The sequence below is a fragment of the Puntigrus tetrazona genome, unplaced genomic scaffold, assembly GCF_018831695.1.
Source record: "Puntigrus tetrazona isolate hp1 unplaced genomic scaffold, ASM1883169v1 S000000006, whole genome shotgun sequence".
NCBI lineage: Eukaryota > Metazoa > Chordata > Actinopteri > Cypriniformes > Cyprinidae > Puntigrus > Puntigrus tetrazona.
In genome coordinates, this window is record NW_025047686.1 from 625,296 (window position 1) to 697,237 (window position 71,942).

Below are 71,942 nucleotides of genomic sequence, written 5' to 3' on the forward strand. Positions count from 1 at the left end.
TGGTTTTTTGACCATCAACATGCACATTTAACGATTTACACCTGGACCCGTATTAAAATTCAGTATCTCTTGAACCAAACCATATAGGGCCATAAAAATAAAGATGCTAAAAGGAAAGTTTGTTAGGATCCAATATCTAAAAGGGTACATATATCTTGACACTTTTGAGTTAAGCAACCTTTGGAGAAAGAAATCAAAAAGTGCTGTTTCCCATTTAAAAGGTCACCATTGCACATAATGCAACAACATTATAAAGTCAATATATTTTATTAACATATCTACTAATCTCTGTGTAAAATAACATTGATTTATCCTCCTGTAATTTATTGAATCTTACTGATTACATTTACAAATAGTAAGCCATCAAAATTAAAAATATTTGAAATTAAACTATAAAAATTATAATCATTGATTTATACTTACATTGTTACATAATAAAAATGTTACAAATTGACAGCTCCAAACAAGCTCAGCAACATGTCTATATCTTCTCATTGAATAGAATCAAAGTTTGCAGACTCAATTCACTAAAAAATATGCAGACTGCAAATCTGCAAAAAGTCATGTTGAGTATTCTAGCCTTAGACGCAAAGATTACTTAGTTTATCTCTTTAGTATATCTTTGCAGTGAATGTGCTAACCTGCATGTACAAAATTTCAAGTTAAAGGAAGCAACATTATTTTAACTGTTATTGAAATCCAGTCTTGACAAACTAGTTTTCAGTTATGTGTTCCTAATTCATGTGGGATAGGATTTATGTTGTATTCCATTTTAACTGCATAGAAAAGATGCATGTGGAGTTACAGCAGTAAGGTAAAAAAAAACTGCCAGACTTTACTGAATTAGTTTATGGTTTTATCTTACATGATGATTAACTCGGCTCTTTCTGTGTCACAGGATCCTGTGTCGTGCCTTTGTAACAATTCATCTGTCCAGGTCTGACCTGGTGAGAGGCACAGAAAATGGAGAGACTTCACAAGACTACTTCCATGAGTTTACAGCAGTGGAAGTATAACAGAGTTTCTCAAAGACTGTCCTCCAGACGTGGCCCCTCAGAACCTCTCAGTGAACGCAGACATGCCCATTTAATAGACTGTATCGCTGAAGCTGCACTGTTCCTCTCATGACCAATGGGAAGTGGCCTGCAGACCGTATATTCTGCAATTTTAATAATCGGCAGATACCTGGACCAGTCTAGACAACAAAATCTGTCTTCTCTGCCCCAGCAAGTGTTTCTCACAGTGATGTATAGTACCTGGGCCTGTGGAGCAAACTCATTCCCATTCGTGAGCGCAGGATAGACTTGGAACTTGCTTTGTAGAGAATCGCTTACATTTCACAAGGCTGTGCCTGTGATATTTTGTAATTACACATGCACTAGAATTACGCAAGAACTTGTGAGTTGTGGAGGATGAATTGTGGGTCGTGGACGTGGCTGGTGTTTGTTAAATGATGTGGCTACTTTGTTCCTACTTTAATGCAATACTACTTGGTGGTAAAAGAAATTCAGAACTTCACATCTGCATCTGCATAGACCATGAGAAAAATGAGCTTGTACAACTAACACAAATTCTACAAAATGCATTTATTTTAGCACACCGCAACTGATACCCTTTGAGACTATAGGAATGATCTTTTGTTTCCTTCCTGGTAATCTTTAATAATCTGGAGATGTCTTGATCGTGGAGGAGTTCAGTACCATGAGGCCTTTACATTTAAATGAAATATCTCTGCCCAGGAATAAAATGAGGGAATATAAATGAAGTTACTGTATTCACAGGACTCGTAAGGGTCCTTGATGTCCATCTGTGTATTCAACTTACAGCAACGTGCTGACTGCATGTGTTGGCAAGTGGATAAGTCCAGTATTTCATGATGAACGCTTAGATTGCTTTTATACTTCAATGCAATTTTATTTTCATTTCAAAAGTGAATGCTTGAATTTTGAAATGTGAATTAATAATCCAGGATGATCTTCTAAGATGATTTTGAGTCACTGACTGAAACATTATTTATAGTCATTATTTAGCATCTCATGTGAGCCATTTGTAAATTTGCACAAATACACAGCAAGTAAAACGCGACTACTGCTTGAATATGAACGCATACGCAACAGTTATAAATAACAGAGGAAAGATAAATTAGGCCAAAATAAAAGTTCTTATTTTAAGGTTCACTCAAGTCCAGTTGCATGTCTCTCTTTTTTGTTTGCTGGTTTTGAGCGTCACAAGACGTGCCTGGGTTACTACAAAGTAAGGTTTTGTTACTAGACAGAACTGTGTACAAATGTAGGGCAAATTACCAGAAAAAACACAAAATTCATCTTACATGGGCACATCAGAAATGAAATAACTGAAAATACACTAATAATAAGTCCACACAAGACTGGTAACATACAACATTTGAGTCAGAAAAGGATACACTATAAATTGTCATGCTGTAAAAGTTGTCACACATGCTACGCAATGTAACTTTTTTTAGTTAGAAGTTGTATCTAAAGTCGACTTGATATAAAAAAATAGGGCATGACACTTCAGCACACAACAGCACAAAGTATATGAGATGTGGGTTTTAATAATGCATGAAATGTGCTGTGGTCAGAGATGGCAGCATAAACAAGTGTTAAGAAGGAAAAAGTATCCTACTATATATATAGTATCACAAAAAGATGACATATTGTTTTTAACAGCTGTTTTTATCCAAAGGATGATGGCTGCGTGTGTTTCTTTGGAGGTAACTATTCCTGACAAGAAATACAATGTGTCATTCTTCTTTTGAAGTGCATCTGTCTGTAGCAGCTGGGGCATGCTACAATCAAACATATTGGATAGTGATTTTACCTGACTAGTACTCATCTACACCTTCACATGTGCTGATGCACTAGGTGTCAGGATTGAAAACAGCAAATTTTGTTTTTGCTTTTTGTAAAGTTTAGAATGATTTAAAGGCATCTGACACCCAGTTATGTAGAACGATGTGAACGAACACAACAGATTTAATCTCTCAAAGAAATCCTCAGAAATACAACATTTGTCACTGAAAATTGGGCATGACTGTAGATTAAACAATATGGGTTGTCATCATTCTAATCCCACCCTAAAATATAAATTAGAAAGTAAAAGAATTTCAGTCATGGCCAAATTTTTGCCATATTTTTCTTTATTTCTGCTGTACTTTACTATTAGCAGCAGGCCGAGCCTACATGGGAGAATTTACTCATTAATATGTTACAAGCGAATTAAAGTCTAGTACAAAATAATTTCTTATATTTCCAGAGAAAACATTCAATGTCCAACTAAACGAAGATATGCATCGATCTATGGCGTACACTGGCCGCTCACATTCATGGCCTTGCCCTGATATACCCCCGTGTTTTGGAAAAAGTCGTTGATCTAGTTATTTTTCTAGGGTTCTATGGTACGCCGAAAAAAATAAAAATAAGCACATCATAAGTTTCCAAAGGCTCAACACCAAAAAAAAAAAAAAACTCAAAACTTTGGGTTGGCTTATCAATGGAGAAAGATGATTGCCACCTTTACAGGGAAATGTATTTATTATTATCTGTATTCATAACGCTTTACACGTGTAGAAATGTAAAGTAAATAAGACTCACAGATACGCAGAATAACAACATTTGGCAGATTTAAGGCGGTTTTTCTAACGGAAAGGATGTTCACCTAACACACACTCCAGTGAGCATTCTGGACGCTTAATATTAGCCACTTTATTTATTTTGCATCGTCAACATTTTCATACACATTATACTAAAATGTTTTCTTTTCAGGTATTTAGTTGATGATGAGTGCTGTAAAGTAAGCTCATGCGCTTTAATCACCAGTTATCAGATCTGAATTATTTTTATCATTTGCATGTTCCTCAATAGATAAAAGCATCTGCTCAAAGAATAAAATGTAAACAAGCAGCTGTGAGGGGCGAAACGCTGATATAAAGGGATCGATTTGCTATTTGCTCTAGCGAAAGCATATCACCTATTAATAATTGTGCTTCATTAAATCGCGGTCTAATGACTAGATTTGTTCTTGTACTGTTGTGTCCTTATATTTAACCGTCGTGCATAACCTTTAGCGGGCAAATGCTCATATCTCTTCAAACAGGTACGCTATGGCTGAAACGAGTTTAGCGTGAGTTGTGTGTCGTGTGCTGGAGCGTGTTTAACCACGGCCAGTCTCGCAGGAGATAGACTAGCGCCTAATCAGCATATGGTTCCTAAAACATCTATCTGTGGGCGGGTCTGTCAGACTTCCTCAGCTGTCGCTTTCGACTGTATCTCAACTCAGCAGCTGTACGCGCTTATAACTTGCTCCTGACGGACCTGACCTGGTACTCAGCGCGGACACCTGAGACTGCTCCGACCATGAGCGTCAGCTCGACGCGCGCAGCAGCAGCGCGGGAGGACCTCGACGAGCCGAGGCCGTCAGGTGAGGCGCTTTCACGACGCGACGCGACGCCACGGCAGGCTGCTCCCGACCGGCGTGATATCCGACGCCTTCAGCTTAACGGGTTTCTGTTAAAGCAGCGTCATTGTTTTTACAGTGTTACGAAATGAAAACCAAACAGGCTGAAACACAGCATAAAAACTAACTCCCGTCTGCTAAAGCCCGTTGGTTTTTTATTTGTAAGTTTGCTGGCACCTGCTGTTGAATAGCGGCGCAGCGAAAGAATGAGGAAATATCAGTTTGATTTATCTGTTGTGAATGAAAGCATGAAAACATGTTGTTTCTTCACTTTATAGCAATTGGACTTTGTTGTTGTTGTTGTTAGTAAAACGGCAAAACAAATGTAAATAATTATTTTTTCAAAGTTTTATTTATTTATTTTTATTTTATTTTATTATTTTTTTACAAAATTTACAAACTCCTAACGTCAGGTTTCTACCTATTTTACTCTCAAAAGAAGCCTTAGTAATTTTATTAATTCGTTAGTTTGTTTATATAATTATTTTCTTATGACCTTTAAGCACTTTAACTCTCAGTTCTGTTTAGAGGCAATGCGTGATACAGTCATGAGAATCCTGCATATAAAAATGAGGTTTTACAACAAATATAGTTTGAACATTTACACAGTTGGACTGTTTTAATAGTTTATTTTATTTATTTGTTTGTTTATTTATTTTGTATTACAGTAAAATTTACTCCACTTTATGCTGAGGACATGGAGGCATAATGACAAAGTTAATATCACTAAGTGATGTAAATTAAAGGGGCACACAGCCTGCAGGTTATTGGCAACAAGGTCGCTGTTCTGTAATTTCAGTCTATTAACAAAAAAGAGTGCTATGTGGAACTTTCTTGAAATACATGACGATCCTAAATAGACTTCCATTTATAAATATGCGAATGACGGTCGGCCGGCTTTAATTGCCGTGTTAATGCAGTGATGTGTTACCATTGTTTTAAGGGAAACTACCCCTGCGATCAATATTATGAGACACGCATCCTTTGTGTTGTCTAACGCCAGATTCCTATGTCTAAAAAAGCCGCCTGCGAAAGTTGACAGTCATATACAACTTGGTGTTCAACTGCCTCACTTGTTTTTTTCTCTCTCTAGCTGGTATCATTATGACGTCCCGCATGCAGCCAGTTCTCCTTTCAAAGTGTGGATGGGAATTTTTACTCAGAAACAGCAACAAAGCGACCTGACTGGGCTTTGCTTTGTCTGTCCGTAAGAAAGTAATTTGTAGTCCACTGAATCGCTTTGATATTAGCGCAGTACGCCTAGAAACTACAGAAAGTCTTGAATATTTTCTCAAGTGGAACTCCATTCCATTTATGGAGAATGCATTAAAATCAGTGCTCTAGCTGCACAGACATGGCCATAATTTTTTACTAACTAATTGACCTTTTGTTAAGTGTTGTGCTATGGATGAACAATATGGTTTTTTGTTTTTCCATTTCTATTTTCTAGTTTTTTAGATTATTTAAAGGTTTTGCAATGTTCTCATTTCAGGTATCAGCTGTAAATTTACTTTGCCTTGTGTCTTTAAAGAAAAGCTGCTTATTCTGACTATTCTGTTAAAAATATGTGTATATAAAATCTGATTCATGATAAGCTACGCAGGCAGTAACCTGCCTGGTCACTGTGCCTCTGACTGATGCTTATTCGCGCCCGCTTATAGCAAAGTGCAGTGACCTTGCCAGCCAATTAACCCCATTTCAATACAGCTAGGTGTGGTATTGCTTTTATTTAATTAAAGTTCTATAAACATGTTAACAGTGAACAATAATGAGAGTTCAGACACAGCAAAACAGCACTTCCTCACTGCCTTTTCATCTCTAAAACTCTTCAGAGCAAAGGGATTCAGTGAAACACTTCATGTCCAAAGCAGTTTGGCAAATATTCCTTGGTCAATGAATTTCCCTTCCTTCAGGATTTCCTGCAGTCACCTGGGCCAATCAGCTCTCTGCTGGGCAGCGACGGCAAGCGCCATTTAGTTCTCAAACTGTTTTCAGCACTTGTCTGGCACTGGGGACCCTGCTCTCTTTTCTACTCTTGTTACCAAGGAAACCTGATATGCTGCGCCTCAAAAACGGTACGGCAGGTGGGAAGAACTGTCCATTTATGAGACGGTGTGTGTGCATACGGCCAGTACAGACAGGCCATGAAAACGACTCCAGTGCCCCAATGCTCCAGCAAGTCAGAGTGATACTATACAGACCCACACACACACACACACACAATACACATATATACATATATTTGAAAGGGTAAAGCTAAACTGTTTATGTTGTTAACAGTCATACAAAAGAGGGTTATCCAGTTAAACAAGGAGCAATCATCAAGGTATGGTTAATATTCAATATAGATTCGACTAAAAAAAAATAAATAAATGAATCCAGTGTTTGGTAAATGTCAGTTTCAGCCAATGAGGTAAACTCTAACTGGTTCTATAAACGTACACCTAGTTTTTTGTTGGCTGTTTGGTTTCATCTTATTTATTTTTCTGGGCAGAACTGGAAGCAGAGATGGTCTACGCTGAATAGATATGAACTTAAATATTTTAAAGATAAAAATGGTAGGTCTGTGTCTTTGTTCAGCGAGATCTGATTGTGGGATAAGAATTAAAGTTTCCACTGTTTATATCTCTTACACAAAAAAAAAAAAAAACTGCCCTCAGTTTGTAGATATTAACAAGAACCCTGGATCTGACTGAGTGTTCTGCTGTGCAGTTTGGATTACAGTCAGAGAGGGTTAACTGCTTCTGGTGAGAGATCTATACGTGGTTGTAATTAAACCTAAATTAGGTACATTCCTCTTTTGGTGAACGCATCACACTAAATTGAAACTTTCTTAGCTTTTGGTAATATTTAGAATTATTTTATGTGTATGAAATATATTCTCTACTACATTTTTTTTACAAGTTTTTAAGTTTTAGTAATTTTGTTGTTGTGATTTTATTTTGATTAGATTTATTTGTTTTTTAAAATGTAAAATGTTTTAGTTCATTTAGTACTAGATTAAACTAAGTAAATTTTCCTTTTATATTTTGCTGGCACTAACATTTTTCAGGGTTTTTGTTGTTGCTGTCAACCGTAACACCTTGGTTTACCTCTGTAGTTCAAATTATATCTGACAAGGCCATTGATTTCCGAATGGCATATTTTTATTTGACAAGGGTGACTACAGTTCATAGTTCAATTTGTAATAGAGCTATTGAAATGTTTCATTCAATTACACACAATTACATTCAAGTTCAAAAGCAAGGCTCTTTCATTGCGCTAGACTAGATATTCTGGTTGCTCACATCTGAAATCCTGCTGTTGGCCAACCATAAAACAAAATCAGCGGGCCATTTTTGACAACTGAAAATGAGCTGGTATATCTGGCAGCATATCTGACGTCTTACAGTTCCTGTGCTCACTGAATCAGAATTACAGACAATCGCACCAATAAAAATTCACATCGCCTGTGTACAAATCCAGGTAATAATCATAGAAAGTTTCATTTCAAACTCCTAATATTCTGTTATTGTGCATCTGGTATTTCTTTCCTACATGAAGCGATTCTCTGCGAATGAGAAGTAAATAGTAAAATGTAGTCAGAAACTCCTATACATGGACTTCCTCCTACCCACACATTTTCCAGTGCATGCTAAATTTCCCCAGTATTTAATCACAAATACAATTTATTATTAAGATTTTTAGCATTTTGTGTTTCCCTATAGTCTGCAAGGTTCCCAGAGAGGACGCTTTTTATCTGTGCGCTAAACTGCAAAATGAGGCAGATGAATGGATTAAAATACTACGATGGAAACTGGTAAGAGGAACCATAGTTAACCGAAAAGTCACTATGAGTAATGAATGTACGCATTAGCTACCGAAATAAATAGAACGTGTATTATTTCTTGTTCCAGTGGAAATAAATTCACTCCTACCAGTCTAATCATACTGCACATATATTAGTCTCCTGTTGTCCTCCTCTCTAATGGTGACTACCCCCTGCATTTCCAGTCACAGATAAGAAAAGACGATGATGTTCAACATGGGGAGGAGCTGTGCTCTATTTTATATTAGTAAACATGAGGATTCATTGATTGCATCTGATGCATCACGCTTCTGAGAGATCTTTTGGGCAACGTAATCACAGTTTTATATCTAAGAGAAGCGCAGTGCTGGTTACTATGCTACTGTGTGTTTATAAACGATCTGACGATCTACCACAGATTTAGAAAATTATAATTGAAGTTTTTTTTTTTTTCCACATTGTGTCTTCTGTGTCAGGGCTTACAGTTCTTTTTCTCTCTCATTCTTTTTCAACCCAAGTTTAACAGCCTGTCTGCTTTTAAACATACTGGACGACGCTCTCTCTTTATACATGCTTGCAATTCTTAGTTTGTTGAACTGCATGCTTTCTTTTCAGGAATAGAGAGCTGCTGTAATTATATTTTTGTAAATAGTTTCCAGCACCCTGGTTCCTCGTTTGTTCATCACAATAAGCTTTATAAATAAACACAAAGTATGAACTTTTACATTTTAATTATAATCACTGAATATTAAAAGACATCACTCCTTACTAGGCTTCTGACAAGCTCTAAAGGCCCTATTTAACAAATACTTTTACAAAGTTAGAATATCTAACAGAAAATGGGATTATTTATATATAACATGACGGTTAGAATGGTGACTAGTGATGATGAGTTTATTCTGTTTGGATTATTGACATTCAATATCCCTGTAATGTTTGTAGACCAAAAAATAAAAAAATACCTACAAACCTTATTTTCAAGAGCTTTAAACTAAAAAAACCACTGACTTCATTAAAATGATAAAATGCTACTTCTAATATGGTGTGTTAACTAAATGAATACTTGTGCTGTTTAGAAATATGTATATAGTAATCTGTTTTTAAACCAAGATGTATTGTAAAAAATTTAAAAGCCAAGTGAAATAAAATCTCATTTTTTGTAAACCAGCTTTAGACAAATTCTATTAATCAGAGACAAACAGGAGCGGGTTACATCTATAAAAGACATACAGCATCAAGCACCACCCAACATTATGTATGTACATGTGTGTGTGTGTGTGTGTGTACGAAATAAGACTATCCTCATCCAAACGTGTGAAGGTGCCGAAATAAATAATCACTAAGCTACTTCCAATTAATTCGCCTTTTAGTTCTTCAATCAGAGGAACTAGCTCCTTCTCAAGACTGAAGATCAAAACCTAAATGTGAAAGAATATAAATTGAATTATTACAACGCATCACACAATTAAAGCATCTGAGGTTTTTGTACTACCTGTGAAGACTCACCTGTGTTGGCATTACTACTATGTATAAAACTTTTATGACTCAAGTGGTAATCGAATAAATTGTAAGCAATCTGTCAAGAAAATGCTAAAAGGACGATAAAACCACAAATCAAGTGAAACTCAAGAAGCAGTGCAAGTCAAAAGTGGACTTTGATTTGCACAAAGTACCTGGTATGTGTTATAGTAACAAATGATGCTTTTATTTTTGGATGTTTCCAGCTTGTTGCCCTGGCTGGGCTGCTGTACAAAGTGGACAGGAAGGCTGCTGCAGTGCGTATTCAGGAGCATTGTCATTGGCAACTATAAAGAAAACGAGCAAAATGTCAGATATTGCTTCAGAAAAAGATATATAACAGACCTAAAGTCAGAGGCGATGCTGATACCTTTGATCACAGGGACCTGTCTCTGTCTGTCACTACTATCGCATGCAGTCCTTCAACACTGATGATGAGAAATGCTCAGCATATCTGGAATGCCAACTGAAGAAAATGTGTTGAAAATGCAAAAGACAGATCTTTTACCTGGCAGCTGTTTATACAAGTAACTCTCAGATCTCTGGGTAACAATCAAATCAAACGCATTATAACATTTCCAAGAAAAAAAATATTTTAACGCATTGGCAAACAGACTACATCTGCCATATTCATTAGATAGACTGTGTAGTTCGCCTGCCGCAGCCCCGTATAAAAATAGCACAGAAATACGAGGAAATTACACGAGCTTCTAACAGATGCTGCCTGTTTGACAGCGTCTCATTAACTGACCTACTGAGTTACTAGCTAACATCTAGCAGATTGTCAAATAACGGCGAAACGTTGTTGTAAATCATAACATGCAAAAAGTACCTTCAATTTGACTCCAGTTTATAAAAAAGTTCTTCGTTTGTTTATGTGTGATCATCACATGACAGAAAACGCAGGCTCTTCCGTGTACGTAATATCCGGCCAAGAGTTCGCGCAAACAGGGCCATCTAGTGGTTGATGTTGAGTTAACGTTTATGTCAATGGCTGTATTTTTTGTCCTTTAGATTGAATTGCATTTCGAATGCTTCCAACGCTACTTTCTTTTCCTTTAAATAAAAAAATTGCATCACGCGTTTCTAGTAAAGAATGTTGTTTTAATAGCTCAAAATAAATAGATCAGTAAAGTGTTACAGGTCTACATTGCAGAATCCCTTTCTGCACCCTGGGTTATTGGAATGCTTGGTGACTTTGTCATCCACGGACCTTTCCATTGCACAAAATATTCTTAATGTTCCTCACACTAAAAAAATTTTTTAGTGTGAGGAATTTTTTTTTAGTGAGAGATTCTTGGAGAAACAAAATGGTTATATGGCAAGTGAAAATTCTCTTGAACCATCTGTTAAAACACACATGCAATTGCATCATCATATTTTTCTTGTTTTATCTCTGTTTACAACAAGCCAATTGTATTTACATTAATAGGTCATCGGTGTAACAGGCTCGCCAGTTTTCACAAGCTCTTAATCCATGAAGTGTTTTATTTATCTGTATTGAACTGCTGAATCGTTGCCTATCAACATATTACTGCAAAATCGCCCTTGTTTCAAAACTCAAACATGTTAAATTACATGCACTTATCGCTCCAGTAAAGCTTCTTCTGCTGCAATAATAAAAAGCTTTCATGTAAGGATTAGTACAGAAACAACGGTTTCTTCCAGTCTCAAGCAAACTAAGCAGAAAACATAATTAGTGGAGCATAATCTGTGCCAATGCTTTTCCAGCCTTCGCCTTACAATCACCCTGCAACCTCTCTACATCCTCGGCGCGCAAGACACACACACACACACACACACACACACACATACACACAGTTTCCACAGATCTGCTTCTAGGTAAGAGAGAAGCAGTCTAGATCCTGAACTTTTCAAGCCATGATTTTGCTTGAACAGATGGTCTAGCCTGAGAGTGCATATATATGATTATGTGATAAAAAGAGGATGGTATCTGGACTGAAACAAGCCACTGAGACTGCAGTATGGTGAAGAGAGCGCTCACACAGACTGAACACAACATTGTTGCTGCAAAATTTGGCAACTACTGCAGGTAAAGAGAGACGGTGTGTGTATGTTTGATGTTGCAAAGAATGCAATGCACACTAAATACCAATGATAAGGTTTTTTGAGTTGATATCTGGCTTACAGAACTCTTATACAAGTCTTTGAGGCCTATGGGATAGATTGAGTACTGTTTTTAAGCATTCTTTGAAAATGACATTTATGATTCAGCTGAGCGTGAGGTAACCAGCAGTGTGTGTGTGTGTGTGTGTGTGTGTGTGTGTGTGTGTGGGAAAACGGAAATGTTTGATGTACGGCCAGATCACAGATGTCTTAACATCGTGCTCCCTTCTGTGCCCTTTCTCTGGTGGCAGGTGGTCAGTCTGTCTAGTAACATTGTGGTGCTGCTGATGTTTGTGAAGTTCAGAGTTATGCACGCCTAATGCACGCGACATTATCAACCTGGCTTTCACTGACGCCATGAGCGTGGATTGGTTACTCCCATGTCGGCAGCCTCAGACCTGTACCGGAGCTGGAAATTTGGCTACACAGGCTGTCAGGTGTGTCATCCAACACATCGACAAGTCTGAGCAATATTGTGAATGATCAAAGCAAAGTGCATTTTGGGGGCCAGGGATGAATAAGAGTGGTCAAAAACACATTCACAGATTTTTGCACTCCTTTAATTTTTTTCAGTTTAATGGTACATTTACCTGCATCATCATAGTATTATTTTAAACTTAAATTTGTGTTAAAAAAGATAATATGAACAGTGCTATAATATACATTAAATGTATCAGTAAAAGAAATTTTCATTAAGATTATAGTTCTTTTTCTACTTTCACACATGTAAACAACAGAACTCTTGCTTCTTTTATAGATCTATGCTGCCTGAATATATTCTTCTGGATGGCTAGTATTGGACTGCTCACCGTAAGCTACATTGATCGACACTCCACCATATGTCGACCTGACAGGTTTGCCATCCATACAAACACCTAAATGAAATACGTAACTCTAACGACCGTCATTAGGCTTTGAATGCTTTGCCTAAAGACAGGCCAAATGCATTAGGGAAACTTGTTAATGAGCTTTGTTGCAGGACAGAAGCGATAACACCATCGTACACTCTCTAATTGTGGCTGCTTGGCTGAATGCTGTGTTTTGGCTATCTATGCCTATCGCTGGTTGGGCAGGATATGCCCGACTTACAGGAGCCACCTGCACCATCAACTGGAGGAATAAACACAAGTGAGTCAAGAATGATGTTACAGGCTTTTTTAAACTAGTCGAAAATTCTGTAAAAGCTTTTCTGAGATTGTGATTTTAAAAATGAGCAAAATGCGACTAACTCTGCTTTCTTATTTAGCCTGTGTCCTACAATGACTGTGGTGATCATTAACTCTATCATTCCTCTGGCTGTCATGTTCTATCAAGTTACATAACGCTCTGTTACTGAAGCGCATAAAGCCAGTAACTGCCTAGACAGCATCAACATGGACTGGCTGACCAGATGGACGTTGGCCAAGGTAGTACTAGGCAGTGTTTATTGTATTTCATAGAAATGTGACCTAGACGTTCATTAAAACAAATCTTAAAAACGAAGTATAAACATGATGTGTAAAAAGATAAAAGATAAAATAAAATAAAATATTAGAAATGAAGTATTAGAAATGATGACTTGGCAACTAAAAAAATACATTTGCTACTAAGGTTATATCTAAACTAAATACAAAAAAGAAAGTGAAAATCTAAATTAAAAGAAAAAATGAAAACATGTAAAGAATTATTAACATTTAAATAAATAAAAACTGAAAAATATCAATTATAAACTTTATTAAAATATGAATCATATAGCACTATAATAACTCCTGCTTGGTAGGTTTTGTACTTTCTATTCAGTTTTACCTGAATGCTCCCTTTAGTTTTTACAGATGTCCATTATAATGATAGTGATGTTCCTGGCTGCCTGGTCTCCGTATTCAATCGTCTGCTCTGTGGGCACTGCCTGGGTGACCCCCAAAAAGATCTCCAGCTCCAATGGCCATAATCGCCTCCACTTTCTGCTGGTCCTCCACCTTTACAATCCTTGTGATCGCACGCTATCGCCAACAAGAAGTAAGGCTTCCGGTGTCCTACTTTTACTGCGATAAGCCACTTTCTTTCCCTTCCTGTTGTATTTGTTGGCTGCAGGTTCAGGAGAGCTCATCACTGGAATGTTAATACTGTCAGACACGACAGAGAATCACTAATAGCAACCAGCCTCAATGACGCATCATCCGCGGGCCACCAACCCCTAAACGATGAGAGACCACTGATATTTAAATATCTATAAAACATCAGCGCTGGACGCTTTCTGTCTGCTCCAATGTTTAAAGTAGTGTTTAATGCTCATAGACCCCAATTACTTTGAAGTTTCATACGAATGCTAAATGTCCTTATACCACAAAATGTCCTTCCTGCAACTGATTCAGTGTAGTCCGATAGTGTTTAGTCTGATGCTTTTAATTCCTTTTTATCAGTCCACGAAATGTTGTGAAACTGCTGTTGTTGATACTGTATTTACGTAAAATGTTTTCATTAACAAAAACAATTACACTAGAACATGCTTTATCTTGAAGATTTCTAGTTAAATAAAAGGCAGGAAGACGCTACATGACTTTTTAAAACAGAACTGATATCACACACTTCCCGCATCTCTCCTGCACAAACATCATGATAAATGAAAATTTTGTTTTGAAATATTTAACAGGTTTGAGTCTGAAGCTAAAAATTATGCCTGTCATATACTATGGCATTCAATGCAATCTATCTGCCCAAAATATGCAAGCTGATTTCAAACTGCCCAAATTGGAGTGCAAAATCTGTGCAAATGAAGGTATATTCCAGCCCTAGCCTTTTACAAAATAAATACATATATATATATATATATATATATATATATATATATATATATATATATATATATATATATATATATATATATATATATATATATATATTTATATTTATATATATAATTTAAAACATTCTTTTATTGAAGTAATCTGAAAAATGTGTGTCATAAGACGTAAGAATGTAAGAATTTTATAACATTTATTTCACATTTACACATTTCCATAAATAATTAATATATTGTATAATGGAATACATTAGCCAAAATAATGCCTAGCTCCAATACGTTTATTCAGCTGTCATGCTAAAAGAATCTTTTTTATAGAGTGTTTTAATTGTGGCTCTAACTAAAAACATTTTTTCAAACTGCCCTGAGTACTTCATTGACGGTGAAAACAAATTTAGTCAGTTATGGAAAATAGTTCTGATGCTCTGCCCATTACATAACACTAGTTCTCCAGCACCGTGTTGTTATCCAGCCAGAACCGGATCTCATCCAGGTTCCTGCTTTCATCCATTCAATATTGTTCTTCACAGTCTCTACTGCCTGCTTTCTGGGCATCTCACCTGCTCCTGCATTCGACATGCAAAAGTGCTCCATCTGAAAAGAAACCAACGTTTTAAGCTTGCTACAGAGGTGTTAAAACATTAAAAGGCAAAAGCCAATTTGTGCTGGGCAAAAGCAAGATCTGAAAACAGCCTTTGCTTACTTCCAAAGCTGCATCGTGTTGTATGAACTACATTCTGGAGGGCAGGCTACCCGGTTTCTGTCATTAATGGTATATCTAAAACAGACATGACATCATAAATACCACTGTTATTCTCAAAGGAAGGCTGATCTCTTTCAGCTGTTAGATGAATCCAACCTGTTCACTAGGTAACTTGTGCTGAGCGTGACCACCCCAGCCATGGTTTTGCCATGGGTTTCGGAGATACATACTGCACTAAAGTAAAACATCTTGACTCTCACAATGCTTTCATTTTTAGCAGCTTCACAACCTGTTACAAAAGCAAGACATTTTGAATAAATGAATTATTGAGCGATAGTTTGCTTCCTTACAAAGAAGCCAAAGTGCTATGCAGACCATTTTGCAGACTCCTTTTATCCAAAGCAATCACAAAGAACGAAGCATGCTAAATCTCAAATTTGTGTTGTATTTTTATACATTTGCAAATAATACTACTAAATAAGTCATGTCTCTTGTGGAGTGAGAGCATGATCAGTCTCTATAGATGAGTCTTTTCTTATCTCATGGAAGCATATCTGAGAATAAATGAGTTATCAAAAAAAAAACTTCATCATGCAGAAAAAGATGGATGGGAAACTTGGTTTTATCCATATGCTGTTACTGGATTTTGATAATCTGAGTTTCACATCAATTATGGATTTATGTGTTTTAATGATCGGACAATCTGGCAAAGTCTGTCATTTTCACTGAAAGACATTTGATTAAACGTTATAAGGTCAAAGAATAAAACAATCAAATACATGATTGAATCACTCACACGATTTAGAAAAAATAGAGACTGAACTGGGAGGAGGTAGTTTACTCATGAAGAAGAGTGATAATCTTCAGCGTAGCTTGTACGCCGTAGAGCAGCTTGTCTTTCTCCTGAGCAAGAGTGGCAGAGATATACTTATGGAACATGATTTCCCAGCTGTGACTGATCCTGACTTCTTCATGCCGTATCGGCACACTAAAGAACAACTGCAGATTGACAGGCACACTGTTGCTCCTCAGCCGATAAAAAAGCCTCTTTAATACACACGTTCTGATTGACTGGGCTGAGCTTTTTATGTATGACTGTAGTTACCTAATTGTCTACAATCCATTTACTGAAAACGCCAAAGGCTTGGCCGAGAGCCTCCTCTGGTCGCCATCTGACATGCAAGGCCCAAACTGTCTCTCTCAGCAGCCTGTACATGAAAAATAAAAAGAAATCAAAATTTTACAGTATAAATTTCCAATCAACTCTTTTTAATTAAACAGAATTTTTTTCAGCTGGTACACACGCAAACTAGTCAACAACATTATAAAACGGGAGGCATCTGGTTTACAGGAACGATAAAATCAAGAATGTGTCCTTGGCCTGCTGTAGAAAGCTTTTTAAGTTATTTCATCCAAAAAGAAATTTCACCATTTGCTCATGTCCTCATTCCACCTAAGCTCTTTTTGATATCTTCTGCACATGGTCAATGGAAGAGTTTCTAAACAGAGAGATATGGTGTGAAACTATTTGAGTAACAAAAATACCAAATAGGACTTCTGGGCCAATATTTATATAAAGAATATCAGCTATAAAATCTACATTTTGAATAATATTAATTTTAACATTGTATGATTTTTCATAAAAATGGATTTGCATGGTATGGAGGTTTATTAAATAATTTGGGATCCAACCTGAAATTTAAGTACAGCACTGTATCATCAGCCAGCATCCTCACATAGGAGACAGAAGTAGATACTCATCCTGCCACCTATATACTCATGCCTACTGGCTGATATCTAGTTAAGCTGAAGGTATGCCTACAGTTGACAATATCTGCGCCTGTTAATGCAAACAAAAACACAGTAAATTCTAAGTGCATGACTATTATCCTTATTCTTTGACTCACATAACTAAAAAAAGCTGTACAAGGAAAAAAAAGCCAAATTTACTTTTTTGTGCCTGTCATCAAGTCAAGATTGAAAGCATAAGCTTTCTGCAGCTGGAGGATGTTTGTACTAACTCATCATCCAAATGCAAATACATCATCAATGTAGCTGTTTTCCGGTCAGTTGCATCATACACTCAAAAAAGATAAGTATTATGGGTTATTATGTTTTATTACACTGCTCATGATACTTGATCCTGAATCGAAAAAAGAGACTTCACATTTAATAAATATTAATCTGTGATTGGTCAGTTGATTCACACATATTGCAATGAGCAAATAGTTCTGATAGTCTCCAATAATAATACTCTGATGATTTAGAGACAGCTGCTCAAAGCAATAGCGCCCACACATGTTCATGTAGTGATTTACTTCCGTAAAGCCTATGTGGTCTTTGTTGACTTTGATGAGACCATCGGTAGCAGGAGAGTATCCTCACACCACTGCCTCTAATTAAACACAAGCAGAATAATCATTAAAAGAACATTTTCTCAATGCAAAACAGAAAAAAACTTGAGCATCTTGTTCACCTGCTTCTCTCCTGCCAAACTGGAAAGAGGCGCTTTGGAGTCATGTTCTCCATTTCAAATGGTCCATTTGTAGCTGTGGCCAAGAGCAAACATCTGAGTGAATCTAAATGCAAATCAGAGGTCAGTTCATTGATCAGTGGCTCCTTCCTGTGAAGAATGATCAGAGGAATTCATTTACTTGTGATCATGTCACTGATACGGTGGATCAAACCAACCATATGACTAGAATGAATTTAGGTGCTAAATCTACTTATCTTACATTTTAAAAGGAGGACAGAAGTACTTTTTCAGATGTTTGGTACTTGACGCTAAAGGCCGCGCATTTGATAAAAACAGCGCTGGCTGTGAATGATTGATTTTTCTTTATGCTATCTGTTACTGCTATAACATTCATAAAGATCGTGTTCCATTAGGATATTATTGTTCATACAACATTGTCCTAATAAATCACACAAGGAATGGAAAGGGATTTATTTAGCTTTCAAAAATGACGTATAAATCTCAAAGCTAAGATAATGGCCCTATTACTGGCTTCCAGGATCTAGGTGAGATTTCTTGAAAATGTTAGCATATTTAATTCATGGTAAAATTTCTATTTCTATTTTATTTTCATTTTTATTATGTGTGACACAACTGTGGCTCACCCTAATGGGAGTGCTGGGCTGGCTGGGCCAGCATTGGGGTCCAGAAGAAACCTGGTCTGTGAGTTTAGCTCAGTGTCTGTGTTGGTCAGAGTCAGCACAGGATAACCCATCTGCCATCCATGCCCATGATGTTCAGCTACTCCCGCCTCCTATGAGCGAGAGAGAGATGGGCATTAGCAGTCAAAATTTGAATGTTTAAGTTTAAAAGCACCCTGTAGCCATGTGCCATTACGACATGAAGAAAAAAGATAACACTAAAAATATTTTTTGTAAAGCACGGATACAATATTGTTTAAACTTTGGGGTCATACGATTAATTAATAAAAGGAACTGATACTTTAATTTTTACAAGGAAGTAGAGAGTGAAATTAAAAGCATAATGTTGCAAAAAAATTCTAAAACTGTAATACAATGTTTCAACATTGATAATAATAAAAACCTCACACTGAACGCATTAATAACTTACAACTGAGCACCAAATCATATCAGAATGATTTCTGAGACATGAAAAATTATGCTGAAAATTCAGCTTAATAATTTAAAAATAATAATTTTAGTTAATAAGAAAATCTGACAAAACGCTAAAATGCAACAAATAAATACACTGTTGATAAAAGATATTTACATCAGCCAAGGCTTGCAAAGTCTGTGTCTTTGCATTCTGGAATGGGTACTTTTAAATATCTGTGGTGAAAAGAAAGGGGTAAGGCTTTTCACAGCATCATGTTTGATATATATATATATATATTAGAGTATTATATGTAAAAGTGTTTACTTTACATCCATCCCTAAATGTTTCACATACAAATCCTCCATTCGGGAAATAGAAGCAATTCCACAATAGGAACGACACATCACAGTTATCAATTCATAGCCAATAGAGTTAATAGATTACAGCTCTAGGTTAAGCATCACTGCCTTAACTACATACCTTGTTATATGAGATCAGATCAAACACAGATGTGATCTCAGCAGGACTGGACACATCTACTTATAATAGGAGAGAGCAGAGAAGAGCCGTCATCAACTATGACAGGAAATACATCATTGATAAGCATGACGTCCCGCTAAAAGCACACAAGATCAATCAAGGAACATGACATCCAGGTTCAATGCAACCGAATGGTTTGAGCGAGATATTGCCTGTATTTTAGGAAACTATTTGAAGGATTCAGGCATGCCTACCATTCCCAGTCAGGCTCAGCTTCTTCCACTCCCACATACTCAAAAAGCCGGTAAAGCTCCTCTGTTCAACCACAGTGTCGTCCCACCAGTCCATAGTCACAATATTTCCAAACCACTGCAAATTAAAGACAAAACAGTTCTTTAAACGGTAGACCCTGGGCCACTCCTGTCATGCTCATTCAGCCCCATATACTGTTCTGCTATACTGCCTTATAAAATGTGCTCATTCTAGGAAATATTTGTAATATCTTGAACAAATGTATTTTTAAAGGACACTTTATTGACGTTTGTAGCGCTAAGTCATAAGACCATACATAAAAATAAAAGGTCTAATACATGAATCTAAGTGAAACTAAGGTTGGCAGCATCAGCAGCAAATACTTGCTCTGGAGGAATGACTTTACAAGGAAAGCAGTTACAAATTACTCTAATTACATCATGATTTTAGATCATCTATAAAAGTTTTCTACAGTTCTGCTATATCATCGATAATATTTTTAGCCTCTGTGTAATCTCGATTGTTTTTTTTGTTTTTTTAATTTAAACTGTGTCCAACAACCTTGACCTATAGCCCTAAAAAGATAATCTTATCAGTACAATGTTACTGCAGTCATTATCCCAAAAACATCCCTGTATCGGATGCTTATGCAGAGAGTAATATGTAACTGCTTCTGATAATAATCTTTATGGTAATCATATATTTTCTCTGTCGGCCTTGTTACTGGATCTGATAAATCTTGTTCTCTTTGATTGAAAATGCAGTTACAGGAAACAGTAAAATGAAATACATGCCCAGCACAGGGTGTTCTGCCATTTTGTATCTGGATGTATGATGATGATGCTGTATACTTGAGGCCCTTGCTCTAGTGTCCCGGACAGAGCCTCCTCAGAGGCTTCTTAGTCTCTACTCTGTGCTATGAATTATATCTAAGCTGCAGTCTGGATATAGTAGCTACAGGAGATGTAAAACTAGTCATAACTTCAACATAATCAGATATGATAGGGTTAGTAATTGCAACAAGCTCGCGCGCACGACACTGGCCACTCGCTTGTTGACCGAGGAGGATCTTGCTCACTCTAACAGCAGGCTGGTTTCTCTGTAAGTGATCAAGCCTCAGTCTCTCCATCGCCTCCTGTCCCAAAGTCTGGGTCGCTATCTTATCTGCAACACAGACAGAACTACATCCTATGTTCTTTTGTCACAATAATCATTGCATAGACAGACAGCATATGAATTCAGTTGATAAGATATGATAGAAATTACAAATCTGTGTCGGTTTTATAAGATCATGATTTGTACAGCTGGTTAAGGGTCAACAAAATGTCTACAAAAATAGATATAAGAAAATATAAACAGTAAAGAAAAATATAATGTTTATATATATATATATATATATATATATATATATATATATATATATATATATATATATATATGTGTGTGTGTGTGTGTGTGTGTGTGTATATAAATACATACATATACATATATACTATATATATATATATATATATATATATATATACATTATTACACACACACATATATATATATATATATATATATATATATATATATATATATATATATATATATATATATATACTGTATATATATATATATATATAATTAAAAGCATTATATTTTCTTTACACTTCACGCTAACTGTATGAAGACACACATATTGAACATTTAAAAATATTTTTCATACTATTTTCAAGAGTAAATACATAAATATGTAATGAAAAAAAATATTTTAATAAAAATGTGTGTGTGATAATTTACTAAGTTTCTCTATGGAATATTCCATGTCAAAATACTCCTCAAAGTAATCAAATATAATCTTGGTGATATTTTGCAGCATATTCAGCGGTTGAGATCTGCAAAGGCTGAAAGCATAGATCCCCGCAGCTGTCAGGAGGGAGAGAACAGATGAACAATGAAACTCCATTAGAGGCTTCATGATGCTGATTGTCCATGAACTATTTCAGCAAATTATGGATTCAGTAGAAAAACAATGAGTAAAAGCTGCTACTGGTACATTTCTTTTTAGAGTCCGCTCCACATAGTGGAACTGGTAGAACCGTGAAAACATACTGGTGATAGGTACTCATCCTTTACTGACTTTTTAAAGGATGTTTTTATCTTTGATCCGATTAATTTCTTTTCTATGCTCCTGTGAAAGAGAGTTTTAGGAGTTATACTTAATATCTATAAACTGAATAGAAAGCTTAAGTATATAAATGCAATAAGACCTTCATTTCCTACAGCTGCCAGTAAAACCACACTTAACACATTACATACAAGAAGACTGATGGTCTGCGACTTGGTTTACAAGTTTAAACTACACTTTGGTAGCCAACTTAACAATTGTTTTGAAGGCTCAAATAGCAAGCGAACGTACTCTCTTGCAGGTATGTTGACAGCGCTCATAAGCACTGTCAGCGGTGATGGAGATCGTGTAGGTGGCCTTTGTTGGGCCTATCAAACAGGGAAAGATTTACGAGCTGTCTGTTTCGCCCATGGTCTGTTGCAGCTGATTTTCCTGTAAAAGATCAGAGAGGGGTCCATAAAACTCAACTAGTGGTTTACTTTTACCTCAGAAACCTCATGGGGAAAAAGTCCAACTACATTTTCATTAACATCTAATCAAGTTTGATTTACAACTCGAAATCTAAACTTCACTGCTCAGTAATATGCGTGTACATGTGTCTGATTTTTGTGAACTCAAATTTTGGCCTAAGTGCTTTGTAAAAACAAAGTATAATGTAATGTTTTTACAATTAAGGCCAATAAACAGACTTCTATTTCCCTATGTGCTGTGAGTCACAGGTTTTGTGTCATACATACTGGATAATAAAGTTGCATCTGCGAATTTCTATATGACATACACATTGTGCGATTTGTTTAGTTTTCCTCAGATCTGAACCTGAACAACATCAGAATAGAGCAGTAATGGAAGCTTAAAACCAGCTACTTCATGAATAAATGTTTTTAGCAGATGTAGATCTCTTATTCTTGGCACTCTACAGCTTTCGTTTCCAAGAAATGAGGGTAATATGTCAGTTCAGCTTATTTGTTAAAACTTTCACACTGATCTCAAATCAAGTAATATAATAATGGCCCCATCAATGCATATTAGCATCCCACATCCACCAAACATACTTCACACCCTAGGAACTGCACATTTCACGTATGTTGTATAAGAATCAGTCGTGACTTAATGAAAATAAAAGGGAACAGCTTGTTAATACTTAAGCTCTGAAAATAAATATAGAAGGGTAGTACATTGAATGCTTAACATTGTAATCTTCATTGGTGTTTCTTTCTAATTACTTTGATATCTCCTCTTCAGAGTGACTATAATTTTATTTTCTTCTCTTGTGGAGCAAAAGGTCTCAGATCATCTTTGGCATTTCAAACTGTGGGCTACATTCAGACATCTCTGTCCTGTGTAATCTGTTCTCTGTGAAATCTGGCGCGATTTAGCTGCAATGATTTTGATACTGAGATAAAAGACTAAGGCAAGACATTTCTGGGACATGTTGTAATATGGTAAGGTCATTTTATGATAGTCAGTTCTGACTGATCTATCCAGGTCATCTGTTAAATACTGTGGTGAGGTTGGCAAAATACCTATTGTAATAGTAACTTATTACTATGCGCATGCAGGTCAGTTGTGAATTTGTTTTCTAGTTTTATATTGAGGAAATTATACTTCTTTCTTATCTCTCAAAATTTCATTTAGACCTTCAAAATGCTAACTACTTTTGTATTGTCATGACAAATATAAATCTGTCTCTGAATTTTTGCAGATTTTACTGAGCTTACAACTTACGCCAAAAAGAACTTACCAGCCAATGACGCTCACTTCCAGTGCAAACTATATTTTGAAAACTCAATGCATTCCATACAGAATAAACTTTTAAAGACATTTATATTATCTACACAAACGTATTGAGCATCACAAACTTTTCAATACATAGTTTTCGACATTAAGAAATCTTTTTGAGCATCAAATCAGTAGTAACATTTTAGGGTGTTTACGGTTTTAACTACAATTTACATATAAAATACCTAGAATTTAATCAATCAGATATAATGTTAATCCTACCAACCTTTGAAGTACTGAAATCTGTTTCTTGTACTCCTTTGTAATATACTGATAACCACCAAAAGCAGGTGGTGATGAGAAAATCACATGGACGAACCAAAGCCCATCACAAAGCAGCTTTGAAATATTAACATACATATATAGAAGCACATAGTGTTATTTACACAGACACTTAAACACCATCATGGTAACATTCGAGATAATGCAATAAACACAACATTAGATGTAATATACAACCCTAATGCTTACAAAACAGTTGGAGAAAAAACTATAAACTATAAATCATATTTCCAACAAAACATCACATTTTAAATTTAACGCTTTTAATTCAATTTCTTACGATTATTCACTGTGTAAAATGATAATTGTCTTTTCTACTCAAAACAATATAATATGATAAAATGATATAGCCCAACTGGGCTTGCCATATATAGTAGGGAAACTTACCATTAACTCCACACCTTTTACTGCAGCATTTTTATCAAGTAATCTCACAAAAACATTTTTACAGTGTACAATATAGATGTTCCTGACTCTTAATGGTGTAGCTTCATTCTGCTGATACGTGGTCCTGTAGAACCCACCAGAGAGCCGCTGGAGTCAGCCACTGGGCTGCAGAGGAGGGCATAGTGCCTGCCTGGGCCAGTGTGGCGCTCAGCTGCCCGGCTGCCTCGACCCACCACATACCCCCAGCGGCTTGTGCACTGGCGCATTCCTTCACTCCGACGGTCAAGCCGACAGCAGTGCTGCGCTTCAGGGAGGCACGGGCGGTCGACAACGGCGTCTCTCGGATGTTGGAGCCACAGGTGCCCCAGCTGGGCTGAGCCAGGGTCAGATGGATGGATACGCTCCCGGTGTAGATGCGTCTCAGTCGAGGTCGGGCTCCAGGTGCAGATGGCAATGGAAAGGTACCACGTAGGCAGTAAGCGGAAGTTTTTCCCAGTCTCCATTTCCCCCTTATTTGTCGGACCCGGTTTACAAGGGCCCCGGTCATTCAAGGCCGCTTGTAGGTAATGGTGTTGTAGGTAATGGTGTTGTAGGTGGGGCTGGTGTTGTTGTGGGTAATGGTGTTATTTGGGTCTTCTTCGGAAGAGGAGGTCTTCTGGTTTCAAACCAACCTGATCTCTACAGCAAATACTGTCACAATGAAGACTGGCGCAGATGATGGCAGGCATGTTTGCCTCAGATAAGGTAAATGGCTTTTTCCTCTTTTCGAACTCTAGGCTTTCCATGAGAGCGACTTAACCTGCTAGAGAGTCAGATATGTGTACAAACACTCCAAAGTTCAGAGAGAAGTCAGAATACCTTCCTGTGACATACACAAACACACACACACTTTTTATCCCTTACTCTTTCTTTGCCTGTAAAGAGAGAAAAACAGCTGTGTCTTGATTCCCCCTAACAGTGGATATAATGCCAGAACCGCACACGCTCAGCGCAGAGCAGCCTGTGGGAAGTACAGAGTTAAGTCAATTGATTCTTGGTTCAAAGAACTTCGCTCTGATCTCTTTAAGGTCGTCTGCCACCACGGTTGCTCAAAATGCTCTACGCCGGGAGTGTGATCAGCACAGCTGCAGTGTATGGCAAGTTCTCACGCTGACAGCGGTGATATAGGGACAGGGCTCAATTTGCACCGCCCTTCAGTTAAACATAAATCAAAAGAGCATGACCAGCGTCAGAGAGGAAATGATCACAGCAGCAAGCACCAGAGAGAGAAGAGGGGAGGGAGGCATGAGGGTGCCAGAGTAAAAAAGCCTTGGTGAGCAGCCATGAGAAGAGGAAGGGGCTTATGGGAGAGATCTGGAGAATGCACAAAACTACAGAAAGCCTATGTGGCTAAAGAAGTTTTGTCAGACATAAGGGGAGCTTTGATTTAAAAACATCAGTACAAATATAGCAAGGAAATAGTTTGTAAATGCTTTGGAATAGAGGTGTTAAAAATCTTACCTCTGTGAAATATTATTTAAATGAAATAAATTATTCTAGAAGTAGTGTCTTTCTGCTTCATAATGTAAATATTTAATTTAATTTGTCTATTGTCATTTCCTTTGTTATCATATGACAGAATTTACTAGCAATTCCTGAGGGAAATTTCTATATACATGGAAGATAATGTTTTTTCTTCAGTGTATGAAGGGCCAAAACAAGTTGATTGAGTGTATGTAAATAAAAATACCAATGTTACATTATATCCAATCATATAAGATTAAAATGTGTATATATTAAAATTAAAATAACTTTTCTTACATTCAAATTTCACTTTACATTTTTAAAACTAAATGAGAAATAAATATATGCTTCATGATGATGTTTTTTTTCCCTGCCTTTCATCATAGCTATACTAAATCAAAGCAGAAAACCATAAAGACTACAAGACTAACTTAATGCATGTCTTTATTGAATCCACTTGTCATAAGTATAAATTTGACAATTATTTTGGTCATTTGAGCTAGATGTTGTCGCTTAGTGTGATGACTATCAGGTTATGAGTTTAAAAACCTGGTAACAAAAAGCTGAGTATTGCAAGTTACGCTTAGTTTTGGGCTGATCACTCCACCCTTGCAGATTTTCATCATGGCATGACGGAATATTTTAGGGAGAAATCAGATTTTTTTATAAGAGTTCTTGCGAAGGTATATATGAAAGACTTGGTTAACCAAGATATAACAACATAGCCAGATTATCATAATCACTTAAATCATTTGTTATCATCTGCTTATCAGCGTATTATTTCTGGTAAAATGCAACAATAAGGAAGTAAGTAATAATGGCACTGTAAATGTGTTATCTCGGAATATGATAAAAAGAGAGATGGAGAAGCTGTTACATGTCGTCAAGATGTGAATAATCGCTGAATGCGTTCATCACTCCTCTTTGACCTCACTCACAATCGCTCTAGCAGAAACAATACAAGGGGTTCAGCAAAATGATCATCTTGGCTGCTTTTTTTGCTGCTCATTGCACACCAGTGCTATTAAAATGTATTATGTTTCTGCAATTTATTAATTTCATTTAATTTCCCCTGTAAGCTGCTTTGCAATGATTTGTATTATAAAGAAGCACTGTATAAATAAACTTCTAATTGAATTATTCCAACAGCTGCTGTTCACTTGGATCTATCAGAATAAAATGGTCAGCCACACATTACAAAAGAGTGTACTTTTTATGTGCTATATCTGTTTTCTTTTTAATACTTGATGCTAGCCTTTTGTCAGTCGGTATATGGATGGATGATAATAGGTCATCTATAAGCCTTGTATGTGGCTTTTGTGAGGACTACTGAGTATGACTAGTGGTTCCAATGGAGGGGAACACTAATTTGACACTTTTCAAAAGTACAATTTCCAGTCTAATTTGCTCCTTTAGTGGTGAAGCGTCCTTAGCTCAGAGCTGCCATCCAGTGGACATAGCTGAGAATAATAAAAAAATAACCTCAGCTGAGGAAGATACCTAAGGCTACGGCCATTTGCAGAAAAAGTAACTTCCTGAAATTATACATATTTAATTTGGAATATGTCAGGTGTGAACCGATATGGACACATGAGGTTTTTGGTCTTCTTGGTGGATTTTCAGAAGCGATCGTAAAGCGTCCCATGGCAGCTTCTGTCGGCTGTCCGGTCTCTTTCATTTTGTCTCTGCTGGTTTTGGGATTTTCATGACTCTCTTTGAGTGTTTGCAGAGCGCTCTAGTCATGTTTCTGAGGTAAATAAAGAAGGCACTCACCTTTAGACTTCTGGGTTGGGTTTCCGCTTTGTATTGTTTGATTTTGCAGCTGCTTGCTGTTGGCTGAGATTTTTGGAGTCTGCATTATTCAGCCATTACCCTGACCATTCAGACTGAATAATGGCCTCTGATATCCCGGCCATGTTTTGTGTTTCTGCAGGTGGTACTCCCTGCGTCGCTATACGATATTCCATTCAGACTGACTGCTGACCAGCGGATTCCCACACGCGGAGACTCCTGTACATCCGCAGGCAGTAAAGTGATCAGCGGTATAAACGATCGCTCACTTAAGCCAGTTATAATAGCTCATAAACGCCAAAACAGTTGCACCAGTGTGCTTTTGTAAGATAATATTTAAACACGGCTGTTTAAAAACTAAGTACACGTATAACTAAAAAGTTGATTATTTTAAGTGTGCAAAAGTCTTCTAGTCAGAATCATGCATCCAGAAAGTTTTCTTGGCAATCTTTCAGTGTCCATGCTTTGCATCTGCTTACAACAACCTTATGGGAAATAGGAGGAACATATGGCATACTGGAGACCAGAATCTGAGATTATCAGTGTGAAATCAGTAAATCAAGTAAATTCATATTTAGCATAAACAATTCAGTGGGAAAAGTTTAACTGAACAATTAAAATAAGATTTTTAGAAGGTATTGGATTTTAAAATCTTTAATTTTTTCTATTTAAATAAGAAATGATATGATATAATAGAAAGAAACAACATTGTGTATTACAGTGCTTTTTGCTTATATACAGTAACTTTTTTAAAGAATTTAAATTGCTTTTATTTTAGTTTTTATTATAACTATATAGTAATTTGATGCATGCTTTCATTGTTTTTAAAATAATTTAATATATCTCTTTTAATTAGCTTATAATTATTTTGGCTTATTTCTTAACAACCTACATTTTTTGAGTTTTTATCTAATATTTTTCTAATATTTATTTTTTTATTTTATTTCAGCTGTACTTCAGTGAACAAAAAAATATTTGAATACATATTTATATTTAATAACAATTATTTATACACTACTAATAGTATTAGTAATAGTAATAGTATTTATTTTTTTATTTAGAATATTCTTTTTTATAATTTGAGTTTTAATTTTGCTCTTAGTAATTTTTGTTATGTACTCTTGTTATTTAATTAGATTTTAGTTATATGTTTCTAATTATACTTTATTCACTTTGCCAAAACAACATTTTCTAATGTTTTAATAAGAATTTAAGTTAACAATAACACTGGGTGTGAATGAAAATATACCACATGGGTGTATAAGATTACCTTATTTATAAAGGTTTGGGTATGCAGACTTGATCCACATAAGTGTTGGGGTTGGGTGTCCTGTGGCTTTACAGCGAAGTAAGACATTTGCTGCCCAGTCAGGGCTGTGATCTTGGTGGCAGAGGTCACGTACGCAGGAACCTGCGGCAGCGGGTGGAGTTCCACGCTCTGAAAGGGAACTCCGGCGAGGATCTCAGCTGGTTCACTGCACAGGTCAGGAATCGATCCAACAGGACCAGAGAAGTTTCTGGGGCTTTACTAATGTATCAAGCAAAGTGGAAGTCTACAGTCCACACCCAGGGGTTGTCCTGAAGACCTGCGGATGGGATGGGAATGGGTGAGAGAGCTTGGTGACACATTACGGTATAAAGAGGTGTCACGTGGATTACATAACCTGTTCTCTCCAGCATGACTGGACTAATCAGCGCTGACAGGCTTTGGTTTCCACTGGAGAAGTGCAGTGAGCTATCAAAGGCTAGAGACTCTCAGATCGTACTTAGATATCACCTATGTGTCTGTGTGTACCAGTCAGGTTGGGTAAATATTTAATTGCCATGAGACATTAATGACTTAATTTGGTTTCTGGCAGTGGCTGTGTGCATGTGTGTGGAACATTTTGTCTAGTAGTTGTGTGAGGGCCAATCAGGTGGGTAACTAGATTGTTATGCGCTAAAAACATTTTCCAGAAACCACACAGAAAATCTGAGATTACAATTTTAATTTAAAAGGATAGCTTTTACCACCAAACTATATGACTTTCTTTCTTTTCTGGAACATGAAAGTGTGTTTTGTCCACACAATGGATGACTTATTACCACCAAACCAGTTATCAACGGTTTTTTTTTTTTATATCTTCATGTTCAGAAGACAGAGAGTCAGGCAGGTTTGGAATGACATGAGGATGAGTACATAATGACAGAATTTTCATTTTTGGATGAACTATCCCTTTTATGATATTGGAAATTCTAGAAACATGCTGTAAAATAAATAAAAACGTAAAAAATTTTTTAAAATGAAATATTTAATACAACACATTGGTAACATTATATTTTGATGGTCCCTTTTCAGCATTCTGTTGACAATAAGTAACTTTGCACCCGTGATGTCGACTAACTCTCATTAGAATATTAGTAGACCGTCAGATGAATTTCTGCTAACTCTTTATTGTGATGGTCTCCCAACAGACATTCTACAAACTATAAGTAACTTTACTACATTTTACTTATTCCTAACCCTAACCCTACTAGTCTACTAATACTCTACTAACACTCTAATGTGAGTTGGTAGATATGTAAAAGAAATATTACTTACAGAATAACTTAACAGAATGTGTTAAAGAGACCATCACAATAAAGTGAAACCCTAAATGTTTTTTGAATTTTTATTGTTTAATTATTAATTGTAAGTACTATACTAATAATGATTTTAACTGCAAAAATATACGTCTAAGTTAATATACCTTTGAACCCCACTGTATATATACAGTCCCACGTATTGTTGCCAGTACCGTATGCAGATACATTTGTTATCATCCTACAGCCTAACAGTTGATCTACAGTGTGGTGTTTCACCTAAAACCACTGAGCCCTGCGTCTGCGAGCTGTCACTGAGCGGCCAGAGAGCAGTCAGATCATTGGGCAGGGTGCTCAGCCTGTTGCTGGAGAGGTCCAGGTAAGTCACATTGATAAGGTAACGTGCAGCCAGGGGTGGGATTCGTGCAGGCGGTTATTGTGCAATCCAAGTGTCCGGGAGGCGGGCACATCCTGAGTCCCTCCCAGGGAAAGAAGGAGGACAGGAGGTTCCCGTCCAATCAGAACTCATGAAGGAAAGACAGGTTTGTGAAACTCCTTGGATGCAGAACAGTGATGGAGTTATATGTAAGCCACAAATAAAGCAGTTCTGGCATGCCAGAGAAAGCACCTCTGAAGATCCTGGAAACAGAGGTGCGCTCCAGACGAAACTTGACTGCATCACTTGGTAGATCTACTGGAATGGCGGTCAAGGCTGGGTTTTTACAGAGCACCGTTCTACAGGAAACACAAATTTAATGGTTAATGCCCTTCGCATTGTTATATACCGTTAAAAAAGCATTTAAAAATAGACCACAATGTACTGTCAACATATAAAGTGTCAGTGCAGGTAAAACTCTACAACTTACAAATATAGCGACTCCACTAAATTACACCAAGAGAGCAGAGGAGAGCGGGTGTGAATGGAAGAAGCCGGAGCACAGACTTGACTGGGCGAAAAAAGATTATAGAAATACCCATTTGACTGTACCTGAGTCCCTTGGCATTGCTGCGATCATGGAGCACACAGGTGCACAGAGATGGACACGATGGACTCTGTGCACAGACCACCAAAGCCAAACACAAAGAGAGGTCTGCATACAGAAGTGGATGCATCGCTTCACAGACACATAAAGCATCTCACACACCACTGTCCCTCGAAAGAAGTACCACTCTCTGCCTGAGCAGGACTGTGACATTTCCAAACACTGCCGTAGATTAAGACGAACACTAAAAGGATTAGTTGAGATTACTGTGGTGAGGAGCAGATCAGCACCTAGTCAGTGTAGTAAAGAGACACATGCCCCGTTACTGATGCATTACAATAACAGAGGTATAGTGGAATATTAATTTAATTAAATGTAAAGAATATGTGTGTCTAGAACAGGATGGCTGATACCTATACAACTCGCAGAGACAGTAGCAAACTGGATTTAGCAAACTTTCAAAGGAATTGCGTACTCCATAAAGCAAGTTTGCAAATCTAATACTTTGTTTGGAACTGTATTAATTAATAATTATATATTTAATTATAGTAGCATTTGCTTTTCTTTGAATGGAGGTGGAATTTGTAATTTGTATAACTTTCTTTACCGTAGCTAGTGACAGGCCCTGTTGAAAGTCTGCTTTATGAAGCTTCAAAACATGATTCTTCTAATCAGTTTCTAATCAGTGGTTTTGAAGCTTGTTTCAAACCTGTGTGTCAAATCACATGATTTTTAATACCTGACATTGTCATAACGACAGAATTCCCAAACTTTTGTATTAGTCAAAACCTGTGCATGCTGGTGACCCTTTTCATATTATATGTATAATTACTTTATTGCTGCTTTTCCAAAATTCTACGTTTATGTAAATTGGTAAGAATTTTGGTTTCCAATCAAATATACATATTTGATAAAAAAACCCCACTGACAATGTAATTTGCCTCTAAGAACAATCTATGGTGTTATAAAATATAATCTAGCATAATACAGCCTACTTAGATTGCACTGATCAGAACTTATACATCTGTAATATAGTTTGTGTAGCCTATTATACACAAAATACATAATTCAAATGTATCGTAATGTTCCTAAACTGCCAAACCCTGCCTGAAAAAAACAAACAAGAAAATGACAGAACACTGATATTTAATGATATTTTATTACTTGCAGCCTAAATAACATGACAAATTGCGTTTTTTGTGAAATCATTTGCGAATTGCCATTGCTTTGTGTAAGCTGTCATGTTTGAGTTTTCCTTGCACACACACACACACACACACACACACACACACACACACACACACACACACACACCATTTACCAGAAGTCGCCGCTTGATCCCTTTAGAAACAGTAATAATTTCGACAAACAATGGCTTAAAGTGATTCAGAAAGATTCGTTCATGTCAAATCCACCTGTACGGAGAAGTTTCAGCTCAGAGCTGGGTTTCTCTCTGGGGAAGTGAAAACCCGGAGTGGATCCGCGGCGGCGTGATCACAGAGTCGAAGAATCCGATCCACTTACATACAGAGCTCCACTCCGGCTTCCGGTGTGCGTTGCTTGTAACTACTTTGACGCTTTGGCTTCTTGTGGAACTATTTTCGTTTCCCCAGAAGAAATAGTCGAACTAACTTTCCAATTCCGCCTGCGCGATAATTGTGGCTACAGTAAGGTACATTAAATAAATACTCCATCTTGCCATGATTCACAAGGTGGTGTCGGAGTCCCTCCCTCTGCTCTCAGATGACTGCAGCAGCAGACAGCAGTGCTCTCTCTCTCCCTCTCTCTCTCTCTCTCTGACCGACAGCAGCAGAAGCATGGCGGCGATGGAGACACGGGAGTGCAGAGACGGAAGGCTGCCGCAGCGAAGCTAAGCTCCAGTGTCCCACCTGCATCAAACTCGGAATTCAAGGCTCATACTTTTGCTCAGGTGAAGCTCTGACACTTCCTTCAATAAACAAACGAGGCTCTCGGGTTTTGTCGCTCATGTCACGCTGCCGGCCTACGGGACTGAGCTCAGCGTTAGCTAGCTAGCTGCCTCACGTTACAAACAGGCACTTTAAACCTTACTCTGAGCTTTGACGTTTACGTCAAAGTTTTGTGCGTGATGATTTTTCTGGATGGCAGATGTTTCACCTAAACACGGGAGCGCAAATGTAATTTGCGAGCTGTTTCTTCGTTCAGCGTGATTTAAATGACTTCAGCTCAACGTGGCTCGCGCGCTCAGTTGTCAAATCATCACATCAAACCTTTAGTTAATTTATTTTCTATAGATTTAGGACAAAGGGATGCATACGTGATCGGTGCATCCTGTAAGAAAATGCAGCTCTAACCCTACCTCTTTTCATTCTCGTATGATTTTGCTGGTCACTCCTAGCCTGGGCTGTGTTTCAAACCCCAGTTAACTGCCTATCAAGACCGCATTGTAGGCATCTTAAGTGTTTTGTGAGTTACTTGCCCATGATGGTCAGAGATGCCGTCTAGGTTGGCAGCTCACTGGGTTTTGAGGCAAAAATTAGAAGTGCCCAGAAAACCGAACGTCTACATAGACAGCGTTTTTGACCATTATGTTTTATTAGACATTTTGCTCAAAAATGCTGTCTTGGTAGACAGTTCATTACGTTTTGAGACACCTCCCTGGACTCAAGCACCTGTTGCAGGGCAGATCTGCTGTTTTGCTTGCCGGGTAGATAGGCTGATATGATGACAGGGTGCTGCCAGCCCAATATATCTGATTTGACATTTCCACCGATTCCTTTGATTCAGACTTTCGCCCCTAATTAGACGAGCCACTGTAACTCCCATGTAATTCTAAACCAGTATGAATGTCTGTCTTCCGCTGAACACTTAAATTTGTAAGTCAGTTGTGTTCGGTGCAGCTCAGCCCCTGACATTCTTGAGAATATCCTGTTTCATCCTCCACAGATGAAAGTAAGCTATATATGCACATTTTTAAATTTGGGCGAGCTATCTATGCGATACCATAAAATGTCAAGTTTATGTACTTTCTGTTTCAATAGGAAGTTGGAAGTGGACATATCAAAAGTTTTCTGTCTTTTGTGTAAAATATCCAATAACCGTTTAGTTTAGTTCACTTGTTTCTCACTTACTGTTAAGTAGAGGTTTTTTTTTTTTTTGCATTTATTTCAAGATCACCTCTTGTAATCAAAATATTTTATCTGTTTCTTGGAAAAGAGTTTTATATTTTAAATGAAATATTAGTAGATGCTAAAACGTACGAATTTACACATTTATTGGTCTCTTATTGTTAGTCACCAAGGCTACATGTATTTGATCAAAAATAGAATAAACACACTAATATAATGAAGTGTTATTATAATTAAAAAGAACGCTTTTCTCTTTTATTATGTTCAAATAGCATTTATTCCTGTAATGGCAAAGCTACATTTTCAGTAGTTGTTACTTCAGTGTCGCGTGATCACTCATTATAATATGCCGATCTGCTCAAAAACATTTACTATTATCAGTGTTGAAATGGTTGTGCTGCTTAATGTTTTGCGTAGAAACTCATGCTTTCAGGTTTCCGTATTAAAAGTTCAAAAGAACAGTGTTTATTTGAAATAGAAATCTTTCTAACATTATTAATGTAATTATTGCCTGTTGTTTTACAGCTGTTGACTTTAGTTTTACAGTAGTGTAATTTTGTACACTAACAGACATTACGTTTTATGGGCTCTTTAAGAAGTGAGTAATAACTGCAGTTCTGTATGTTTTCAGGAATGTTTCAAAGGCAGCTGGGCCACCCATAAACTGCTCCACAAAAAAGCAAGTATGTAGTGTGTTTTCTCTTTGTAAAGGTTCAGCTTGTATGTGGATTACAAATCACGCCTTGCATGATGCCATCGTTAATATCTGGCTTTTCATTTGCAGAGGAGGACAAAATAAAAGATGATGGAAAGAACTGTGTGGAGAAAGAAATCAACACAGACCCTTGGCCCGGGTACAGATACACTGGTAAACTGCGACCCCACTATCCCCTGGTAAGGGCGCACGATCAATGACAGCATGATAATTACAGCGCACGTGCGTTAAGTACATGACAAAACAAATGTATGCATTCAAACGTCTAGTTTCGACTCTTTTAGACTCCCATGCGGCTTGTTTCTAGCAACATCCAGAGACCAGACTATGCAGATCATCCTTTGGGTAAGATCGCGAATCCCTTCACACGTAATTTAGACCTCGTTCTGTAAATGATGCACTGCAAGACTCGGGTCAACCTCTGTCATCTGGACTAGCTTTCTCGCTCCGTGCCCTTTAGCCGAGTCATTGCACTTTTCTAACAGACTGCCCTGTTCATTATTAGGCCTGTGTGAAGTTTAAACTTTTGACCCTTGAACGGCCCACTGACATACAAGCTTTGAAACTAATGGCCTCCATCTAATCAGCTGAAGTGCCGTTCGATTTTTAAGTGGACGAGCGTTTGCTGCAGAAGCACACTTTGGACCAGATTAACCACAGTTTATGTAAATGTGCATCTAGATGTAACCTCTGTTTACAGTTACAGTTTTTGTTTGGTATCTTGTTTGATGAGTATTTATCATCATCATCATTTTTGTATTTTTATGCTCTTATAATCATTTGATTATGAAAAACGCTTTTATGGTTTGTTTGATCTTATTTTATTTACTTGGTAGTTAGTTGGATACACATCATTAATAAAAAGTTTCATATGATGTTATATACTGTATGTGGCCCTAGAAAGTGCAAGGACACATGATCCACACCTACTGTATGATTCACGAGTCCTATTTAATCAGCTTCATTTAACTTCAGGAGGTTTGAGAATTTGTTTGTGAATACGTTTTTTTCCCCCTTGTCTGAATCAAGCAAATTAAATATTTAAGTAGTAAAACAAAAAAAACTGTCTTAAATTTAGATTAGATTAAAAATATTTCTCCCCATGAGAATTCAGAAGGTATTTCAACCCGTATTCTGTATGTTCTCATTATTAATAATAATAATATAGCTGATCAGTCTTCTAGCTAGTTTAAAATGTTTTTTTTTTTTGCCCGATTGAAACTCGAGAATGATTCTTCTAATTTTATTAGCTTATATTTAACGTAAACTGACTAATAATGGTCACATGATTCCTCAGAAGTGGTGTTATTATGATCAATGTTCAAAACAGTAATGCTTACGTTTTGTGGAAACAGTGATGCAACTTTTTTTTTTTATAGATCTTCTCTAACACAAAAATGTCTTTGTCATTTTACTTTAATTTAATGCATGTTTACTGAATAAAATAATACATTTCTTTCTGACTAGAAACTTTAAACATTAGTGTATGTATATATTTTCAAGACAGATTATCACTAACCTGCTAGTTATTCTGCTAGTGTGTCTGTGAACTGTGAGAAATGTGACGTTCTTAGAGAAGGTAAAATGCATTCATGTCAATACTTTTTGGGGCCCTGTAAATGACACTCGTGATGGAAGGATGTTTCACATGATAGTACACATGTCTTTGTATTGAAGAGAGATTGCACACTTTTTTTTAGTATAGAAACATCTCTCATGAATCACTGTTTTGTGAATAAATGCTTATTTGTCCTTCATTAATGGATGCCGCAGAGTCTTCCCGTAAGTAACCATTATGGTGGTGATTAGTTGCTATTAGGCTCCTGTAGTTACAGCCTTTCATTCCTTTGTTATTAGCTCATCCTTGAGTCTCCAGGCCCCGGCTTTCAAACAGTAGAATAGTGATGAATTGAAAAAGCCTAATGTCTTCAAAAGCATCCAGTGGTTAGGTCAGGAGTGCGTGCTTATCTTTAGGACTTCTTTGTGAGAGCGTGTGTGTGTGTGATGGTCCTGAAGTCACCTTATACACGTTTCCATTTACCTCCGTGTGTGTGTGTGTGTGTGTGCGCGCGTTGGGGGTGGGCTGCTGCAGTGTGTGTCTGAAGCTCTTCTCTCGCTCTCTGCAGCTGCAGAGGTTGGGTTGTTGGCAGGTACGAAGTCCCGCCGCTTCCCATGTGTGTCCGGCCGGTGATGTCCTCTTGTTCTAACAGTATTACAGGGAGCAGTTTGTTCCGCAGTGGGTGTATGAGTGTATTTTTGTGAGCAAGAGTGTGTCTGTGTAGTAGCATGGCTCTGTCTGTTTCTGCATGGCTGATGTCATTAATCAGCTGGGTGATATGACCATCGCTGTATTTGCTGGAAATTCAATGGAGAATGGTTACATTTTTATTTTTATTGATTCAGTTTTTTGCACATCCTGCACTGTCTTTTTGCATTGCTTCGAATTCCTTTGTAGATTTTATTTAAATAAAGCAGTTGTGCAGGTTGATAGCAATGCAAATGTATCCACCTAGGGGCAAATGGTACACTACAGGCTAAAAGTTTGGAATAATTAAGATATTTTGATGTTTTTGAATGTTTAACAAGGCTGCATTTATTTAGTACAGGAAAAAGAAATATTGTTAAATGTTATATACGTAACTGTTATCTGTTTGAATATATTTTAAAACGGTACTCATTGCTGTGCTGGCAAAGCTGAATTTTCAGCATCATAAGAGATTGAAATTGTATTATAAAATGTAATTCATTCCTGAGCTGAAATTTTAGCTTGATTACTCCAGTCTTCAGTGTCACGTGATCCTTCGGAAATCGTTCTAATAAATCAATGTATTATCAATATTTAAAACAGTTGTGCCACCTTATAATTTAAAAGGAAACTGTGACAAATTTAGCAATCCTTGCTAAATAAATGTATTAATTTCTTAAAATTTCAACAGATTTTTCAGTGGTAGTGTATGATGATTTACTCGCCTTAAGCAGCAAAAACGTTTTTCAGTGTTTTCAACATTGATAATAATAAGAAATGTCTCTTAAGATGCAAATCACCATATTATAATGATTTCTGAATTATCATGTGACACTGAAGACTAGAGTATTGATTGCTAAAAATACATCTCCAGAGTAAATTACATATTCTAATATAATTGACGGTAGGTCTCTTATGTCGATGGTGAGTCTTAATTCAATACCATAAAAAAATCTTAATTATCCAAGCCTTTGATCAGTACTGCAAGTTAACTTTTTATCTTCTTTGCCACGTGATATATAGTGTCATATCGCCCAGCCCTAGCAGGAACTGTCCGTGATTACGTCATTGCCAAACTGTCATGTCCCAGACCTCACTGGATCAGCGACCGTGTGCGTGCGTGTGTGTTTATATCTGTAAGAAGTGGTTGTGTCGTCTTCATTAGTTGACTGGAGACTGTGCTGTTGAGATTCTGTTGTGGTGAAGGTCAGTAGGCAGAGCTAGTCCATATATTTGAGTGATAGTAAGATGCTTTTGTGGGTAGATGGGTATCTGTGTATTTTACTGCTCACCAATTCACCAATTCATCACTGCTTGCAGGAATGTCAGAGTCAGAGCAGACCATGAAAGGGACGTCTCAGATTAAGATCCTCAATGCTGAAGAGATTGAGGGCATGAGAGTTGTCTGCAAGGTAAACCAACATCATACGATACGTATAAACAATAAAAACTGAAATGCGACAATATGAGAACGGATGAATGTAAACGGTTGTGAAAGCCATTTTCTGCCTCTGTATGAACATTTAGTTCTGCCAGCAGTTTCTAATTTCAGATTTTAGTTAAGAGAACCCCAGATGAATTCACAAAATGTATGGCAGCCTGTCGAGTCTGGCATGAGCACAGGCACACAAGATATTTGAATTGATAAATATAAAGGCAGTGTTTGTTTCCTTCAGCTGGCTCGAGAAGTCCTCGACATTGCTGCCATGATGGTGAAACCTGGAGTGACGACAGAGGAGATTGACCATGCTGTGCATTTGGTAAAAATTCACATTCACACCTTTTTTCTTTTTCTTATCCAAAAGGCAGTAGTCTGATAAGAGCAGGACGTTTTAAATGCATTTTGTCCTAGTGAAATTTAAAATTGTTTTGCATTGACTCCAAGGCCCACTTTGTCCAAATTGTTTTAGTAAATAGGTTACCAGTTTATATCTTTGTTTTAGCATTTTTAAACATTTCAGTTATGTTACTAAATCTAAATAATTTTAAGACATCTTGTGGACCTATGGTTGAGAACCACTGCTTTAAACATTATTCTTCATGCTAGAGTTTCCTTCTGAGAAAAAAAAATTATAAAATATATATTTATTTATTTACAGTTGGTTGACAGCTATTTTTGACAGTATCCTTAATCCTTAATGTAAATTCTACATTGTCATTTGAGTAGGGCAGCCTGTATGTTGATGCTAATGCCAAACGATTTATTGATTTTAGGCATGTACAGCGAGGACCTGCTACCCCTCACCTCTGAACTACTACAACTTTCCCAAGTCCTGCTGCACCTCTGTTAATGAAGTCATCTGTCATGGGATTCCTGACCGCCGTCCCCTCCAGGAGGGGGACATACTGAACAGTATGTATCAACATACATTTGAACATATAGTATATGAATGCATCTTCCTTGCTTTACTTAATGGGAGATCTGATTTTTGCATTCAAGGGCTGTTTTAAAAAAAAGTAGAATCAACCTCCCACTAAAATGACATTTTACTTCATATTTAAATTAGCTTATATTTACATTTGGTGCCAAATTTACACTAAACAGACCTTACACTGAAGGCAAAATCCAGAGCCAGATGGTATCTGCAGCTTTTTTTTTCTTTGATTGTGAAAGTCTGTGGAATGGATTTCTGTTAAATGCAGAGAACTTTACTCATAATAGGAGCTGAAAGCATAATCGTATCATTTGTGTGTAAACATACATACGGAGAAAAAAAATCTTCAGACTTAAGGTAAATTAATTGGCACATGCTCACTTGGCCAATCATACTTAACTTTTTCTTGCAGTCGACATAACAGTTTACCACAATGGCTACCATGGAGATTTGAACGAAACCTTTTTTGTGGGTGAAGTGGATGAGGGAGCCAAAAAATTGGTTCAGACCACTTATGAATGTCTTATGCAAGCCATCGACTCTGGTGAGTATGAAAGCGCAACACTAACAATTTAACAGTCCCTATATGCCAGTTTCACATGAATTGGCCAGTGTTTGTCTGATATGTTTGTCTGATATGTTATGACCTTCTCTTTGCAACATGTCTGTGTTGTGATCTGAAGAAGCTTGTTTCTGTCTTGTGTCTAGTGAAGCCTGGTATCCGCTATCGTGAGCTGGGAAACATCATCCAGAAACACGCGCAGGCTAACGGTTTCTCTGTGGTACGGAGCTACTGTGGCCACGGGATTCACAAACTGTTCCACACGGCACCAAACGTACCGCACTATGCCAGTGAGTAATGATACAAGCATTGCACACTGTGACGCTTGTGATCAAAACTGCGGACCGCTTGAACTATCCTTGTTTTATGTATTTCTACAGAGAATAAAGCAGTAGGAGTGATGAAACCTGGTCATGTCTTTACCATTGAGCCCATGATCTGTGAAGGTAAGAGACAAATCACAATTATATCCTTATCTTTCTTTATGTGCACACTTATTGTTCAGAATTATCTTTTCTTTTAGAAAAAAGGATTATAAAAAAATAGGGCTGTCAAAGTTAATGCGTTCAAATATGTAATTGGTTTGCTCATAGGGATGCATGATAGATCATTTCAGCATTGATATCGTGATGTCGCGCTCTCGCAGGATGTTATATATGCACAGTGTTCCTGTTTATCATGCGCGCAAACTGCTCAATCTGACAGTTGCACAATTTGCAACACTTGTTTTATTCTTGTAGGAGATACCGTTATGACTGTAAAAATCTGAGATGCGATGTGATTAATTATTGTAATCAGTTGCTTATTTAAGAGTGTTTGCTCTGTGCAGGTGGCTGGCAGGATGAGACATGGCCAGATGGTTGGACTGCAGTCACTCGTGATGGTAAACGCTCAGCCCAGTTTGAGCACACACTTCTCGTGACAGAGACAGGCTGCGAAATCCTCACGCGTCGCCTGGAGGATAATGGCCGTGCTCACTTCCTGTCCCAAATGTAGAACGGTGGGGTCATATCAGCCCTATTCTGCAGTGGAGGATACAACAGCTCCGCCCCATATCACCAATCAGCCAATCACACAGTGGTTCTCTGTTGGGCAGGAGATGATTGGCCACGTGGCCGTGACAGTGGATTTGGGCAAGAGATGGAGATTTGTTAACTTCTGAATGTGTCACCTGACAGTCACATTAATCAGCTTGGATCTGAGTAAATTCAAAGGCGCTGGCCTTTAACCTGGTTACAGTGCCGCCACACTCTGTCTTAACGGCAGAGGTGTCTGTGTGAGTGGTTTTGCGTGTGCGCACCTGTGTGTTTGAGAGAGCGCGTCGGCTGTGTGAGGTCTGCTGTCTTGGTCTGCTTCAGTGCGTTTGTATGCCTGGCTCGTTGCAGTGTACCATGTTTGTTTTGTTGGGGTTCGAGATGCAACGAGTGTATGTGATGAAACACTGGAGTCTCTCCAAATCTTATCAAATCATAATTGATATATAAAAACTCTTTACAGCTGAAAGAGTGCCTCGTAACGTTATTGAACATTGTACAAATGTTTTTCATTAACTTCTACCAGCGTTCAAAAGGTCCAGTTAAATCGATCTTACTTGAGTGACCGTGTTTATGAACATCTATGAGACATTAGGTTAAGTACAATGGTTTAATTATGTTTCACCTGTTTGATGGCCTTTCTGAAATGTCTTTTACTGCAGTCATCCTCAGTCAATGAAAAGATTTTTGTTTGTCTTTGGTGGTTTAATGCCACTTAAAGAGCAATGTGAAAGTCTGAAAAGCAGTTGCAGGCCTCTTTGTCTGTTTGACGCATCTCTTGAAATCAGTGTTTCAGTATTCAAGCTGAATTAAAGTATATTTTCTCCTTTATTTTCAGTTTTTGTGTGTATGTGCGCGTGTGCAACAAATCCCAAACATCTGTCAGTCATTACACAGAGGAATGAAATTTCAAAAAATTTCTTTTTGAAAGCAGCTGATCATCCAAGAGAATCATCTGTATTTAGTTATTGTCTCTTTTTGGTAAAACAATCAAATTTTTAGCCAGGCAGAAAATTAATTCCAGTGCTTTAGTTCTTGAAACAGTTACAGTACTTTAGACTAGTATTGAGTGTATATTAAGATTGTCTTAAACTCTGGTGTAGAAGTTGAGTGGAGATGACTTGATTCTCATTTGCATATAGTGATGATGCACCGAATGCTGTAAGATAGGGAAAAAAAGTTGTAACTTTTTTCCTTGTATGATTAACCTGAAATAGAAAAAAGGTGAAAAATGTACCATTGTCCAGTTTTCATGAGGTTGACGGCATCATTGATCTGCTCCAGATCCATTTTGTGGGTTATGAACTCGTCAAGCATTATTTTGCCAGTCATGTATTCATTAACCAGTTTTGGAAGAGAATCCTTGATCTTAAAACCTTTCTCCACGTAAAGAACAATTAATACTTGCACAGACATGTACTCTAAAAACCATAGAGAGCATTAACTGACAGCTGCTTTACCTCCAAATAGGGTTCCCTTCCAGGTTTTGCCATTTATAAGTTGACTCGGTTGTGCTGAAAAGTCTACATCAGTATAGCCAACCAAAACACTCACACCCCATCCTTTAATACATGACTCCAGTGCAGCTCTCTGAGATCAAAACACATTAAACTCACACACAGAAGAATTTCAAGTACTGAGAGCTTTTAAACAAGTAAGTAAATACATGCACTCTCTTACGGTTACTTCAGCGTTGCCCACACACTCAGTGAGAAATCCACTCCTCCATTGGTAAGTTCTGCCAGCACTTCAGAGATGGGTTTATTATATGTCTTCGGTTCAGAAAATCAGTGGCACCAAAGACCTTTGCCTTCTCAAACTTCTTCTCATTAATGTCCACAGCAAAGATACGGGAGGCTCCGGCGTTTTACAGCCCATGACTGCAGCCAGTCCTACTGCACCCAGTCCAAACACTGCACACACTGAGCCTGGTGTGACCTTCACACAAACACAAATCAATTGGTAAAGCATCTTCAATCTTCAGTTCAAGCTACGACTATCTGAGCACCTAAGCTACAAACTGAAGTCTAAACTCAGACTATTCAAAATTTATTCATTTCCTTTAATAAGTGACATCTGCACTTCTCCATTAAAAAAATCATATACTTTTCGAAACTTTGCATACAGTACCAATCTCGGCCACCAGATGACAATATTAGTTTATCAAAATATAAAGAGTGAATTATTACAAGGTTTTGATAATATTTAGTAACCAGACTATATTGGTTATTGTTGACAAAATAATTTATTTTTTGTAATGTAACAGAAAAATTACATCAGAATGGCATTTCAGAATCTTATGACGTTTTTCCCTTTTTTTTTTAACAAAATTTTTACATTATATTTATAGCTTTTGCATACTATTTAATATTAGTCTAGTTACTTTTTAGTTTGCATTACTATTCCCAGGTAAAAAAACAAGTACACTTCCATAATGTAATTAAAGTGCTCTATTTTTTGCGCACTAATTTTGTACTTAACATACTAAAAATTATTCTTTAATACTTCGTAAAATAAACTTAAGATCATCTAAGTGTACTCAGCTGTGCTATTTTGAGACGCCATGAATATGAACTAAAATGCACTTTTAACACTCAAGTGTGCTACAAGTGGTAGCTAAATATGTTTTTAAAAACAATGTTAAATGTGTATTTTAGTTCATATTCATGGTGTGAAGTGTTTTGTGGGTTTACTAGTATTTAGGAAGTATAGTCATACTTAGGTGTGGTCTATCTTTTAATCATTTCACAGTTCTCCTATCATTCATTCAGTATCTTACTATTGGGATCACCTCAAGAATTACAGATTACGGAAGCACCAATAACACCACGTCTGCCATCTGTGGCAAACCAATCACTGCAGCGATCAGGGAGTCCTGCCTCTCTGTATTTAAATCACAGCTACCTGCTGTTTTGTCATTCTCGCTGTCTTCCCTGTGAAGATTTTGGAAGTTGGCTCAACAAACTTTTAAGAGGGTTTAAATATGAAGCAGCAAGGTGACATCCCGAACACAATACATTCACAACGCTGCACAATCTCACTTAAAGTGAGATACTAACATGTAAATTTTTCGAAGAGCTGAGGAGCCCTGGAGGAAAAAGTCATCATCCCCATCCCGGTGCTTGTGGAATGTGGATATCGAGTGAAGGTTTCACACAGCTTCTGCATTTCCTGTTTGGGCATTAAACAGGTTTAGGGAGCTGTGTCCAACCTCGAAAGATGTCCTCACTGCATGAAGTTCTCAACTAAATCCAGAGAGAGGAGACTCTGCGTGGCAGTAGCTGGGAAGTTGGACCCATGCCTCTCTGCTCAACTCATAAAAGGACAGATGGATTGTCTCCAAGCTGTCAGCTCATGGGGGGAGATGATGGAACTTAAGCATTGTCGACCATCCTCAAGGATGAAAATGATGACGCTATTCTTCCTCCCAAACCAATCATGCCCGCTGAGTGCACAGGATGAGAGGCTAAATCTAAATGTAGCTGGGTTACCTCTGAAAGTGAGATAGACAATTCAGAATGTGAGGGCTGCCTTGACATGTTCTTTATATAATCTCAAATGAAGGGTGTTTGAGGGATGATGCACAAATAGAAACATCGCTCCTTTCTTGTGTTCAGTTTCAGATATGCTGTGCTTCATTTAGGACCTCCTGGATAATGGCAAAGCCTTTTCTACAGTTAAGGTTTATCTGTCCTCTATCTGTACAATAACAATAACAATAACAATATTGTGTTATGGGGCCAATCGTGGCCTAATGGAGACAGAGTCAAACTTTGAAGGCTGCAGGATCGAGCCTCAAGTCCGACAGGAATTGTTGGTGAGGGGAGTGAATAACCAGAGGCCCTTGAGCAAGGCACTGAACCCCCAGCTGCCCAGCAGAACTGGCTGCCCACTGCTCCAGGTGTGTGTGTGTGTGTTCACTACTGTGTGTGCACTTGGATAAGTTAAATGCTGTGCTGAATTTCCAAGTATGGATCACCATACTTGGCCATGTTGCTTCACTTTCACTTCTAATGCGTATAGGATTATGAGCACGCTCTGCCAGTGGTATGACTACATCCTGGGCTCTGTTTAGAGATATTTCTGTTCAAAAAATTAGCGTGGATGCCAACTGGTCTTCTCCACACACATATTGTCATTTCTGTAGACTGGATGTGACCGAACCCTCTCTGGCCCACTCAGTCCTGGGAGTGAGTAGTCAGGGTGAATAATGCAATTTATTAAGGGTGAATTCCTCATATTACTTTCAACTTCATTAGAAGTTATGATTCAGATAATAACCTACTCGTAATTTAGTCTGCTTAATCAGCATATCAGCAATATGAGAGTTGTCTGTGTCACTTAGTGAGATACTGAATGAATGTTAGAAAGAGAACATTAGATTACTGGCATAGTGCCAGTTCTCTGATAACATGAAGTGAGGTATCTCACAAACATTGTCCTCCTTGCCTTTACTGCATGGAGAGGAGATATCCGGAGAGGGATGAAATGGCAGGTATCCGCAGTGTATATACCTACCTCCCTGATCGCTGCAGCGATTGGTCTGCCGTAGTTGGCAGACGTGTTGTTATCATTGCTTCCCTGATTGGTCACATCTGAGATGTCAGTAACCTAATGATCTGAATTTATTAATTTACTCCTTTATTCATTAATGAACAGATCTCTAATATGTATTTCTCAGACACTTGTTTAAAAATGTTTTCATTGACAGAGCAAAAATACGGCAAGTAAGTGTCCATGCTTCTTGATCATCTATACACACCCCAGCTGTGTTGACAGCAGCTCCATAACCGGTGGAGACGCCGCAGCCGAGCAGACACACTCTGTCGAGTGGGGCATCATCATGGATCTTGACCAAATAAATCTGGTTGATGACGATGTACTCAGAAAAGGTACCGGTGCTTGCGAACTGCAGAATAGGCCGGCCACGGCAAGTGAAACGTGTTGTGGGATACGACATCAAATCAACATGATCATTTTGCCTGACAAAAAAAAAAAAAAAGAAAAAAAAGATTAAGAATAATAAGAAACAAATAAAAAACATAATGAAAAATCTGGAAAAACTGTGTTGTTTGTATTTCTAACCAGTTGCGCTCACAAAAGTTTGTTTTTGGACTCTTGCAGAACCTGCATTCTCCACATTGAGCGATCGCGACTGGGATAACCTTATCACCTGTTCACCACAATACACAGATGGTTTTTTGATGTTGTTATTACACCAGCATATTTACACTAAGAGTTATAGGGAACAAAAAAAAAATCATTTACTTATCCTTACATTGTTCCTAGGCTTATGGAATACATAATTTATTTTATTTTTTATTTTTTTTGTTTATTATTTTGTTTGTTTGTTTTTAAATTTTTTATTTAGCTTTAATTCAGTTTTAGTTTTAGTAGTTGCAGTACTTTTTTTCAGCTTGTCGCCAAGGCAAGATTGTTTTTTTTTTTTTTTTATGTTTTTTAACTAATATAATATAATTTACTTCTGCCTCAATTCATTTTGTGACTTAAAATAAGTTGATTCATTTACAAAAAAAACAAAACAACTTTGGTCTGTATTTTACTCAGAGTTGTCAATTGTCTTTAGAAAATGTCATATTATGGATGCATATACCTTTATGTCATGTGTGTGTGTTTTAAGTTGTATGTAAAACAGCCAGTATAAGTACATAGTTTCTGTCCACGGAAGTGAGTCATACAGGTTAGGAATAAACATGGGGTAAATAAATGATTACCTTTATTTTTGCTGAGCTATACTTTTTAAGTAGAAATAAAGACATTTTAGTTTGTGACCTGGTTTGAACTCAGTGACTCCAGGTCCCACACTCTCCACCACACCAGCTCCCTCATGTCCCAGGACAGTGGGAAAACCTTTCTTGTTCTTCCCTTCAAACAGGTGGTAAAGGTCGGTGTGGCACAGACTTGAAGCTACAATCTATGTGATTGGGAAAATCCTTATTTATCAAAACAAGTTAATGGTGTTGCATGCTTTAACAACTGATTTAGTTCTTTGGATTTATGACAACTTTCATGGGACATTTCCAACCTTAATTCGTATTTCTCCTTCCTGAGGTGGGCGACTTCTATTTCCTCTATTACCAGAGGTGCATTGGGTTCCCAGGCAACAGCCGCCCGGCATTTAATCACCTTTAGCACATAAAAGAACTTGGTGTATAATGTTTGATAGATGTTAAATGGTTAACTACAGACATAAATGCTGCGTTTGAGTGGTTCCATGATCTCTGCTCTTAGATCAAGGATCAAATCTGTGATTTCATCATCACTAAAGATAAATTTCTAACTCAGTGAAACTGTACATGTAGTATCAATTTGATGATAAACTAGGAAAAAATCGCCTTATTTTCAAGAAATTAATTATGCACAAATGTCACTTTGCACTTTTACATGTGGCATCCAAACCTTTTCATGTAGTCTTTATATATTATTTAGTATTTATATGAATAGTCATTCTTGATATATTGCATTATAGTTAGTAAAGAAGTTCAATCAATTGTGCATCACAATAATAACATGTGCATGTAATGCAAGACATTGACATTGACCATTGATCTTATTCTTTAAGTTGATTAGCCATAATAATTTAGCAGTAGGCTTCAAATAATCTATTTTGCATTAGGCCCTCGTTGATTAGTTGTAATAAAAATAAACTTTACTGATTTAGCAATCAATAGGTCATTGTAAATTAATGTATATGGGATTGAAGTCGTATTAAAAATGCATTAACTGCTCTGCAGCACAAATGAAAAAGACCAAAAGACAAGTTTACGAACCTTCCTGCAGTGGCCATTTCTCGATGTAGTCGTTTTGCAGAGACGATTGAAAAGGAACACAGAGATTATCTCTTATACTGTTTTTATAGATGAAGCTGTAACCCTGGGTTTAATTTACTATTAATATTTTATTTATAATCATTTATTTATATTTATTTATTTTATTTTATTTTTGTGAAAAAAGGGTTCTTTAAGAAATTATCTGTTCATGTCTTTGCAACAGGTTGTTTGGTTTAATGCTATTGGCTAAAAGGTGACTTGATCCGCCTAATGTTGAGGAAGGCAGCGGCGATTGGCCGGAATAGTCGGTCGAGAGGGCGAGGAAGAGGAAAAGTGAAGTGCTTGTCGGCATGTAACAGACACTTTTATTTGTAAGAACTGCATAATGTCAGTTTAAACCAGTATATTTCTCTGTTGTGGATCAACACGCGCCAAAGATGTCAACACGACGTGAAACAGAGAAAATGCAGGTTCACGCTTGAATTGCAGTAGACGGGACAATGTAGCTCGCTGGTGAAGTAACTTAACTCAAGTTTATTTCTGCGATCAGCGTCTATAAGCGGTTAGAAGTGATTGCGCGGACGGTTGTTACAGCGATCAAGAAGTACGTCGAAGGAATCCAGATAGCGCTCCTAATCGCCGAGTGGTTAGGAGTTCCTCTGGCATCGCATGCCACGGAGACTGCCGACTGACCATAGCCTCGCCTGGACTGATCTGACGGGTGACCGGTTCCTTGACCGTTTAAAGTTCAGGTACCTGTTGTTGTTTTCTTTCTGCTCTGCGAGAGCGAAGCGGCCATTTTCCTTTTACTGGGCCTCAACGAGCGAACACTAGCGACGTCTCAGGCCTGCAACATGGGGATTGAGGGTGAGAGTGTGTGTTTGTATGGTGGGCCCACCTTAGCAGTGTTCTAATAGTGTTGTGATTTTGAAGGGTTTCGTTTGTATTTGTAGTTAGCCCTTCTTACTAAAGCTCTTTATTTCTATTTTAGTTTCATTTTCCAAAAGGAAAACATTTCTTTTGATTATATCTTTATTTGTGCTTTGAAAAAACTTTAACCCTTTAAGTGTGCTGTTGTGAAAAGAGTGAAAGTTTATTTATAAAGTAAGAAAACATACTTTTTACTAAACTTTGGTTCCTTCTGTTTATTCCCAACTCATCATACATTTTTGCTGTATAGTAGGTCCATCTATACAAACTGATAAGTAACCAGCATTGGTAAACGTAGTTTACTGCAGCCAACATTGCATTTCCTAAGCAGTGGTATAAAGCAGGGTCACTTTTGATTTTAAAGAAAAATCACGTTGAGAAACACATTAAAAAGAACCTGGGTTTTAGCGCCAACAATTTAAAGTGGTAGAGACACCTGACATCTGAAGAGGGCGCTACAAAGCAATCTCTCTTTCTCTCTCTCTTTCTCTCTTTCTCTCTCTCTCTCTCACACACACACACACACACACACACACACACACACACACACACTGATCTAACTGACATAACTGTTATTATTTATTAAAGCAGGGCCCGTATTCACAAAACATCTTAAGGCTAAACATAGCTCCTTGCTGATTTAAGAGAAAATCTGAGAAAAAGTGGTGATTTAAGTGGGTGTGTCAGTCCTAAATTTAGGACTCCTAAATTTTTGTTGTAAGAGTATTTCACAAAGCGATTTAGCGTTAAACTCACTAAGACCAACTCACATCTATCCTAAAATGGCCGTTGCCAGTAATCTGCTTTGTGAATATAAACATTTTAGAAACATTTGACAATATTGAGCTTTTATAAAGGCTTTTTATGTATTTAAGGTCTATGACAGGTGGGACCCGAGAGAGAGGGCTAGTATTTGCCTTCTTAAACATGACATGAATGTACCATAATTCAAAGCAAATCTTCACTTGAGTGATCCTTGTCCCCTGTTAGGTGACAAGTTAGGTCAAAGTTTGTTCTTTGATTTATGATCACTGATACATTTAGTTTGTTAACTTTTAATATTATGGTCACACGGTTAATGTTAAGAAAAATACTTGAAAAATACTCGACTCACTGCTTTACCTTACCCTCTTCTCAATGACAAAATGCAGACGGAATCATGGAATCCATTCAAAAAAACAAAATTCACTGTTCATTTTTAATGAACTAATCAAAAGTGGATTGTTATGAGTATTTAGGAAACATTAGGTTAAGTACAATGGTTTAATTGTGTTTCACCTGTTTCTAAAATGTCTTTTTACCACAGTCTTCCTTAGTAAATTAAAATATTGTTTTTGTTTGTCTTTGGTTGTTTAATGCCACTTAAATGTGAAAGCAGCTGCAGGCCTCTTTGTCTGTTTGATGCAAATCAGTTTCACTGTTGTGGTATTTAAGAAGAATTAAAGTATATTTTCTCCTTTATTTTGTATTTTATGTGCACAACAAATGCCAAACATCTGTCAATCATTACACAAAGGAATGAAAAGTAAAAAATTACTTTTGAAGCAGCTGAAAAGATCAGCCAAGAGATTCATTTGTATTGAATTATTTTTGCTTTTTGGTAAATAAAAAAAAAAAAACAATAAAAAAGATTAATTCCATCACTTCAGTTCTTTCTACACTTTTCAAAAACAGTTACAGTACTTTAGACTAGTATTGAGTGTATATTAAGATTGTCTCAAACTCTGGTGTAGAAGTTGAGTGGAGATGACTTGATTCTCATTTGGACATGGTGATGATGCACCGAATGCTGTAAGATAAAAATAAAATGTTAATACTTTTCCCTATAGGATTATCCCAAGATAAAAAAAGAGATATGTACCATTGTCCAGTTTTCATGAGGTTGACAGCATCATTGATCTGCTCCAGATCCATTTTGTGGGTTATGAACTCGTCAAGCATTATTTTGCCAGTCATGTATTCATTAACCAGTTTTGGAAGAGAATTCTTCATCTTAAAACCTTTTTTCACATAAAGAACAATTAATACTTGCACAGACATGTACTCTAAAAACCATAGAGAGCATTAACTGACAGCTGCTTTACCTCCAAGTAGGGTTCCCTTCCAGGTTTTCCCATATATAAGTTGAATCGGTTGTGCTGAAAAGTCTACATCAGTATAGCCAACCAAAACACTCACACCCCATCCTTTAATACATGACTCCAGTGCAGCTCTCTGAGATCAAAACACATTAAACTCACACACAGAAGAATTACAAGTACTGAGAGCTTTTAAACAAGTAAGTAAATACATGCACTCTCTTACGGTTACTTCAGCGTTGCCCACACACTCGAGTGAGAAATCCACTCCTCCATTGGTAAGTTCTGCCAGCACTTCAGAGATGGGTTTATTATATGCCTTCGGGTTCAGAAAATCAGTGGCACCAAAGACCTTTGCCTTCTCAAACTTCTTCTCATTAATGTCCACAGCAAAGATACGGGAGGCTCCGGCGTTTTTACAGCCCATGACTGCAGCCAGTCCTACTGCCCCCAGTCCAAACACTGCACACACTGAGCCTGGTGTGACCTTCACACAAACACAAATCAATTGCTAGTGGTAAAGCATGCAAACGGTTTTTCCATATACTGATGAAAACTGTAATTTTTACATATTGTTCACTTCATATGCAAAGTCCATGCTTCTTGATCATCTATACAAACCCCAGCTGTGTTGACAGCAGCTCCATAACCGGTGGAGACGCCGCAGCCGAGCAGACACACTCTGTCGAGTGGGGCATCATCATTAATTTTGATCAAATAAATCTTGTTGATGACGATGTACTCAGAAAAGGTACCGGTGCCCGTAAACTGCAGGATGGGCCGACCACGGCAAGTGAAACGTGTTGTGGGATACGACATTAAATCGACGTGATAATTTACCCTGACAAAAAGAAAACTTTGTAAGGTTTCAGAAACAGAAGGATGAATTAAATATGTTGTTTGTATTTCTCACCAGTTGCGCTCACACAAGTTTGTTTTTGGACTTTTGCAGAACCTGCATTCTCCACATTGAGCAACCGAGACTGGGATAACCTTATCACCTGTTCACCACAATACACAGATGTTTTTAAAATTTAAAAATCTGTCATCATTTACTTATGCTTACTCATCATGTACAGAATGATAATCAGGGAAACTAAGTAAAACTAGGTGGGTAGAACAGAAGCCAGAGAGAAAACCCTTCAAAAAATGCATCCCAAGCCCTAACAGTACCACCAAGGAGGGGGTTGCAGATTGGTGAAGGACTGGAACAGGGCGGAGACGAAGGAGGGCTGGACAGAATGAGTAGTTGGAGGAACAGTAGTCCTCTCTGGGCTTGATTGGAATAGGGGCCCCCTTTTAAATCTGGTTTGGGGCTAGAGCCATCTCTCAACTCTAGACTGGGGTTAGTGCTGACACTGGAATAAACTTAGGGGCCAGAGCCAACACTTGAGCAGACTCAGGGGTTTCAAAACTGGACACAGACTCAACACTTATGTCCAAAACGCCACCTCAACCACAAAGTGATGGTATCAGCACTTTGCATGTGTGCTCTCTGTTAGTGGAGAAACCGCTCCTCCTTCGAGTCTGTGATGTCGCTGGGAGTGGTTTCTATGAGGAAGGAAGTAACGGCGGAACCGTCGCTCCCAGGTTGGGGTGCAGTGTGTGAGGGCAAAATAGCGAAAGGGAAATGTCCTGCCTCGCTGAAAAGCACACACATAAATTACATGGAAGTGTTAACAGTGTTTCTAGCATTGAAACATTTTGTGCAGTTTCTGTGGAACCATATAAATCGGCAAGGAGGCACACGTTCTCCTCAGCTTCACAGTTTGGCACAGAAACTGGTTGTGTGAGGCAGAATACATTTTCATTCATTACTGGCAACGCACATCCCGGGAATAATGAATGTAGGGGCGTATCTCCTGTCCAGGGTGAATCCTCAATATGGAGAATAGAAACTCCACCCTCAGGTAGAAGAGCTTTGTGGAAGAACTTGTTCTACTGTCAAGGTGTTGTCTTGCAACGATTTTAGCATGTCATGTGGGAATCGACAATAGCACTATAGTTCAACACCTGCTTGTATGCAGGTTAATGAGAGGGGGATTGAATAGAAGCGTGTGTGGCAAGCTGGGCTTTGTCAGATTTTACAGGAAAGATGTTACAGAGCTGTCATTGGCTCATTGTGTCCTAAGTGTGTAAAAATATATAAATAAATAAAAGCACTCCTACAGAGGTTTTGTTTTTCATATGTCTATTATAGTAGCATGGGGAAGAGATATGTTGAAAATGGGGTAGAAACCATTGTGCAAGGAGGCGGGACTCCAGCATCACTGTCGCGATTGGTCTGTCAATTGGCAGCCTTGGTGGAATTGGTGCTTCCAGGCTTTTCCAAGCCCAAGGTGTTTCCCCAATTTTATAACAGAACCAGGATTATGTTACTTAGGTACCGGTGCCATACTGGTAACTGGTTGGGTTTCGGTACCCTACTCTAGTCTCATCTGGAAGCACGTAAGAATATGATCACTCCAGATCACCAGAGGGAAAACACTCAGGAACATACATATCACTCCAAAGGCAGTGAAAAAAGAGAATCCTAGCTCATCTTTGTTTTTGGTCTTGTTCATTTCTTGAACAAAATGTTCTTTTGAGCCGGGTTTCAGGAGGTACTCAGTCGAGCTGATACACAAACTGAACTTTAGTTCCAGATTGATGACATAGGCTGCACAGTTAAAGCAGCATGTCCAACTCAAAATAAATTAACCAGTTCAAGACACTGTCAAAGTTTGCCCAGGATTACAGATGGCTCAACAAGTTTGCTGAGGATTACTGAAGATTCTGAGAAGTGAGTTGACGATAGTGTGCAAGCCTAAGGCGAGTACTGGAAATATGCTTATGACTGTTAATAATGAAAATTTTACTAAAACCTGCAAAAACCTTTTAGTTTGTTTGCCTTCATAATCTTTAACCCAAACCTTGCATCACTAGTAAGGAGCGCACAAAGACAGGGAATGCAATAACACCAAACATACCCAATACAAGACAGGCCTTAAATGGAGATAAATAATCAACACAGGTGAAGAGAATGATAATCAGGGCAACTAAGGGAAACTAGGTCAAAGATGAAAGAACAGAAACATGGGGAAAACTAAACCTAAACAGAACATAAATGTGACATAAATTTTCACGATTCAGTTGATGATGTGACTCATTATAAGTTGATTCATTCATAAACTGGAGAAATTAAGAAACTGGAGGGCTGGGGAAATTGTAAACATTAATGTCTTGCTGAGCTATACTTTTTTAAGTAGAAATAAAGACATTTTAGTTTGTGACCTGGTTTGAACTCAGTGACTCCAGGTCCCACACTCTCCACCACACCAGCTCCCTCATGTCCCAGGACAGTGGGAAAACCTTTCTTGTTCTTCCCTTCAAACAGGTGGAAAATCTCAGTGTGGCACAGACTTGAAGCTATAATCTAAAGGATGGGAAATTTTTTTTACCAAAACAAGTTAATGGTGTTGCATGCTTTAACAACTGATTTTGATTTAGTTCTTTGGATTTATGGCAACTTTCATGGGACATTTCCCACCTTAATTCGTATTTCTCCTTCCTGAGGTGGGCCGACTTCTATTTCCTCTATTACCAGAGGTGCATTGGGTTCCCAGGCAACAGCCGCCCGGCATTTAATCACCTTTAGCACATAAAATAACTTGGTGTATAATGTTTGATAGATGTTAAATGGTTAACTACAGACATAAATGCTGCGTTTGAGTGGTTCCATGATCTCTGCTCTTAGATCAAGGATCAAATCTGTGATTTCATCATCACTAAAGATAAATTTTAACTCAGTGAAACTGTACATGTAGTATCAATTTGATGATAAACTAGGAAAAAAATCGCCTTATTTTCAAGAAATTATTTTTATACACAAATAATTTGGATGTGGCATCCAAACCTTTTCATGTAGTCTTTATATATTATTTAGTATTTATATGAATAGTCATTCTTGATTATAGTTAGCATTATACTAACTATAAAGAAGTGCAATCAATTGTGCATCACAATAATAACATGTGCATGAGCATGTAATACAAGACACTGACCTTGATTATTTTCACTTTAACTTTCATTTGTTCACGATTACGATGTAAAATAATCTCAAATTCAAATAATCTATTTTGCATAAGGCCTACGTTGATTAGTTGTAATAAAAATAAACTTTAGTGTAGATGTCTTTACCTTGTAATTAGTTTCCTTATGCAATCAATAGGTCATTGTAAATTAATGTATATGGGATTGAAGTCGTATTAAAAATGCATTAACTGCTCTGCAGCACAAATGAAAAGAGACCAAAAGACAAGTTTACGAACCTTCCCTGCAGTGGCCATTTCTCGATGTAGTCGTTTTGCAGAGACGATTGAAAAGGAACACAGAGATTATCTGGTGCCTGCTCTTGAAGCAATCTCTCTCTCTCTCTCTCTCTCTCTCACACACACACACACACATACACACACACATATGTTGGCATTTGTGGTTTATGGGGACTCTCCACAGGCATAATGGTTTTCATACTGTACAAATCGTATTTTCTGTTGCTCTAATTGAAACCTACACCTAATCCTACTCCGTACAGAAATATTTCTGCATTTGTAGATTTAAAAAAAACACAATTTAGTATGTTTTAAGCCTTTTGACATTGGGGGCATTGGCAGTGTCCTCATGAAACCACATTCAAATTCTAATACCTCTGTCATACCCATGTCATTACACAAATGTAAAAAAAATAACAGAATGGTTATTATTCTTTGGTATATTTCTGAAGACAAGGGGAGAATAAGAAAAGGTGACCTCTAGTGTAATTGTTTGGAGAGCACAACACTTTAACTGGGCAAATGTACTAAAAATTAAAAGTGTTTGATAGACTAAATAAAACACAATAAAAAGAACATACAGATGCAAATTCATTTTGTAGAGTAGAGTTTCATTAGACCACATGCTAATTCATTAGACCACATGAATTTGACATTATATTTGGGCTGGGTGATGTATACAATATACAATGAAGGTTGTCATCTCTAAAGCATTTAGGGTAAGACCCTGTTCTCACACTCACATCTTCTCATGAAAACGAAAGCAAGAGCACTCTGTTTAAACACATTTGGCAACTTCCCTAGTGCCCTTTTGTGTTTGCACTCTAGAGAGCATCAAAAGTTTCGGTGTTGAGCAGTGTAGCCAATCACAGACATAGATGTTGACTTCCTCTAATTAGCCATTGCAACCGTAACATTGTAACAAAGAAAGTATAGACATGATGTAAATAAAAGACTAATTGTGCAGTGAAAAGATGATTATAATGAAATTTTGTGAGACTGAGATGAACTTAAGTTATTGACAGTTTTAGTAATGATAAAGGATGCATTGTGTGCCCTCTCTAGGATACATGCAGTTAATTCAGAAATGGAATAAAAGCTTGTAGTTTTTGCTGCTATGTGGCCAATGGCCACATAGACCTACTTTAAACACAGCAAAGTTTAAATCCCTCATATAAATGCCTGATTCCTTTGTAAAAATGCAACGATTTACACAATATGGAAAATAGGGGAGAGCAGTGTGATTTGAGCTTATCTGGAAGTTGAGCCACCCCTTGTTTCTTGGCAACCTTAACCAAAATTGGTGACGTGACCACGAACATAAAGAGTTATCATTTTACTCACACTGTGATGGAGAGAGGCAATGGGATAATTGCATATACAAATATGCACCATGTCCTAAAATGTATGTACATATTTAAGTTGTACTCATTACTGTTATGGGCTCGCTTTAACATGCCTTAAGGGAAATACTGGCTCAACTCGCCCTGTTCTCCCCTATAATTAGTCTGAACTGATGTGCACTGATCAATGCAAATGCAAGCAAGTATTAGTACAATATTTAGAACAATATTTTTATCGGTTATTTGCAATAATTATTAGAAATTATTTGTAAAAAGTAATGACTTTTTAAAATTTGCAGTTCTCTCACTGTGCTGTGGTGAAAGTGATTTGTTTTGCATCGCTGCAGTTTTATGATAACACAGTCCTAGTTATTTTTGAAATACCAGCTATGTAAAAATGTCAGTCAAAACTCTGAACTCAAATGCTGGCATATCGGTTGTACACCATGTTTGTCTGATTTGATGCACACTAATGATCTTTAGAGGATGGACTTGCACAGAGGGATATCTCGGTTGTGATCTAAACTAACTTGTTTCTGTTTTGTTTCTAGTGAAGCTTGGTATCTGCTATTGTGGTACGGAGCTGCTGTGGCATTCACAACCTGTTCCACACGGCACCAAATGTACAGCACTATACCAGTGGGTAACATCTTGTCAAAAAGACACAGTTTGAATGATACAAGTATTGCACACTGTGATGTAATCGAAACTGCAGAGAGTGCAAACACTATTAAAGCTAGTGCTGTCCTTGTTTTATGCATTTCTACAGAGCATAAAGTAGTAATAACAACGGCCGTTCTAGAAATGTAATTACGTGGTGAAAAAGAGGTGACATGAGGACTTTGAAAGTTGTGCGTCATACAGTTCTTGTGGATTTTGGCCTAACATACACAGTGATTTCCATAAGTACATGACCACAAAGTAATCGTTTTAAAAATATGATTAAAAATGAGTAGAAATATCAAGCATGTCGGCTGTGTGAGGTCTGCTGTCTCGCTCTGCTTCAGTGGGTTTGTATGCCTGGCTCATTGCAGTGTAACGTGTACAAACTCTCCAAATCGTATCAAATCAAGACTAAAAGATGACAGGCCTTCACAGATAAGAGTGCCTCATATGATTATTGCACATTGCACAAATGTTTTTCGTGAACCTCTACCAGCATTTATAAGGCTCAATTAAATCTATCTTGTTTGAGAGAGAATGTGTCTGTGAACACCTAAGGGAAACATTAGGTTAAGTAGGCTACAAATGGTTTAATTATTTTTTGATCGTTGCCACTTAAAGAGCAATGTGAAAGCCTGATGAGTTCTCTTTGTTGGTTTAATGCATCTCATAAACATAATGATTTTTTAATTATTTTACAGTTTGCAAGCTCATTTTAATTTTTATATTTTTACTTTTATTTTGACCTATTTGGCCTGTTTTCTGCAGTCATCCAAGAGGTTCATCTGTACTGAATTATTTTTGCTGCTTTTCGTGTATTTTATCTTTTAGCTAGACAGAACTGGAGTAAGATTCATACCTTTAGTTTTAGCTACACCTTTCAGAAATAGTTTCAGCATTTTAAACTGGTATTGAATGTGTCTGCCTTAGGGCTGAGCAATCTATTTCCATCAGTTCACCTTAAACATTTTTAGAAGAGTCTAGAAAATGCAAGTTGAAACCAAACTGACCAGCCAAACGGACAGATATGAAGAAAGCAGCTGCGAAAGACATAATGTTAAGTACTTAGTGTTTATCAGTTTTTTGGTTTCAAGCTGCAGGGTGCAGCTGCAAATTTTCTAGTGCTTCCCAACATTCCCATGATGGTTATGTAAGCAAGACAAATGCTGGAAAGTCTGGCTCAGAGGAGAGAAATTTATGATGTTGACGGCTTCATAAATTGGTTATACAAAACCACTTCAAATGATTTACATGCTTGTCTGTCTTTTTATTTGGCACAGATAGCATTTTCTTGCAAAACTTTTCAGAAGTATTTTCCTTTGCAAACGAATAGAACCGTTTTTTATGTTAAACATTAATGTTTACATGCACTTGTGAATCACTTAATAAAGCAGAGGGCTCAAATATGCTATTAAAGAGGATCCTTGAATGCACCCAGCTGTTACTCAATACTGCAAAGAGGGTGAAGTGAATAAGCTGAATATAACTGGCCTAGAAACTGGTTGGGTGAAGACGATAGCTTCTTATTTGGATATATTTAGGATGCATCGAATGCTGCAAGAAAGGAAACAAAGATTAGGACTTTACTATTTTACAATATTCACCTCAAATACAATTGTAGATGTGATTGACAAATATACCAGTCTCCAGTCTTCATGAGGTTGATGGCATCGTTGACCTGCTCCAGACTCATTTTGTGAGTTATGAACTCATCAAGCTTTATTTTGCCGGCCATGTAGTCGCAAACCAGGTTTGGAACAGATTCCTTGCTTTTAAAACCTTTATACAACAAGAAATCAATGTACTGTGTGCACAAGCATGCACTCAAGTTCTTTCTCAAAAAGCATTAACTGCCAGCTTGAATACCTCCAAACAGAGATCCTTTCCAGGTTTTCCCAGATATAAGCTGAATTGGCTTTGCAGAGAATTCCTTTACATCAGTCCAGCCAACCATAACACTCACACCCCAACCTTTAACACATGACTCCAGCGCAGTCCTCTGAGGTCAAATATAAGGCAATTCACACATACTCACACATAGAACTGAAAGCTTTTAAACAAGTTAGTAAATAAATGCACCTTTCACAAATGTGTCAGGCAAGTCTTACCATTACTTCAGTGTTGCCCACACACTCGAGTGAGAAATCCACTCCTCCATTGGTAAGTTCTGCCAGCACTTCAAAGATGGGTTTATTATATGCCTTCGGATTCAGAAAATCAGTGGCACCAAAGACCTTTGCCTTCTCAAACTTCTTCTCATTAATGTCCACAGCAAAGATACGGGAGGCTCCGGCGTTTTTACAGCCCATGACTGCAGCCAGTCCTACTGCCCCCAGTCCAAACACTGCACACACTGAGCCTGGTGTGACCTTCACACAAAAACATGAATTACTAGTGTAAAGCATCTTAACATTCACCTTTTCAAGCCACAAAAACCACTTGGACATTTCATTTCATATAGTATATATTAGGGGTGTAACGATACACATATTGTTTATTGTACAATTCATGGTCATTTTCCATTTCATCAAAGTGATCATCCTTACCACCTTGTTAGTGTGGGCTTTGGAGCGAACAGAGCACGTCATTATTTAGTCTTTTGGAACAGAATGTAATTTTCTCATTATCTTCCGCTGGGATGTTCCCATGACAAGATCGCAGCAAGATGTGTGACAGCAGATTCGTTAAGGCATGGAAGCGTTGCATAAAATTACCTTAAAACAAGTTTTATGCATATTAGTTTTTAGATATTAGCATGTTTTAAAAACATTTTAAATACAAAATGTATGTTTATTTGCAATAGTTATGTTAACAACAATAAAAAGACATTTATGACATTAAAGCAGCGACATCTGCTGACATCTGCCTTCGTTGTCAGAGAAGCATTGATCTTAAGATAATGAGGAAATTACATCACTTCTTTTGACAAGTGCTATAAGCCACTATTATCTATAGGCCACTATTGCAGTTTGCTTAGGGTCATTGTCCTGTTGGAAGATGCACTTTCTGTCCAGTCTGAAGAGGTTCTGAAAGCGCTGAACTAGGTTTCATTAAGGCTATCTCTATATTTTGCTGCAATAAGTGTTTCTTCTACTCTGATGACTCCCTCAGTCCTTGCAGCTGAAAAACAGCCCCACATTATAAGGCTGGTATAAGCACTCTTTGGGGATAGTGCTCTGCACGTTATAAACAAAGCTGGTCTCCTTCAGACATGATGCTTAGAATTAAGGTTTATCAGACCAGAAAATCTTGTTTCTATTGTTTTTTTTCTGTGTCTTAACTGATTGAGTCTTGTCACATCGCCTTAAAGCACAAATTGGTGTAGTAATGCAGTGAGGCTTGTCCTCCTGTATATTTATCCTATCTCCACATATGATCATGGAGCTCAACTAGAGTCACCATCAGCTTCTTGGTCACCAATCTAACCAAAGCTCTTCTCCATCAATTGATCATTTTGGCCAGGAAACCAGGGGCCTCATTTATAAAATGTTGCACAGAAACCATCTTATGATCATTTATCGTATAAGTGTACATTGATTCAAAGAATTAACGTGCAAACAGAAAACACACATAATAATTTAGAACAGCAAGCTGCAAGAACAGCTTACATTTTCAAAAACCTGAAAAAAAACTGAAATGCTCGGACAACAAAAAGTGCATACGTCTGTTTAGACCCTAACGTGACACTAAGCACTATATTCACAAAGACAGTTTTTAAAAATATGAGCCCTGGTGTGGATTTAATCATACTTACTCAATTGAATTTGCAACAAGTTAACTTAATTCGAAGTGTAGTAACATTTTCTAGCAATACGAATGCTCCTGAGCTAAATTGTCCCAGATAGGAGTATGAATACTTATGTAATTGAATCGTTTTAGCTTTTAATATTTAATACATTTGCAAATATGTTTAAAATTTTTTTTTGCTTTACAGTTATGGTGTATGAAGTGTAGATTGATGTGGTAAAAAGAAGCAACATAACAAAATGTGGGGAAAAAATACCTTTGCAAAGCACTGTGTGTAAATAGTCCAAAAGTCCAAAATGTGTGAAATACTGAGGCAGCTGCCTTTGAAATGAGAAACTTCTATAAATGAGCCACTGAACTGTGAGTTAATGATAAGCTAATACTTTTATTAAACCGTAAAATATTATTATTAAAATAATAATAATGAGGACAATTAAAATAACTAAAAAAACTATTTTTAATTTGTTTACCTGCATTTCTCGTATAACCATTAACTGATGTAAACTAATTACATTAGAATGTAATTAATGTAATTAAAAAATGTAAGTTACTCAATAATATTATTTTTTTGTTTATTCTTCAGCTGTATAGCACAGCTGAGATAAACATTAAACCTTTATTTTGTAAAAACATTCATTCAAGTGTGACTTAAGTGTCCACATACTTCTTGAGAGCACAACATCTATACGCACCCCAGCTGTGTTGACAGCAGCTCCATAACCGGTGGAGATGCCGCAGCCGAGCAGACACACGCGCTCGAGTGGGGCATCATGATGAATCTTGGCCACAGCGATCTGGTTGATGACGGTGTACTCAGAAAAGGTACTGGTGCCCATGAACTGCAGAATAGGCCGGCCACGGCAGGTGAAACGTGTTGTGGGATCAGACATAATGTCATGATATTTACTTGACCTTCAAGAAAAAAAAAAGATACATTGGCAAAAAGCAAGTCAACGAAATACAACGTAAAAAGCTGTTGTTTGCATTTCTTACCAGCTGCAGTCACACAGGTTTGTTTTTGGACACTTGCAGAACCTGCATTCTCCACACTGAGAGAGGAAGAGTGGAATGACCTTATCACCTGTTCACAGAACACACAGGCTTACTTTTTACAGAGTGTCACAGTTTCATTCATGAATTCAGTTCAGGAGACACGAGGGTGAGCACTGATTTTCATTTTTGAGCGAACTGTCCTTTTCAGGAAGAAATACAGGCTCGGAGATGCATGAGAATATAGCTTCAATAGCTTTAGTTTGTGACCTGGTTTGAACTCAGTGACTCCAGGTCCCACACTCTCCACCACACCAGCTCCCTCATGTCCCAGGACAGTGGGAAAACCTCTCTTGTCCTTGCCTTCAAACAGGTGGTAAAGGTCGGTGTGGCAAACACCTGTAGCTACAACCTTGAAAACAGGAGAAAAACACGTCAATCAATAGCAGTTAAAAATACCAGTGCAATTTGACAGCTTTCATGGGACATTTTCCACCTTAATTCGTATTTCTCCTTCTTGAGGTGGGGCGACTTCTATTTCCTCCATCATCAGGGGCACATTGGGCTCCCAGGCAACAGCAGCCCGGCATTTAATCACCTTTAGCACACAGAAGAACTCGGTTCAGTATGTTTTATAGATATTTAATGGTTGACCACAGATGTTTATATAAGCGCAGTGCTTGAGCGATCGCATGATCTGCGCTCCCTAACAGTAGTTGGAGGTTGTCCAGCTGTTTGGCTGAAGCCAATGGAAACATTAAACATCTGTTTTTAGAGCCACAAATATCTGTGATTTCACAATCAAAGGTAAATATTAACTCAGTGAAATTGGCAGAACACATTTTTTTGTAGTTGTAGCCTAGTTTTATATTATATATCCTTTACATACACACAAATATATATATATATATATATATATATATATATATATATATATATATATATATATATATATATTGCATTAACTATATTTAAAGGCTTAGGCAAGTCAATTGTGCATTGCAATAATTACATATACACAAGCTATAGCATTCGATTCACACAAGACATTTAAGACGTTTTTTTGGCTTATATTTTTTTAGCGTACGTTATACCGCATAGCATCAAGCATAATTTCATACCGTTCTTGAGTCTATTCAAAAAGGTTAACATTAAATTTTAGTTTTTAAGATGTCTTTGCACTGTAAACCGTTGCTCATCAATAGATCAGCTGAAATAAGCTTAACTCTGTTAAAGTCGTATTAAAAATGCATTAACTGCTCTGCAGCGCAAATGAAAAGAGGCCAAAAGACAGGTTTACGAACCTTCCCTGCAGTGGCCATTTCTCGATGTAGTCGTTCTGCTTTGATGAATGCAAAGAGAGGCAGAGATTCTTTGGTGCTGGTTTTTATACGCTGGTATTATGTGGATGAAGCAATCTCCCTCCTCTCTCTCTCTCTCTCTTTCTTTTACTGAAACAAGACTGCAACTTAATATAGTAAATATATATTAAGAACATTGTATTTTAAGCATTTCTATGCTTGTCTTCTTCACATTTTATTTTGGGTTATGCAGGAAGTATGAAGTTTTGTAAGACAATTATAACGGACCCCTTTGCCAGAGCTGTTTCCTGAAAGCATTTTCAGCAGATCATAGATGAGGTTTCTATGATCTCTAGGTTTACAATGCTTTTAGGAGACACAACACAGATGAGTTTGATGGGATTTTGTGCAATAACTGTGACAACAGCTGATTTAAAACAATGATAGTTTATTATGATAACCCAGTTCAAATACATTGCAAAATGATTAAAAAAATGTATTCTTTCAAAATAAAATCAATCAAACAACCCTCCACCAACCCAAAATAAAGCATTGTTGCGTACAGAAAAAGATCATTTGGTAAAAATGATTTTATGGCATAGAAGATGCTAATGAACACTGAAAAGAAACAGAAACATAGTTTTGGCATTGTATCCGCAATGATGAATTATTCATTGTAGTATTACATATCAAATAAAGTTTTTAAATCAGTACCAAATATAATCACAAATGTAATTTTCATGAATATGAAGTGATGTCATTTTGCAACGATTTTCACAGTTACATAAAAAGCAGCTTAAACCTTGCTTAAAAAGTTAGAGTTCGTTCAATAGATTTCAAATGCATTCATTCATAAAGAAAACACTTAAGTGCAATAAAAACAGGCCTTTTCATACTTATGATCCTGAATACGGGTCATGACACATTCTACTGTAGCAAAATTTGCATACTGAATATTTCCCTGTTACGAAATTATCCTTTGATTTCACTGATACTGGTATTGCAACGTGAATCTTCAAAAGAACAGACAACGCGGGCAGATTGCAGTAAAATCAACTAATAAAAAAATACCAAATATACGAATTTAAAGCATATAATGTAGGTCTTTCATCACAAAAGGTTTGATTTTTGATACAGTGCCGTCGTCTGCTCAGACTATTAGAGCATTTTAATCCCACCAGCCCCAAAACATTCACATGCAGTAGTATAAACACATTCAAGTTTGAACACACAATGATTATTATTCCCTGGTATGTTTCCATGTTTGGGGGGAAAATGAGGAAGGTTGCCCTCTAGTGCAATTGTGTGGAGAATGCAAGACTGACACCTGGGTGATTAAGAGTAATACATTCGACAACGGCAATGACCGTATAACTGATATGTACATTAGATTCTGTTTATGCACCCATGTTGTCAATGCAAATATCGAAGGGAAGCATGCTTTTCACGAGTACCTTTCACAGCTAACACACAGTCCACACAGACCAGAGGAATCATTTCAGCAGTTAAAGCAAATCCTCCGATGAACTTCATTAACTCACCCTCTTGTACGCACCCATATTAAAAGGCAACTGACACAGACCCAAACGTACGGATCGGGTAAAACTTTCAAATGACATTCACAAAGCTCATCTGGTGTAGAAAGGAGTCTCTCCTCTCTTTGACTGGCACGGGCTGTGGGTGGCAAATGAACCTCCGTCTGTCTCGTCTACCTTCACGTCTGCTATTTCTGGATGTAAATGATAATAATGCATAGAGTTCCCACGAGGCCGAGGGCTTGGATACCGAGGAACCAGAGCAGCATCCAAAACACCAGCACGACCACGGGCTCCACGATCTTCTCCCCGAAGTAAAGCTGAGTAAAACCAATGCCTCTCAAACACTTATTGAGCTCCCCGAAAAGAGTGCCCAGCCTCTCGCAGTCGTCCACCAAGGGAGCCTCTGGCTGCGGCTCCGCTACAGAGTGACCGTGCGCTCTTTCCCGTCCCCTGAAGTCGTTCTGGGAGCAAAGACAGTTTGACTACATTACACAACGCTTGTTTCAGTCATACAGTCAATCTGAACGAGGAGCATGTCGTTCAAGATGACACAACACGACCGTGGCGTGAGAGTATGCGTGGGAGCGGTAGTGTATATACACAGACAAAACAGGTTGGTATACTTGGCTATCATTATTTAGCTAAAGTAAGCTAAAAATAGATATTGTTGAGGCTTAACAGATGCCACGAAGACCTTATGTTATAGCTAACGAATGCGACAGCACAGTTCTATTCATAGAGCAGGTTGCTGTTTAATGTAAAAATCTCTTGATAAAGAAAGGGAGAGGAAGAGCAGAGGATGAAGTTCTAGATAAACGTGTTTCGCGATTTCCGAGCAAAAAAGTCAAATAAATACTCTCACGCAACTGTTTTTCATGCTTATTATATTTACATAATAAATTAAAAATAATAATAATAAAAAAATAAATCACAGCTAAATGTTGCGTGAAGCTGGATCAGATGTGCCACTCTTACCTGTTCGCTGTTCGCTTGTCTGACAGGAGCCTCATGTTGGCATCGACATCCGCTTCGTTCTCGCGTCGCGTTTAAGGCATCCCGCGGACGCACCTCCGTATCGTTTGCGGTCCGATTAGATCTTGACATATTTTTCTTTTTTAAAACACAAAATGACTAGTGCTGACCTGAGATAGGGCCGAAGGGCTGCGAGCCAGATGGCTGCTGGCGACACTTCCGGTCTTGGCTGTCAACAGAAGGGGCATCTTGACGTCACGAGACACAGCGCGGTCAAAATAAAAGATGGATAATCCAAAATATTAGGAATAATTGCGGTATGTGTATTATAACCGCCACAACGTCAAAACACGAATGGATTTTACAGAATGAACGATATATATCTATTCCGTAGGTCCATGGAAGCGGCCGTAAACAAACAAAAAAACGTTATTTTTTGATTAATTGTCTAGGCTGTTTCATAGTATAATTTTTCATTTATAAATATGCACTGGAAATGTATACAGTTATTAAAGCGCACGGCTGCGTGTCAAAACCCAATGAGCCACCTACGCAGTCAACATTGAGAGGCGTCGTTTCCGCGAATCGATTCTTTTGAATCGTTCATTTCAAAGAACCGGTCAAAATAAGCGATTCACTAATCACATTTCGGTCTGACGTACTCAAAAGGCTCAAGTAAATTCACATATTGTGTCCGTTTTGTTAATGTTCGTGTTTATTATAATTCAATAATTTATTAATTTGACTTGGTTTAGATTTAGTTACTCAGATTTAGTTATTAAAACGTCAATATAATTAGCATGTGCATTAAACGGTACTAAAATTAATATACATGACTTTGCTAACAATACCTTTCTGGTATTTAAGGTCATTTTTAAAATCTAAATTAAATGATAAAATATAAATAATTTAGTTTCAATTTAGTTTTCTTAACTCGTATGTATTACACCTACTTTTTGTATATGCAGTCTGTGATTCAGTCATATCAATTATAAAAATGTATTTATAACAATCTGAGTTTTATTACTTCAAATGATTTGATTTGATTTGATTATTATGATTATTATGATTTCCAACATCACTGACCTCCAGGAGTACACGGAGACCGTCACGTCCTACATGAGGAAGTGCATGGATGATGTCACTGTCACCAGAACCATCACCATACGGGCCAATCAGAAACCTTGGCTAACAGGAGACGTCAAAAGGCTCCTGAGGGCCAGGAACACTGCCTTCAGAGCTGGGGACGAGGTGGGCCTAAGGACTGCCAGGGCCAACTTGTCTCGGGGCATCAGACTGGCCAAGAGACAGTACTCCAGGAGGATTGCAGACTGTTTCAGTGACAGCAGAGACAGCAGGAACCTGTGGCGAGGAATCCAAACCATCACGGACTACAAGCCCTCTCCACGGACCTGTGATAGCTCCACCTCTCTGCTGAACTATCTGAACAACTTCTTCGCCCGCTTTGAGGCAGACAACAACACTCCAGCACAGAAGCTACCACCTTCTCTTGGTGACCAGGTGTTGATACTGTCCCCTGATAGTGTGAGGCGCTGTCTCAGAGGGACAAATGCTCGCAAAGCCCCAGGCCCGGATAACATCCCTGGTCGTGTTCTGAGAGACTGTGCTGTTGAGCTTCACAGATGTCCTCACGGACATCTTCAACATCTCACTGAGCCAGGCTGTTGTCCCCACGTGCCTTAAATCCACCACAATCATCCCGGTACCGAAAAAGTCATCTCCTCCTGTTACAATGACTTCCGCCCGGTCGCACTCACTCCCATCCTCATGAAGTGCTTTGAGCGGCTAGTCATGCACCACATCAAGTCTGTCCTCCCCCCTGCCCTGGACCCCTACCAGTTTGCATATCGGTCTAACCGATCAACAGAAGATGCTGTCTCCACTGCCCTCCACTCAGCACTCACCCACCTGGAAACCAAAGACTCACATGTCAGAATGCTGTTCATCGACTTCAGTTCAGCATTCAACACCATAATCCCGCAGCAACTCATCCATAAACTGGGCCAGCTGGGGCTCAACTCCTCCCTGTGCAACTGGCTGCTGGACTTCCTGACAGGGAGACCTCAGGCAGTTCGGGCTGGCAGCAACTCCTCCAGCTCCATCATCATGAACACAGGGGCCCCCCAAGGATGTGTGCTGAGCCCCCTTCTTTTCACTCTGCTGACCCATGACTGTACTCCATCATCCAGCTCTAACCTCTTCATCAAGTTTGCGGATGACACGACTGTGGTGGGTCTTATCAACAACAACAATGAGACACCCTACAGGAGTGAAGTGAGCAGGCTGGCCATGTGGTGCAAAGATAACAATCTCCACCTGAATGTGGAGAAGACAAAGGAGATTGTTGTGGACTTCAGGAGAGCGCACACCCAGCATGCTCCGCTGATCATCGACGGTGCTGTAGTGGAGAGGGTGAACAGCACCAAGTTCCTGGGTGTGCACATATCTGAAGACCTATCATGGAGTCACAACACCGCATCACTGGCCAAAAAAGCCCATCAGCGCCTGTACTTTCTCCGTAAACTGAAAAGAGCAAAAGCCCCACCCCCCATCATGCAGAACTTCTACAGAGGCACCATCGAGAGCATCCTGTCCAGCTGCATCACGGTGTGGTACGGAGCCTGCACCGTGTCCTGCCGTAACACACTGCAGCGCATCGTGAGAGCTGCTGAGAAAATCATTGGTGTCTCTCTCCCCCCTCTCTTGACATTTTCAACGCTTCGTCTCACGCGAAAAGGCACCAGGATAGCAGGAGACCCCACCCACCCATCCCACTGCCTCTTCAACCTGCTGCCGCCGGGGAAGAGATCGGAGTCTCCGAGCCAGAACCAGCAGGCTCAGGGACAGTTTCATCCACCAGGCGGTCAGGAGACTCAACTCCCTACCTACTCTCCCTTCACTCACCTCTACCTCTGGCCCCTGCCTCAGGCCTCAGACCTCAGACTGTGATCCCGCCCCCCACATAAACTCATAATCTCAGGGTCTACACTTTTGCACCTCAACGCACTACCTCACTTTAACTTAATTTAATTTTCCAACAAGTGCCTTGTCTGTATGTTTAATGTCTGTATGTTTAATGTTGCACTATTTATATTTTAGATATTTTAGATATTTTACCATTATTTTATTATACTTTAGTTTTTTAATTCTTTTATCTTTATTCTTTTATTCTGCATGATTGCAAGGTCAGAAGGGAAGGAATTTCATCTGTGCTGTATGTTGTACATAGAGCATATTTGACAATAAAGTTGACTTGACTTGACTTGACTTGACTTGATTTGAGAATTGCGATTCGTTATAGTGAACTGGTTGTTGTCACTGTTAAGGTCCGATTCAAAAGAGCGATTCATTTACACATCGCTCACAGCTAAACAGTGTTCGAATCTTCTCTGGTAGGCGTCTCGCTGTATATTTGAGACACGGCTTGTGATTCGCTCGCGGCACTGCGTCAGCCAATCAGAGGGCAGCACTGAAGAGAAGCGTGAACGTCCCTTATGAGGCCTGTGAGCGACTCACGTAAAATGGCGACGGCGGAGCCGGTGAGTCAATAAACTTCTCAAAGATTATTTTACACTTTCCAGTCCTTCAGCGCCACGCTATAAACCACACAGCCCTACCAATGCGTTTATATTTCTTATTAGGCAAAAAATAAGTTGAAATACCGTCCTCTGCGAACTCTGAAAAAGTTTTTCGGCATGTTTGAATGGGGTGGCTCAACAAGTTTGGCTGAAAGTTGACATGGCTTGTTCCAGTCGCGTAAGGCACTTGATTACTTTTCCAGATGTCTTTTCGACACCGCTACCCTGTATGCATTCAGTCAAACTTTAGTATCCCGTTTAATTTTCTTTCGGGATCAAGCGTCCCCATCAAAGCATATCTGTCAAAAACTAAGACGTCGAGTGAGGAGAAGTTAAGTCAATTGTAACGGCACCATGCTGGTTCAAACTATGAAAGCCGTGCCAAACCATAGTTTATTCACAGCCGTTACGATCTGCGATTAAGCTTAAGATAGACGCTTTAACTTAATTGTGAGTGTATAAACATTTGATAAACACGCTCACTTCAAAGACCCTCGCGCTCATAATAATGAATGACTGCAGACACTCGAAGATCTCACACAAAGATCATGTTGGGTTTAAGTTAAGACAAACAAACAGTGACTGTAGCGTTTAACCTCAGATAAAACACAATCACGCTGAACGGCCAGGTATTGCACTGGACCCAGCTGCTAAATTAGTTCTGTTCTGGGTGCTTAAATAAATGAGGACAATAAGGGAACATTGCCTACAGTCTTTCTCTTCTGTCAGCACTGTTTGTGTGTGTGTGTGTGTGTGTGTGTGTGTGTGTGTGTGTGTGTGTGTGTGTGTGTGTGTGTGCTGGCTGCTGTGATGTGAACTCGAATGTATTGGGTTTAAACTAATCTTTTAAAGGTTCTTGTGCAGGAATTAAACTCAATTTCTTGTAAGAGTGAAGAGGAGAACTCAGAAGAGACCAATCAGGAGATTGTCAGCCCTGAGAGCTACATCAAACACCCCCTACAGAACAGGTCGAGTGGATGAATGCACTTGTTTTTAGGGATGAAGGCACTTGTTTTCAAATAATGTGCTAGCTCCTGAACGTAGTTTCTTAAGATGTTATCTTCATTTATCTTTTTTTTTTTTTTTTTTTTTTTTTAAAGATGGTCTTTATGGTTCTTCAAAAATGACAAGAGCAAAACATGGCAGGCCAATCTCAGACTGATCTCCAAATTTGACACAGTGGAAGATTTCTGGGCGTAAGACTGGTTTTGTTTTTCTTGAGTTACACATATAATAAAACACCCCAACCCCCCCCCAATTAATTTACTGCTCTAATTGATTTTATGAATCTCTTCTGTGCAGGCTTTATAACCACATTCAGCTCTCCAGTAATTTGATGTCAGGGTGTGACTACTCACTTTTCAAGGTAGACCTTTTATCATAACATGCTGCCATTTTATGTATGTAAAGGGTAAACCCAAACAGTTGCCCTCAAAATTAATAATTCGGTCGTCACCGTTAAAGCTCAATGAGATTTTGCCCAGTTAATGCATATTACCATGACTTTAAGACCGAATAGACCGTGAGCAAAGATGCACAAAATCATTACTGACCAATCAAACTGAAGCATCTGTTGCAGGAAATAAACAATAAAATGCACATGGTGACAATTTAATGTTTTTTTTTTATGCGTTTCACTTATTACTTCAACAGAACAAACTAAAAAAGAAACAAATATAGCCTAATGCTTATTAAATATCATTACTATAACTTTCATAAAAATATATTAGCATTTACCTTTTTTATGACTTCTAGTCCTGTTTATGGAAATCTCCAGTGGGATGTTATAAAATTTACATTTGTGTATTTCTTTTTCTGTTTTGGCAGTTTGTTTTTGCTCGTTTACCGTCTCTTGCTGCTTTTTTCGAGGTAGTGTACGAGATTCTCCAGATTAGCGTGGACTCTGCTTTGTGCTTGGGTTGCAGGATGGTATTGAGCCTATGTGGGAGGATGAGAGGAATAAAAGAGGAGGCCGCTGGCTCATCACTCTCAACAAGCAGCAGAGGAAGTATGACCTGGACCGCTTTTGGTTGGAAACTGTAAGAGTTCTGAGTTAGTCACTGAACGCCCCCTCAACGTACACGCAAGTAATTCATGTACTTCTGCAGCCCTGACTCTCTAAGGTTCACCTGTTTCATACCTACAGCTGCTGTGCCTCATCGGCGAGGCCTTCGACGACTACAGCGACGATGTGTGCGGGGCTGTAGTCAACATCCGAACGAAAGGAGATAAAATCGCCGTCTGGACAACTGACTACGAGAACAGAGAGGCCATAACGCACATAGGGTGAGACTCTCACGCGTTCACGCTACATGTAAGTGAAAACGTGCTCTGCTGGTTACGGTACGTTATTGTGTTTGTTTGGCAGGAGGGTGTACAAGGAACGATTAAGCATCCCTATGAATATGACCATCGGCTATCAGTCTCATGCTGACACGGCCACTAAGAGCGGCTCCACCACTAAGAACAAGTTTGTGGTCTGAATATCTTCAAGGGCCTGGATCTCACTCTCTCCTGTCTTTTTCTCCGCCTCTTAAAACCAAAGCAAC

The 71,942-nt window shown here is 38.0% G+C and overlaps 6 protein-coding genes and 4 pseudogenes across 8 annotated transcripts in view; 4 read left to right on the forward strand and 6 right to left on the reverse strand.

Moving 5' to 3' along the window:
* The first annotated feature begins 12,087 nt into the window (after positions 1-12,087).
* Positions 12,088-14,008, forward strand: LOC122332183 (annotated as a pseudogene).
* A 2,219-nt stretch (positions 14,009-16,227) lies between these two features.
* LOC122332184 lies at positions 16,228-24,801 on the reverse strand (annotated as a pseudogene).
* Positions 24,802-27,625: 2,824 nt separating this feature from the next.
* On the reverse strand, positions 27,626-31,587 carry LOC122332185 (annotated as a pseudogene).
* Positions 31,588-32,821: 1,234 nt separating this feature from the next.
* On the forward strand, positions 32,822-41,962 carry LOC122332186 (methionine aminopeptidase 1-like). Its single transcript, XM_043229484.1, is given in 13 exon segments — positions 32,822-32,863; positions 32,866-32,937; positions 32,939-33,023; positions 34,797-34,883; positions 34,985-35,094; positions 35,200-35,260; positions 38,481-38,572; positions 38,837-38,920; positions 39,375-39,513; positions 39,948-40,079; positions 40,244-40,387; positions 40,478-40,543; positions 40,927-41,962. Coding segments are annotated over 13 exon segments (1,266 nt in total). The 5' UTR covers positions 32,822-32,836; the 3' UTR covers positions 41,094-41,962.
* LOC122332188 lies at positions 41,941-47,939 on the reverse strand (annotated as a pseudogene).
* Positions 47,940-50,297: 2,358 nt separating this feature from the next.
* On the reverse strand, positions 50,298-55,385 carry LOC122332191 (alcohol dehydrogenase 1-like). The gene is made up of 9 exons (XM_043229487.1): positions 55,241-55,385; positions 54,460-54,561; positions 54,204-54,345; positions 51,844-51,931; positions 51,552-51,771; positions 51,157-51,417; positions 50,937-51,066; positions 50,714-50,852; positions 50,298-50,641 (listed from the first exon to the last, which is right to left on the reverse strand). The coding sequence occupies exons 1-9, from the start codon at positions 55,256-55,258 to the stop codon at positions 50,611-50,613; spliced, it is 1,131 nt and encodes a 376-aa protein (XP_043085422.1). The 5' UTR covers positions 55,259-55,385; the 3' UTR covers positions 50,298-50,610.
* Positions 55,386-58,492: 3,107 nt separating this feature from the next.
* On the reverse strand, positions 58,493-63,438 carry LOC122332169 (alcohol dehydrogenase 1-like). Its single transcript, XM_043229472.1, has 9 exons — positions 63,288-63,438; positions 62,480-62,581; positions 62,254-62,395; positions 61,987-62,074; positions 61,686-61,905; positions 59,355-59,615; positions 59,113-59,245; positions 58,887-59,025; positions 58,493-58,800 (listed from the first exon to the last, which is right to left on the reverse strand). Exons 1-9 carry the CDS (start codon positions 63,303-63,305, stop codon positions 58,770-58,772), a joined length of 1,134 nt encoding a protein of 377 aa, XP_043085407.1. The 5' UTR covers positions 63,306-63,438; the 3' UTR covers positions 58,493-58,769.
* A 277-nt stretch (positions 63,439-63,715) lies between these two features.
* LOC122332171 (uncharacterized protein FAM241A-like) lies at positions 63,716-66,347 on the reverse strand. Its single transcript, XM_043229477.1, has 2 exons — positions 65,798-66,347; positions 63,716-65,283 (listed from the first exon to the last, which is right to left on the reverse strand). The coding sequence occupies exons 1-2, from the start codon at positions 65,924-65,926 to the stop codon at positions 65,008-65,010; spliced, it is 405 nt and encodes a 134-aa protein (XP_043085412.1). The 5' UTR covers positions 65,927-66,347; the 3' UTR covers positions 63,716-65,007.
* LOC122332170 (eukaryotic translation initiation factor 4E-1A-like) overlaps positions 65,320-71,942 on the forward strand; it is a 7,446-nt gene continuing 823 nt past the window's right edge. Inside the window, exons 1-8 of one of the 3 annotated variants that reach the window (XM_043229473.1) lie at positions 65,320-65,435; positions 69,212-69,354; positions 70,258-70,361; positions 70,494-70,589; positions 70,696-70,759; positions 71,319-71,432; positions 71,540-71,679; positions 71,762-71,942. The exon at positions 71,762-71,942 is cut by the window's right edge and continues 823 nt beyond it. In XM_043229473.1, coding sequence (XP_043085408.1) covers positions 69,310-69,354; positions 70,258-70,361; positions 70,494-70,589; positions 70,696-70,759; positions 71,319-71,432; positions 71,540-71,679; positions 71,762-71,876 — 678 coding nt within the window. In that variant the 5' untranslated portion in view covers positions 65,320-65,435; positions 69,212-69,309 and the 3' untranslated portion in view covers positions 71,877-71,942. Of the gene's footprint in view, positions 65,436-69,211; positions 69,355-69,538; positions 69,572-70,257; positions 70,362-70,493; positions 70,590-70,695; positions 70,760-71,318; positions 71,433-71,539; positions 71,680-71,761 lie in introns of those variants that run through there. The other 2 variants (XM_043229475.1, XM_043229476.1) reach the window with 2 other exon arrangements.
* LOC122332167 (leucine-rich repeat and immunoglobulin-like domain-containing nogo receptor-interacting protein 2) overlaps positions 71,574-71,942 on the forward strand; it is a 21,866-nt gene continuing 21,497 nt past the window's right edge. Inside the window, exon 1 of the mRNA XM_043229471.1 lies at positions 71,574-71,707. The gene's annotated coding sequence lies outside the window, so the exon portion shown is untranslated. The remainder of the gene's footprint in view (positions 71,708-71,942) is intronic.

Bases quoted from the DNA above. Each gene is read 5' to 3' on its own strand.
- LOC122332191 (XM_043229487.1), bottom strand. The intron at 54,346-54,459 runs GTGGGAAATGTC...CCCATCCTTTAG, and splicing joins AAGGAGAAATACGAATTAAG to ATTATAGCTTCAAGTCTGTG. The intron at 51,772-51,843 runs GTGAGAAATACA...TCTTTTTGTCAG, and splicing joins AACTTGTGTGAGCGCAACTG to GGTAAATTATCACGTCGATT.
- LOC122332169 (XM_043229472.1), bottom strand. The intron at 62,075-62,253 runs GTCACAAACTAA...TTCTGTGAACAG, and splicing joins AGTCACTGAGTTCAAACCAG to GTGATAAGGTCATTCCACTC. The intron at 61,906-61,986 runs GTAAGAAATGCA...TTTTTCTTGAAG, and splicing joins AACCTGTGTGACTGCAGCTG to GTCAAGTAAATATCATGACA.
- LOC122332171 (XM_043229477.1), bottom strand. From the start codon at position 65,926: ATGTCAAGATCTAATCGGACCGCAAACGATACGGAGGTGCGTCCGCGG. The intron at 65,284-65,797 runs GTAAGAGTGGCA...CTTTGCTCCCAG, and splicing joins GACAAGCGAACAGCGAACAG to AACGACTTCAGGGGACGGGA.